This window comes from Pristiophorus japonicus, chromosome 2, assembly GCF_044704955.1.
Source record: "Pristiophorus japonicus isolate sPriJap1 chromosome 2, sPriJap1.hap1, whole genome shotgun sequence".
Classification (NCBI taxonomy): Eukaryota; Metazoa; Chordata; class Chondrichthyes; family Pristiophoridae; genus Pristiophorus; species Pristiophorus japonicus.
Window position 1 is genome coordinate 76,449,154 of NC_091978.1, and position 72,089 is coordinate 76,521,242.

The 72,089-nt window shown below is 43.8% G+C and overlaps 2 protein-coding genes across 3 annotated transcripts; one reads left to right on the forward strand and one right to left on the reverse strand.

Moving 5' to 3' along the window:
* Nucleotides 1-5,235: 5,235 nt before the first annotated feature.
* dctn3 (dynactin 3 (p22)) lies at nt 5,236-24,157 on the reverse strand. The gene is made up of 7 exons (XM_070868002.1): nt 24,032-24,157; nt 17,252-17,336; nt 11,854-11,940; nt 10,374-10,457; nt 9,984-10,042; nt 9,636-9,695; nt 5,236-8,627 (listed from the first exon to the last, which is right to left on the reverse strand). The coding sequence occupies exons 1-7, from the start codon at nt 24,119-24,121 to the stop codon at nt 8,538-8,540; spliced, it is 555 nt and encodes a 184-aa protein (XP_070724103.1). The 5' UTR covers nt 24,122-24,157; the 3' UTR covers nt 5,236-8,537.
* A 64-nt stretch (nt 24,158-24,221) lies between these two features.
* On the forward strand, nt 24,222-34,912 carry rpp25l (ribonuclease P/MRP 25 subunit-like). 2 transcript variants are annotated; one of them, XM_070862433.1, is made up of 2 exons: nt 24,222-24,344; nt 34,229-34,912. In XM_070862433.1, the coding sequence occupies exon 2, from the start codon at nt 34,272-34,274 to the stop codon at nt 34,821-34,823; it is 552 nt and encodes a 183-aa protein (XP_070718534.1). In that variant the 5' UTR covers nt 24,222-24,344; nt 34,229-34,271; the 3' UTR covers nt 34,824-34,912. The 2 variants fall into 2 exon arrangements, with proteins under 2 accessions (XP_070718534.1, XP_070718537.1); XM_070862436.1 differs by having other exon boundaries at nt 34,259-34,912.
* Nucleotides 34,913-72,089: the final 37,177 nt, after the last annotated feature.

Here is a 72,089-nt window from a genome sequence, read left to right on the forward strand (position 1 = left end):
AAAGTTAACAGCAAGCAATTAGGAAAGCAAATGGCATGTTAGCCTTTATTACAAAAGGATTAGAGTATAAGATTAAAGAAGTTTTACTGCAATTATATAGGGTCTTGGTAAGACCACACCTGGAGTATCAGATCAGCCATGATTTTATTGAATGGCGGAGCAGGCTCGAGGGGCCAAATGACCTACTCTTGCTCTTATTTCTTATGTTCTTATGAATTGTGCACAGTTTTGGTCTTCTTACCTAAGGAAGGATATACTTGCCTTGGAGGGAGTACAACAAAGGTTCACTAGACTGTTTCCTGGGATGGGACATTTTCCTTCGAGGAGAGATTGAGGAGACTGTGCTATATTCTCTAGAATTTAGAAGAATGAGAGGTGATCTACTTGAAATATATAACTTTCTTACAGGGCTTGACAGGATAGATGCTGGGAGAATTGTTTCCACTGGCTGAGAAGTCAAGAACTAGGGGTTCTATTCAATTAGGACTGAGATGAGGAGACATTTCTTCACTCAGAAAGTTGAGCTTTTCAGTCTTGAAATGAAACATTACGAGGTAATCTTATAAATTGTGTGGATAGGATAAGGGAATAAGGCTCAAGCGAGTAATGGTAAAATTTAGGACTGACATCGAGAAGCTCTTCACACAGAGTGATCAATGCATTGAAGGGACTTCCATATGGAGTGGTGGAGGTGAAAATCTAGAATCATTTAAGAACTATTTGGATGCTTCAATGGGGGGACGTTAGGATATTTTTGGATGGATGAGCTAAGATGGGCAAAATGGCCTTCTTATTTCACATTCATTTTAGGTGTAATTTTCTTCAGAACTTTATCCTAATTTCAGCGGAAATCCCATTCATGTGCAGGATATCCGGTGAAGTTGCAGCGGAGAAGCGGGAGAAGTCCCAAGGAAATTCACCCCTCCTTATTTAAAAAAAAATTAAAATGTAACAATTTTGAATTTGCTTGAAGGTTTGTATTTAAAAATATATTTTCTCTAATGGAAATTTGTATAGCAAACCTAGGTGCAATCATGCCATTAATTGGATTTGAAATGGATTTTTTTTTAAACACCAACAGAACCATTTAAAAGCTCCTGATGCCTTCATTATTTCTCTGCAATGCTTATAAAGTTTGTACAACTTCATTTATTGCAAGTAATTTGTTCAGTGATTCCCCTCACATTTATTTGATCCCATTTTTATCCCCATTGGTTTGGTACTGAGCCTTTCTCGAGTAGATTTTTGGTACCAGTTTGTCCCACACTGAATCTTCTTGCTATTCAACTGCCACGTCAATAAATCTTACACACTAACAAAGCAAAATACTGCGGATGCTGGTACTCTGAAATAAAAACAGAAAATGCTGGAAACATTCAGCAGGCCAGGCAGCATCTGTGGAGAGAGAAACAGAGTTAACGTTTCTGGTCGATGATCTTGCGTACCCTGCTCTTTTGCAGTGAGCTATGGTCAGTCTTGATCTTTAGTTTCTCAATCAATTTCAAGTGTGTCCCAGTTTCTCATTGAGGGCACAACTCCTGCTCAACTTTCCTTTCCTCTGCTACAATTTTCTCTCGTCTTGTTCTGAAGGTGCTGATTCACACTTGTTTGATAATGCTCCTGTGACGTGCCTTGGGATGTTTTACTATGTTAACTGTGCTATACAAATGCAAGCTGTAATTGCTGGTGATCACACTCTGGTACTCTACCCAATTAGCCATTCTTGATACATGAGTCACAACAGAAAGGGTCAGTGGACTATCCGACTGGAGAGGCAGGGAGAATATCACAGCTGAACCTGTTCCTGTCCTCATACAACATCCATATATTTGCACTTTCTCGAACAATTAATCAATATTGAACAAGAAGGGAAACTGGATTTTTTACCCCTTCTTGAGCACAAAAATCTAGGCTGACACTCCTGTGCAGTCTTGAGGGAGTGCTGCGCTGCCAGAGATGCTGTCTTTCGGATGAGACGTTAAACTGAGATCCAGTCTTTGGAATGTCTGGTGGTTGTGAAAGGCGCCATATAAATGCAAGACTTTCTTATTTTAGCTAAGAGACTTATGACCAGTTTTCTGAAATCAGCTAATGTAGCAGACTGTGCAATGCATTTGAAACTGAGCCATCAGAGGAAACCCTTATTCCAATTTCTAATGATCAACTCTTATTGTTAATGGAAATTTGGTCTTACGCAAACTAAAAGAAAAAGACTTGCATTGATATAGCGTCTTTCACAACCTCAGGACTTCCCAAAGAACTTTACAGCCAATGAAGTACTTTTGAAGTGTAGTCACTGTTGTAATGTAGGAAACGTGGCAGCCAATCTGCACACGGCAAGCTCCCACAAACAGCAATGTGATAATGACCAGATAATGTTTTTTTTAGTGATTTTGATTGAGGGATTAATATTGGCCAGGATATCAGGGATAACTCCCCAGTTCTTCTTCAAAATAGTGCCATGGGATCTTTTACATCCACCTGTGTGGTAGACAGGGCCTCAATTTAATGTCTCATCCAAAAGACAGCAACTCCAACAGTGCAGCATTCCTTCAGTGTTCTTGACCTGTCAGCTTAGAATCTTGAGCTCAAGTCTCTGGGGAGGTATTTGAACCCACAACCTTCTGACACAGAGGCAAGAATGTTACCAATCGAGCCACTGGTTGACACTAGGATAAAACAAATCAGCCTGATGAAGGGTGAAAATCAGTCGTGATAAACCATAAGGCCAGATAAATCTAAGAAAATACACAGACCAGACAAATAGTTTCAAAGCAGTCAAACTATCTAAGCTTTATGCACAGGGTAAAGCTGTTGTAAACATTGTGAACTCACAGTCTCTTACTGATATTACTTCTGATTTTGAGTTATCAATAGAAATGGCCCGATATTTGCAGTCAGCCGCGAAGCAAAGATGCAGCCAGTTTCAGAGTGGTTGCTGACAGACCGCAACTTTGGGATTTCCGCATAGGCTTGCGCACAAGTTAAATTCTGAAGTTGTGGTCAGTTTCAAAGACGGAATGACAGCGCAAATTCCAGGCCAATGAGTTATCAATGTTCTCGTAATATTTTCTGACACCCTGATGCGTTTTTCGTCATAGTGATGCTGCTTAGCGGTTCTTCTCATAGTACCATTGTTCTAATATCAGGCTTGGCTCAGTTGGAAGCACTCTTGAAATCAGGTGGTACAGGGTTCAATTCTCATTTCAGGACTTAACACACATCTAGACACTCTAGAGCATTATTATGGGTGTGATGCATTTTTAGAGGTGTCGTTCTTCAGATGAGAAGCTCAAGATTCCATTGCATTATTTGAAGTGCAGGGGAGTTCTTCCAGTATTCCTCCTTCAACCAATACCACCAAAATACAGATTTGCTAGTCATTCATTTAATTTGCTTCGTGTGGGGCCATGCTGTGTGTAAATTGCTTGATGTCTTTGCCCATGTAACAGTAACTGCACTTCAAAAGTAATTCATGTGCTCAGAGGCATTCTGAGAATGTAACAAAGTGCTATGTACTTCAAAAATAGGACTCTTTAATCTTACAGCTTTTTTTGAAAACTAGTTTGTTGAGTCATCTCTCCATGGAATTTTACTGGTGGTGCTGCTGCTTTTAAGGGAGGCACTTAATTGTCCCAGTGGGATTAAGCTTGCTCTCCTACAATTAAACTGGCCAATTTAAAATAGGACGTTTTCACATAATCACCAATTTTCATTTCATCTGATTTGACCCTCCCAATTCATCTTTGTTGTTTTAGGTCATGTTAAAAATCAGCTTGGGTATATATCTTACAGGTTTGAATGCTTAAGGTTGCTGAGCAGAAGAATTTGGGATTTACAGCACATGAATCAGTAATAAGCAAATAGAGACCTGAATTTTGCGGTCACCGGCATAACTATAGATTACGCTGCCAGCATCCAAACAGAATGCACTTACCTGATGGGGTCCCTCCTTCAAGATGGTAGCATAATAGCCCACAGATCCCAGAGGTGCACCATGTGCAGAAGCGTACCTGGGAGCATTTGCGCTGGTTCTCCAATCAGGTAACAGAATGTCTCTCATTCGTTTATAATCGATGTTTATGCACATTAAATCCCAGAAGGCTCTAGTGATGAGTATTTCCACCCCCCTTTCCTCCACTTTCTGTATGGATTTTTTTTAAGCTTATGCTTCATGGATGCAAAAAATTTAAACCTGAATGTGGTAACCGCTTCCTCCGAGCTTTTCATGGAAAATAAAATACTTTTCATGGACACAATCCTAAAATGCTTCCTTTTCCGGCTTCAAATAGCTTTTAAAATTACCTGAATTTGTCAGGAGGAATCCCCTTACACTGTGCAAACAGACCCTGCACCGTAAAATGTTCATACGTAATTGCTGGGCAGTTGGTGGACAATTAGCCCAACTCTGCGCCGGCAATTAGTATTTCCCCATCGGTGTGGAACATCTGGCATATCGGAACTTGACAGATCGCAAGTTCGGGATTTGGCGCAATGTGCAAATCCCGAACCTATCGTCCATTTCAAAGGTGGCATGACAGACCGCAAATTCTGGTCCGAGTGTTAGGATGCATTGGCAGAATAATTAAATGTAAAACAGCAAATACTATGCTTTCTCTGTAATAAGGCCACGGTTGAGTTACAGTTGGAATACTTGGTCTAGCTTTGGCCTCTCAGATGGTGGGTGATCACGAGGCTTTGGAAAAGGTTCAGCGGATAGCCCGTATATTGTTAACAATTTAAGGGCTATCAATTATAACAAACTCAGAAAACTGGGGCTTTTTAACAAGAAAAATCATAGATTTCAAGTGTCAGATCTTTAAAATTAATGAAAGCATTAGACTCAGTCCAATTGCTACACTATTTGAAGTAGACATGTGAGGGAGAACCAGGGGATACAAGTTAAAGAATCATAGAACTAGGTTAGACAGAGGAAGGGCAGCAACCTCTGGAACAAGTTGCTGGCACGTGTAGTGTGTGGGCTCACTGCAAGCATTCAGACGTGAGCTGGACGAGTTCTTGAGAGTGACCAACATTCCCGGATATAGACAGTAGGTGTATCACGGGAGGGGGTGTTGTATCACTGTGGTCTCCTGTAGCCTCCTGCAGCTTGCTTGATCACATTCCGAATCAGAGACCAATTTCCTCAAGTTTTCCACCTAAATTATTCTTGTTCGGGGCAGCTTACAGACCCCAGGTAAAACTCACCGTAAAAACTGCAGCCACTGAATCAAATTATTCTTACAAAATAAGAATCTTTAATAAATAATAGTGCTCGCCACAGAAAACAAATTCCATAATAATTATGGGACAGTTTATTTTAACTAAGGCTCCAGTTGCTAGGGGACTAACGCCCCACTGTGGCATTGTTTCTTTGCACCTTGAATATTTCTTCATGCATTTTATTATATTTTGTGTTTTAATGGATGGGGCAGGGAGGAGGGTGGGAAAGAGAGAGATAATTAAGCAGCGGGTTCAAAGGAATGCCCAGAGCCCCAAGAATTCCTAATCTCGCTCTGGATCCAGTTTTTTTCTCTTTTATTTTGCTTCTCTTAGAAGATTCCATGGCTGCTTGGCTGGGAGGGGATGGGAGTGATGGTGTGCAGAAGTTGCACCACATCCATATAGGACAGGCTCAATGGATCAGCTGGCCTTTACCTATTCTTTGGCGTGTGTGCACGTGATCTGAAAAGTACCATATGCTAACTCAGTGGGTGCTTCATAGGGCTTCCCTTTACTGCCTAGAACTCTCGTGATAGCAGCACTGCAAGAGGAGACAATGCATCGCAGTGGAGTTGGGCCATCTTCTGTAACCAGAAGTTAGTCATACCTCCACGACCATTGGGAATTACATGGAATTTTTAATGCTGATTTGATTGTTATTTTATATTTAGTTTATTTCATTTACAACTAGGTTATAAGGATCATAACTCCTTAATTAGCTTATAATGGTTCTGCCCTCCTAAAGGGAAACACGATGTATGCTAGTGGGTTTAGGTTAACTTCACTATTTCCACAGGCCTACTTTAAAATAGGACCGTTTCATATTAGCCTATGACTACTACTTGGCAAATGGCTAATCGGATCTCAAAATCTGAGCCAGGTCAGGGCGAGTTAGCACTCAAATGGGAAACTGCCTGGGAATATCGGATGCAGATTACTTTCAAACCGCTCCGATTTACTCGGTCCTCCTCCTTGTAAGGAGAGGTACCTGATGATATATCCCCATGGGAATGGACAATGCCCAATCTAGTGGCTAATTCAAAGCAAGACCCTTTCTTACTATATCCAAGTGACTTGTTAATTTTGCTCAAAATTAGTTTAAGAGGAAGCATTTGATGCATTCTCGTGCCAATGTGCTCAGCCCAAATCCTACTACAAAATAGGACCCTTTCATGTTATACAACTGGTAGGGACTGCACTGTGACTTTTGTTCATTGCCCCTGCCCATACCATTATATTTAGATTTCATAGAATCTACAGCACAGAAATAAGGCATTTGGTCCAACTGATCTACACTAGTGTTTATACTGCACACGTGTCTCTCCCACTAATTATTTCTTCCCATAGCTCTCTACTCCCTTCTCCTTTATGTATGCATGAAGCATGACGGCAACTGTGCCAAAGCTATCTATTTCAACCATTGCATACGGCAGCAAGTGCCACATTCGCACCAATCTCATGTAAAGAATTTTCTCCTAAATTCTTTAGTGGATCTGTTAATGGCTATCTTGTATTTATCTCCCCTTGTTCTCACCCAAAAATGAAAACAGTGTCTCCACATCCATCCTATGAAACCCCTTCATAATTTTAAAGACCCATATCAGTCTCCTCTTACTCAGTTACGTATTCAATTCTGGTAACATCCTTATAAATCATTTCTGCACTTTCTCCAGTGCTTCAATATCTTTTTTGTAGTAGAGATACCAGAAATGCACTGTAATCAGTATGGTCTAACCAAGCTTCTACATAAATGGAACATCTTCTGCCTTGTATTCTATTCCTCTAGAAGTGAAGCCTAGTACTTAGTTTGCATTCCTTATGCTCTTAACTTGTATGGTTATTTTAATGATTTATGCAGCTATAGCTCCTACAACCCAATTGATAATATTGTCTCTGTACAAGTTAGTGTAGCATAGTTAACATATTTAATTTTTTGAGCTCTACCTGCTGTTTTACCTCTATCAGTCAGTTCAACCAAGGGGCTTCAACCAGCCTGTCCATGCACATGAAGGATTAGGGATTAATGAGGGATTGTAGCCAGAACAGCAACCCCTTTTAGATACTGGCTGACCTGATGTGCATTTACAACAGTTTCTGGTTTTGCTGACAAGACTGAATTCACTTGTTGAAAACAGTGCAATTTTACCACTTAGATTTATGATGATCCCAGCTGGCCACAATAATCATGCTATCCACTGACGAGAGTCTGGCAGAAGTGCTGCTTAATAACATAAGAAATAAGAGCAGGAGTACGCATTTGAACTCTCGAGTCTGCTCCGCCATTCAATATCATGGCTGGTCTGATCATGGACTCAGCTCCATTTCCCTGCCCATTCCCCATAACCCTTTACTCCCTTATCGCACAAAAATCTATCTCCATCTTAAATATATTCAATGACTCAGCCTCCACAGCAATCTGGGGCAGAGAAAACCACAGATTTACAACCCTCAGAAGAAATTTCTCCTCATCTCAGAATAAGGGGCCACCCATTTAAAACTGAGACTATGCCCCCTAGTTTTAGTTTCCCCTATGAGTGGAAATATCCTCTCTGCATCAACCTTGTCAAGCCCCCTCATTATCTTATGTTTTGGTAAGATCACCTCTCATTCTTCTGAACTCAAATGAGTATAGGCCCAACCTACCTTCATAAGTCAACCCCCTCATCGTCAGAATCAACCTAATGAACCTTCTCTGAGCAGCCTCCAATGCAAGTATATCCTTCCTTAAATGAGACCAAAACTGCACGCAGTACTCTAGGTGTGGCCTCACCCATACACTGTAGTTATGCAGGGTATTGTTAATACATATCAATCACCACAGTAATGCACAAAACAGATAAGGATTTAGTATACGTATATACAATCCTCTTTACAATTAATCCATTGACATAGTAAATTGCAAAAAATTATCTATGTTACATAGGTTGCACAAAAAAACCCTTGCATCATAGCTGCGCAAATCACCCGGTTTTTAAATGCTGCAAAAGGAAGGCAATAATCGGCAAATATGAGTAATCAGTTCTTTCAAAGATGAATAAAATTACATTATGGTCAGTTTAAGTTTTAAATATTATAATGTAAACCTACAAATGTGATACACTCAGAATTACTAGGACAATCATCCTACCACTCTGATTACCATCACAATACTAGTTCTATTACAGCAGGTGATTTTAAAATATATCATTGCAGGAATACATGTTCAAACAATAGTATTTTTCAATATTACTAATTACATATACAATACTACATAGATAGCAAAAAAGAATGCATTGCTCCACTTCCATGTAACATTTTGATCCTCCCATGTGGTATTAGTCAGCGAGTGGCTTTATTTGCTTTGCAGCTTCAAGCTTGGTTAGCATTTCTTCCCATTGAACAAACTGCTTTGAAAGGAGCAAAATCTGAGGGGCACAGTTAAGGTGTATAAAAGGTAGCTACAGAATCCTGAAAGGAAAGTATTTAATTATAAATTTCAAGTGTTAACTCAAAATATGGATTAAACTACATTCAATAAACAATGATTTTTTAAAAAAGTTCCTCACTTATTCTTCATACGCTTCAGCAGCACATCAAAATTGCATCAAAACATAGAAATATGCTAACTACAATTTGGCATTGAAGTTTGCCTAAGGGACTGATTATTAAAGATGCTGCCTTTGGTGAAACACGAAGTGACATTGGCCCAAAAGGTGGACATGCTCAAGTGCACCTTTCATTTTGTCATGTGTCTGTTGACCTGCAAAAGCAGTTGAAAAAAGTATTGAAATTTCAGTCCACAAAGAATCCTGCCTATCATTTCCCACCAGAGGTACCTATTCTAATCCCAACTGCCCTCCTTTAACAGAATCATAGAAATATATATCCACAACTGTCTAGAAATATATTTCATTGATGAGACACACAGTTTTATCTCCAAATTAATTCATTGTTGTCCAGATTAGTTCCAAGTGCTGGGTTAAAAAGTTAAAAAAACACCACACAGAGAAATTTGGAGTTAGGTCAAAAGGAAAGAATTTCAGCATTGTGGAATTCTGAGATAATTTAAGGCAAAATCTTTTTTTAAAACACTAATATGTCAATCTAAATATTAAACAATGCATGATCAATCTCTTATTAGAATCCAAAACTGACTCAAACTAGTGAGACAAAAGGAATGGAGTCCGATTGTCTCAAATGCAAGAAATGCAAGGTTACAAGCCAGGTTCAGGTCTAAAAGAAAACCTTTTCTTCCCCAACTCAACCCCAGCCGCCACACGAGTTGCTCATAAAGGGGGCAGGCAAGTCTCCTTCAAACTGTATACCGAGGGGGTTAAGGCTACTGTGCTGAATTAACAAGAATTCCATATAGGTAACACAATCCGAGGGACCATATATATATTTTTTTTTAAATGTTAGAAACCAAAGGATACCATTTTGTTATATTCATCTAGCATCTTGGTTACCTCTTCTGTGATTGCATTACATTGATCCTACATAAAAACATGGGAAATAAAAAGGTTGGATAGAGAATTTAAAAAAATCATATCTACACTGAGAAATAGTGATCAATACAAATGATTAAAGAACTGGCAGATCATTTTACCTACAATTTGATTGCATTTATACTATTCCTTCAAAAAAATTCAATTACGAATTGAAAAACAGTACATATCAGAACAGAGTTTATATTTTAATTAGACTCGGATCACTAACTAAAACTCATTCCCTGCAACAAAAGCAATTAGAAAAATGTGAAATATTAGCAGTGCATACAGTACCTGTTCCTCAATTTGAACCTGGGTCAGTGCTTGCACCTTTGAGGAATAGTTTGGAACAGCTGCAAAAATACAAGCAGCAAGTTAGATTTTTCTATAATATATGGCATGATTATATCTTGTAATATTCATGGATTTTACCCCAAAATATTCACAGGAAAGGAGGGGGTGGAAATGAGGGGGTGGGGTCACGGTGAGGAGTGTCTGGTAATTGTCCTCTTCACATCCTTAATTTGTGGCTTTCAGTAAAAACTAATATGCAGGAGACAGTAAAGTGCAAGAAAATTAGAAGCACAGTCTGGATAAATAAGGCAGTAGTGATGAAAAAGATTGAGGGGAAAGGATTAAGGAAAGTTTTGAGAGATTCATTTTCTGGTAATTACTCGTACTTGCCTTTAATGGACTCACTCTCGAGACACGGCTGCTGTTTTTTCACAGTTTCTAAAAGACGCACTTGGGAATGGATGAATTGCTCCTCTATAATTTAACAAAAAAAAGCAGAGCTAATGAAGTTTCTCTCATATACTCCACAATTTACACACATTTGGGCTCACAGGATAAAATGCTAAATGAATAATTTCACAATTGTAAACATGCCATCATTTGGATAGAAGCCAGGAAATCTAGATTTCATTCATAATGGTCACTGGAACTGTACTATGACTAGAATGCAATTTTCAAATAGAACAATTTTGGTTTAATATTAAGTAGCTAAGTTGTTGAAATGTTACAATACATTATATACCCTTGCTGTAGTGCACTCCTTTAGTGAGTGCAATCAGGTGGAATGAATATATGCTATTATCCCTCAAAGTTTTCATTTGTACTTGCAGCACTGACTACCACAATTACTTATCAGTTCACTGACCCTTTCAATTTTACTGATTGAACTCACCCCAGCATCTGGCAGTGGAATTGAAGGGGATAATGAACTTTTATACAATTAGTTAGTTCTCCGACTACAACTGAAATCTCAGCAGATATGACTTATTTTAAGCAAGGGAGGTAATATTGTGGCTAAACACTCAGCCAGTCCCTGCCACATCACAAGTACAAAGCCTCGCGAGTAAAGTCCACTGACAAATTGTTGTGACTATGCTTTCGATGATCGAGTATAGGTTGCTGAGTGAATCTTACTGGTTCACTGTGATCCTGGTGCAGGCTGCGTACCGTATTTGCTGAATATAGAGCCACAAGTGCAGTAATAGTGACACGAAAGTCCTATAATGAACAGTTTATATCCCTCAACAGGTTTGTTACAGTAAGACTGCAGTACATTATTTACGTAGAAACTTTCCTATTTATTACTTTGATGTTGTGAATTTGAAGGTTCAAATGATAATTTGTTAGAAATTATTTTAAATTCAACTCAAATACACAAATTTTTACTTATGAAAGTAAAGTTTGCGAGTGATCATGAGGGATTTGTGAAGTACCTTCTGTTGTATATGAATAAAGAGTCAGACCAGAGACCATGAGCTCAAAGTGTGACCGTAGTCTTTTATTACAGGTCTCCAGATTGCCTCTCCAGCCTATGAGGCCTCCTTAAGTACCGGTGCTCCCAAGGGATTATGGGATCCCTTGGGACTCCAGGGGATGAGCCCACTGGTGGTTAAACAAGGTATTTACAGGTTTACACCTTCAGCCATTTTATTTTAAATGCATTTATTAAAAACATTTTCTTTCTGTACCCATTTCTCCTCCCAAAATATACCTTCAACCTTTACATCTCTCCAGTATGCAGTGATTTGAATTTTGAATCCATCACCAGGATTTTAACTCCAGATGGAAAAGATCTACTAAATATCACAAATATTATTTCTACTTACCTCAATAAATGTTTAACTTTCCTGACTTAATCATTGAACCTTACCTGCTAGAATGAACTCTATTTTCATGGCATCTGGGATAGCAATTCTGTCTATGTACTGAGGGTCCAAGTACTTTATCAGATCATCAACTGAAAATGTAGAAATTATACAAAACTAGTTAAAATTCTTATATAACATGTAAAACATGTAAAAAAATGAACATAACATCTTCCACAGTAAGTTGTAACAAACTGTTTAAATTGGTTTCCAGAAACAAATGGCCATTTTTTTTTCACACACACACACACACACACACACACACACACACACACACACAGAGGCTGAACTCCAGGACACAGTCAACGTATTTACCAAGGCATATGAAAGCATGGGCCTTACGCTAAACATTAGTAAGACAAAGGTCCTCCACCAGCCTGTCCTCGCTGCACAGCATTGTCCCCCAGACATCAAGATCCACGGCGTGGCCCTGGACAATGTGGACAACTTCCCCTATCTCGGAAGCCTCTTATCAACAAGAGCAGGCATTGACGATGAGATCCAACACCGCCTCCAGTGCGCCAGTGCAGCCTTCGGCCGCCTGAGGAAAAGAGTGTTTGAAGACCAGTCCTTCAAAACTGGCACCAAGCTCATGGCCTACAGGGCCGTAATAATACCCGCCCTCCTGTATGGCTCAGAGACGTGGACCATGTACAGTAGACACCTCAAGTCGCTGGAGCAATACTACCAGCGATGTCTACGCAAGATCCTGCAAATCCCCTGGGAGGACAGATGCACAAACGTCCAGGCCAACATCCCCAGCATTGAAGCACTGACCACACTCAATCAGTTCCGCTGGGCAGGCCACATAGTCCGCATGCCAGACATGAGACTCCCAAAGCAAGCGCTCTACTCGGAACTCGGCCATGGCAAACAAACCAAAGGTGGCCAGAGGAAACATTACAAGGACACCCTCAAAGCCTCCCTGATAAAATGCAACATTCCCACTGACACCTGGGAGTCCCTGGCCATAGACGGCCCTAAGTGGAGAAAGTGTATTCAGGGGAGCGCTGAGCTCCTCGAGTATCGTTGCCGAGAGCATGCAGAAATCAAGCGCTGGCAGTGGAAGGAGCGTGCGGCAAACCAGTCCCACCCACCCTTTCCCTCAATGACTATCTGTCCCACCTGTGACAGAGACTGTTGTTCTCGTATTGGACTGTACAGCCACCTAAGAACTCATGCTAAGAGTGGAAGCAAGTCTTCCTTGATTCCGAGGGACTGACTATGATGATGATCAAATCTACAAAGACCCCCAAATTGCCATTGCACAGTGACAGGTGATTGGCCAAGGTTTCGCATAAGCATTATTTTACAGGAGGCAATAGGGTGCTGTTGATGGGTCACTCTTTTGGTTGCAGATCATGACCTAAAACTCAAACTTCATTTGCCTTTGATGAACAAAGGATACTACACAATTATTAAGTGACCAGAGTAGGCCATTCAGCCCCTCGAGACTTTTCAGACCAGAAATAGCATGCTATATGTAGACCTAAACTGTATCACAGCAGTTTTTTCTCTCTCAATTAATCCTGTACCAACGTGCATGCAAAATGTCTTGAAAATAAAATCCATCAAATTGAGTAAAATCAATTTATAATGTACATGTCAAAATATGAAAATGAGATCCCCAAACTTCATAAAAACAAAGCCATTCAAATTGTTACACCACAACCTGAACAACTGTGGTACAATGTAAAAGCTGTAAGATACATTGTACAATAAAAATTGGTAACCCAAAGATTATTTTAAGGCAAATTGTTGTTCTACATCTGGCCCACCCAAGACAACATTGGCGTGCTAAGCACATAATGTAAACCAGGGTGGGAACTGAAAAGGTCACTTTTAAAGCAGTTCAGATTTTTCACAGGATATTACCAAATGTAACAGCTAATTGTGTAGCACCTTGGCAAAAGCTTTTTAAAAATCCTGTTATACGCCATCAACTGGACTACCCACATCCACCAACCGAGTAAGTTCAAAAAAAATCCACCAGGTTGGTAAGACATGACCACCTTTGCTAGAAGCCATGTTGAAACATAGAAAATAGGAGCAGTAGTAGGCCATTCGGCCTTTCGAGTCTGCACCGCCATTCAATATCATGGCTGATCCTCTATCTCAACACCATATTCCTGTTTTTTCACCATACCCCTTGATGCCTTTTGTTTCTAGAAATCTATCTCCCTCTTAAATATATTCAGTGACTTGGCTTACACAGCCTTCTGTGGTAGACAATTCCACAGGTTCACCCCCACCCTCAGTGAAAAAATTTCTCCTCATCTCGGTCCTAAATTTCCTACCCCGTATCCTGAGACTGTGACCCCTTTTTCCTAGACTTTCCTAGGGGAAACATCCTCCCCACATCGAGTCTATCCAACCCAGTCAGAATTTTATACGTTTCAATGAGATCCCCTCTCATTCTTCTAAACTCTAGTGAATACAGGCCTAGTCGACCCAATCTCTCCTCATACAACAGTCCTGCCATCCCAGGAATCAGTCTGGTGAACCTTCACTGCACTCCCTCTATGGCAAGTATATCCTTTCTTAGGTAAGGAGACCAAAATGGCACACAATACTCCAGGTGCGGTCTCACCAAGGCCCTGTATAACTGTCGTAAGACATCCTTACTCCTGTACTCAAATCCTCTTGCAATGAAGGCCAACATACCATTTGCCTTCCTAACTGCTTGCTGCACCTGCATGTTTGCTTTCAATGACTGGTGTGCAAGGACACCTAGGTCCCTCTGTACATCGACACTTCCCAAGCCATAACCATTTAAATAATACTTTGTCCTTATGTTTTTCCTACCAAAGTGGATAACTTCACATTTATCCACGTTATACGGCATCTGCCATGTGTTTGCCCACTCACTCAACCTATCTAAATCGCCTTTGCATGTTGAGAGACTCTAATAACCCCTTCTCTGTCCAGGTGGTCATACAGAGTATCACTAATGATCCATTCTAGCAGCTTGCCTATAACCGAAGTCAAGCGAATGGGCCCATCATTTCCTGGTTATGACTTGTCACCCTTTTTGGATTTGGCTCATGGGCCTCCCTCTAGTCATTGAGGATCCCTGACCATAGGGAGCTGTTAAATATATGAGAAAGAGCCTCAATGAGCACAGCTCTCATTTCATTTGAGCACCCTTGGGAGAGTGCTGTCAGACCAACAGCCTAATCGAAAGCCCGAATGCTATGTAGAACTAAATCTGCATCCACTTTGACACAACTTCAGAGTCAACAGCACAATGCATTAACAGAGCATTGTCTACTGTACTGAAGCAAAATAGTCATTTAAAACCTCACTGTATCTGCAGTTCCCACCTGAATCTGCCCTAAGGAATCCTTCAAGAGCCCATTGCAGTTCTTAATGGCCCGCTTACTGCTAAGATGGCTTCATTTTGTTATTGGTGATTGTAAAGGTATTCTATTTTTCTTCTGTGTTGGCAATGTCCCTTCCTAGTAGGGTTATCCAATCTATCCGATTCAAGTCCTCTGCAAATCCAGTTGAAATCCAGAACTAGCATTACATTTTTGGTAACTTTGGTTTGGTTGATCAAGTTGAATCTAATAACTGTTGGTGATTGAGCTCCTTCTTCAACCCGATCTGCCCTTTGCAGTTAATTTTATTCTACATGAGATTTCTGCAAATCATGCTTTTAGTGCACACAATGCTCAGGACTCTTGCAGTTGAATGGCTGAAACCCTACATCTTGATCTCTTCAATGGGACAATGAAAAATTGTGCATCAACTCTGCAAAGATAGTTTCTTCGCATCTCTTGCAAGGCTAACCAACAGTAGCCACATCTTAACTTTGATGATGCCAACCATAGCCCTTCTTAATCTATAGTTCTTAGCTGTACTATGCCCTGACCGTAAACCGATCTGCAGCATCTCCTTCACTACGAAAGCTGCCACCAACAGTTCAGTCTCTTTTACCCTCAAAAACACGCAGCTCTCTATAAAGCCCAAAACTGGTCTAGACTGCTCTCATGTCTGAAGAAATGAATATCCAATCACGAAAAGCTTGTCCAATAAGTCATTCCTCTTTCAACTCTGATCTGCGATCTCTCTGCTTTATTGACTCGACAATGGTTAGTGTTCCTCCAAAACTTTTCTTTCATGCCATTTCACACACGCTTCCTCCTCCCAGCATTTTCACTATATTAAAATAACTACTGCACAGACTCCTATTCTAATTCACTTTTCCCAGGATCTCCAAACTAGGGAACTCCTTACCTTTCTGTCTTTTGTTCTGAAGCCATTGTTTTCAGTCCCCGCCACAAACACCATTCCCTAGACACCGACTCTATCTCTTTCCCCAACTTCTGTCTGAGGCTGAACCAGATTGTTCACAACCTTGGTGTCATAGTTAACCCCGAAATGAGCTTTCGACCACATATCCATAGTATAACTAAGACCGACTATTTCCACCTCCTTAACATCGCCCGTCTCCGCCCTTGCTGCAGCTCATCCGCTGCTGAAGCCCTCATCCATGCCTTTGTTATCTCTAGACTTGACTACTCCAACACACTCCTGGCTGGCCTCCCAAATTCTACCCTACGTAAACTTGTCATCCAAATCTCGGCAGCCTGTGTCCTAACTCGCACTAAGTCCCGCTCACCCCTGTGCTTGCTGGCCTACATTGGCTCCCAGTTAAGCAACGCCTCGATTTCAAAATTCTCATCCTCGTTTTCAAATCCCTCCATGGCCTCGTCCCGCCTATCTCTGCAATTTCCTCCAGCCGCACAACCCCTGCCCGAGATGTCTGCATCTCTTAATTCTGCCCTCGAGAATCCTTGATTATGATCACTCAACCATTGGTGGACGTGCTTTCTGTTGCCTAGGCCCCAAGCTCTGGAATTCCCTACCTAAACCTCTCCACCACTTTCAAGACGCTCCTTAAAACCTACCTCTTTGACCAAGCGTTTGGTCACCTGCCCTAATTTCTCCTCATGTGGCTCGGTCTCCAATTTTTTGTCTCATAATACTCCTGTGAAGCGTCTTGGGACATTTCACTACGTTAAAGGCACGATATAAATATAAATTGTTGTTTTTACACTACCACCAGGCTTTTAAACCTAAACTTGATTGCTACTTCCTGATTTATCCTGTTTTCTCTATTTCTTGATTTATCTCATTTTTTTCATTTACTTTATTCAAACTTGTAGGTGCAGTCCTGCAGTGTAGCATTGCTTTTCATCTTAGCTTCTAAAAAAAATTACATTGAAAAAAGTGGATCTACTAATATTTTCCTAGCATAAAATCTGGGATTTCAAAATGAAGGATGAAAACGCTTCAAAAAAAAGTTTGTAGCCAAGATAAACATCAATGAAATGTAAATTTTAAAATATATGCAATATATAACTCAATCTTGTTTCAAACAGAGTAGTTTGTACTTACTTTTCCTATACAAAGTTTTTATCCTTTCTCTTTTGCTGGAAATATTACCCAACGAGGCCTGGACTTTTACAACACCATCTGCAAACTAGAAAACAATGCAGCACAATGGATGAATGAGCACACAGTAAATCTTGGTTAACAGTACCATTAAATCTGGACCCTTCCTGTATTTTAGTCAAAAGCCAAAACTGATGCTTGCCCAAAACTGATTCGCCTTCTCCCCCTCCCCAATTGTACTTAGATCACTAAGGGAATCAAGGGGTTATGGGGAAAGGGTGGGAAAGTGAAGTTGAGGAAGATGATCAGCTATGATCTTATTGAATGGCAGAGCAGGCTCACGGGGCCTTTATGGCCTACTCCTGCTCCTATTTCTTATGTTCTAGTTGGCACACATTTAACATCCCTATTCTTATATTATTTTGTTCATACATTCCATTAGTAAGCTACAGAAAAAAAAGAGACTTATACTGGCTCTGAAAATAACAGAGCTCTTCAATCCAATCTCAGAAAAAAAACTAGTTCATTGAAGTTCCCTTTTTTAAAAAAATAAAATTACTGTAGTCCTTTTTTGATAATATCAAAATATATCTTATCCTCCTTTTCATTTCATTAATCTTGAAACTCAAAAGTTCACAGAATATAGTCCTCCAAATAGTGCTGTACAGTGATCCATAAATGGTCTCTCAATCTCATGCATTTAATTTCCTCCTCTGGAATTGATATTTTGTGTAGGCATATTGGTTTAACATGCATGAGTGCTTAAAAGATCATAAATTGAAAAATACATTTAATCTCAAAGCTGCAATACTTAGCTTTGTCCACTAGAGACTGCAAGTGATCTGCAAACAAGTTAAACAAAATCTTTACTTTTTTCAGAATTTTTAACAGAATGGAATGCAAGTCCTTCAACAGACAAACAGGAAATTGGAAAACGAATTATCTCCAGGAAAATGGCTTACTAAGTCAGTCCATATAGACAAAAATGTCACTAGGCAATATTTATGTATTGCCTTTTCACAACAAAGACAAGAAACTTAAGATCACAGTTAACTGAAGGCACCTTTTTAAATTTACAATATTCTAATCTATCTAAAAATTTGTGCGAAAAAGATAAAAGCACCACTAATGTAGCCATTGTATGGATCCGTAAATCTGTTATTCAAAATGTGCTTTTCCAGCCAAACTAGTGATTGCAGGTAATTCAGCAGGCAATTGGAAAAGCTTTAAGAGAATTAAAAAAATTCTGGTATTGCATTAAGTCTCTATAAGCATCCATAAAATATCAGAACTGCTATACTAACTTGCCAATGGACAAAGAGGCACTGAAAATACTTGGTGGCCTTCAATTTGAGAAAGATGAGCACAAGAGTGATGTAGAAACTTTTCTTTGCAAGTTAGAACCATTTTACATTGAAAAGTCTTATGAAATCTATAAACACAACATATTAAACAATCGGGACCAAGATCCTGATGAAGCAATAGTGCTCGATTTGGCCCAACTGGTCTACGCTGGCGTTTATGCTCCACTCGAGCCTCCTCCCATCCCTCCTCTTCATCTAACCCAATCAGTATATCATTCTATTTCTTTCTCCCTCTTGTGCTTATCTAGCTTTGTATTAAATGCAAAGCTAGATGAATTTCTATGCTATTCGCCTCAACTACTCCTTGTTTGTGCGTTCCATATTCCTACCACTCTTTGGGTAGAGAAATGTCTTATGAATTCCCTATTGGATTTATTGGTTACTTTCTTCTGTTTCTGACTGCTAGCTTCTCTGCCTTGAAATCAAATGTGGATATCCTGATGCATACCTCGGCGAGGGTATTAATGAGACCACATCTAGAGTACTGTGCAAAGATGTGATCTCCTTATTTGAGGGATATACTTACATTAGAGGCAATTCAGAAAAGGTTGATTCCTGAAATGAAGGGGTTGACTAATGAAGAAAGGTTGAGCAGGTTGGGACTGTACTCATTGGAGTTTAGAAGAATGAGGTGTGATCTTATTGAAATATATAAGATACTGAGGGGGCTCAACAAGGTAAATGCAGAGAGGATGTTTCCACTCGTGGGGGAAACTAGAATTAGGGGGCATAAAAATAAGGGGTCACCCATTTAGAACCGAGATGAGGAGGAATTTCTTATGAGGGTTGTAAATCTGGAATTCTCTGCCTCAGAGAGCTGTGGAGGCTGGGTCATTGAATATATTTAAGGTGGAGATAGACAGATTTTTTTTAGCAATAAGGGAATAAAGGGTTATGGGAGCAGGCAGGGAAGTGGAGCTGAGCCCATGATCAGATCAGTCATGATCTTATTGAATGGCAGAGCTGGCTCGAGGGGCCAAATGGCCTACTCCTGCTCCTATTTCTTATAAAACGCATTATTGTGTAAATATTAGAATTCCCATGACTTATATAATGGATTGGCTACTAATGCCTCATTTGGAGTACCATGCTGTGTAAATGAGCTTTTATCTTGGCTGACTTTCATCATTTTAATCTGTTTATATTCCAAAGAAAACAGAGTAATAGTCAAGGCGATTGAGATTTTGGAAACATAATTGAGAAGTTGTTCCATTCTATATGTATAACACATTTCCAAGTATGACAGGCTATTTATTTCTGAGCTCACATTTCCCACAATATTTACAATCTATTTCAGGAGCCATCTAAAATGTCTTAGGCTTCATATTTGGAGTTACATTATCCTTTTTTCCTTATTAAGTATTACAAAGTTTCTGTGCTGCAGCCTCTAACTATATAAACAAACACTTAAAACAGCAGGGACACATAACAAAAGCACTCATGTCTAGCACACCCTTACATAACTTCTTGATTGGAACAATTTATAAGTGGTACTGGATATTGTAAAAGATGATTTAGCAGATGAACGAAGATAATCCTTGCTACAACTAGCCACGGTCTGAAAGCGAGGCTGGGAAATAATCCAAACAAGCTACAGGTCGAATGGCCTCCTTCTGTCCTGTACCATTCTACGGTCCGCTTCTATAATAAAAGTGCCAAAGAACTTTGAAAAACATTAAGCTGTTGTCAGAATAGTCAACAGAAGAAGGGAATGGATGCCAGCACAAGTGCAACATCAAGTGGATATTAGATCCTAAAAATGGCAAAGAGACATTTGTGGGAAACAGAACCATAGTTTGTGGAAGCGCGCATCCTTGTTTACACACTCCATAATACTTAGATAGTCCACAGCAAACAAACCACAGCCACAAGAGTACACCAGGAGAAGACTGTAGCTGGTAAACCAGCAGAAGCAACTAGTACTATAAATAGCAAGTTCTCTGTACTAACAAGGAGCAGCAGAGCCTGACAAAAAAAAACCTAGAGCAATTTTATTAATCCTTAACTTGGTATAAATTAATATTAAAACTGCTGGATTTTATTGTTGCTATATATGGAATTTATCATTGATTGTGGTCTTAGTTTAAAATGTTTATTTTGAGAGTTTGGCATCAATTTAAACATACAAAAGGTCAAATGTCTAACCACTACCTGACTAGTCCGTTACAGGTTCAGCACTCCGATCCTGACAATAGTGTGGCAACTAGGTTCAGTTGGTAACATGGAATATATAGTACAGAAACAGGCCATCCAGCCCAACTAGTCCATGTAGACATTTATGCTCCACTAACCTCCTCTCATCCAACTGTCAGCATAATCCTCTATTCCCTTCTCCCTCATATGCTTATCTAGCTTTCCTTTAAATGCATCTGTAATATTCACCTTAACTACTCCGTGGTAGCAAGTTCAACATTATCACTCACTGCGTAAAATGTTTCTTCCCCTATGCTCACTGACCGGCACTGGCTGCCGGTTAAGCAACGCCTCGATTTCAAAATTCTCATCCTGTTTTACAAATCCCTCCATGGCCTCGCCCCTCCCTATCTCTGCAATCTCCATCAGTCTCACAATCCCCCTCCAAAGATATCTGTGCTCCTCAAATTCTGCCCTCTTGAGCATCCCTGATTATAATCGTTCAACCATTGGTGGCCATGCCTACCTGGACCTCAAACTCTACAATACCCTCTCTAAACCTCTCTTTCATACATCTCAGTAAATACGTTGACTATGTGCACAGATGCAGGCGTCGTCCACGTACTGTAGCTCGACGACAGAGGTTGGGGTGGTCTTGGACCTGGCCTGGAGATGGCGAAGGCTGAACAGGTTCCCACTGGTTCTGTAGTTTAGTTCCACTCCAGCGGGAAGCTTGTTGACTGTGAGGTGGAGCACGGCAGCGAGGAAGATTGAGAAAAGGGTTGGGGCGATGACGCAGTCCTGTTTGACCCCGGTCTGTACATAGATTGGGTCTGCAATGGATCCATTAAGGATGATTAAGGTCCTCCACCAGCCGGTCCTTGCCACACAGCACTGCCCCCCAGTCATCAAGATCCACGGAGAGGCCCTGGACAACAGGAGTCTCTTATCAACAAGAGCAGACATTGATGACGAGATTCAACACCCCCGCCAGTGCAGCCTTCGACTACCTGAGGGAAAAAAAAGTGTTCGAAGACCAGGCCCTCAAATCTGCCACCAAGGTCATGGTCTACAAGGCTGTAATAATACCTGCCCTCCTGTATGGCTCAGACACATGGACCATATACAATAGACACCTCAAGTCATTGGAGAAATACCACCAACGATGTCTCCGCAAGATCCTACAAATCCCCTGGGAGGACAGACGCACCAAAGTTAGCGTCCTCGACCAGGCCAACATCCCCAGCATTGAAACACTGACCACACTTGATCAGCTCCGCTGGGCAGGCCACATTGTCCGCATGCCAGATACGAGACTCCCAAAGCAAGTGCTCTAATCGGAACTCCTTCTCGGCAAACGAGCCAAAGGTGGGCAGAGGAAACATTACAAGGACACCCTCCAAGCCTCCCTGATAAAGTGCAACATCCCCACTGACACATGGGACCCTGGCCAAAGACCACCCTAAGTGGAGGAAGTGAATCTGGGAGGGTGCTGAGCACCTAGAGCATGCAGAAATCAAGCGCAGGCAGCAGAAAGAGCGTGTGGCAAATCTGTCCCACCCTCCATTACCCTCAACAACTATCTGTCCCACCTGTCACAGGGACTGTGGCTCTCGTTTTGGACTGTTCAGCCACCTAAGGACTCATTTTAAGAGTGGAAGCAAGTCTTCCTCGATTCCAAGGATGATGATGAAACCTCTCTACTTCCTTTAAGACATTCCTTAAAACTTACCTCTTTGACCAAGCTTTTGGTCATCTGCTGTAATTTCTTACGTGGCTCAGTGTCAAATTTATTTGTTTTGTCTTACAACACTCCTGTGAAGTGTCTTGGGACATTTTACTATGTTAAATGCACTACGTAAATTCAAGTTGTTGTTGAATTCCCTATTTGATTTCTTGGTGACTATCTTATATTGACGGCCTCTAGTTTAGCTCTTCCCGACAAGTGAAAACATTCTCTCTCTATCTACTCTTTCAAAACCTTTCATAATTTTAAAGACCTCTATTAGGGCACCCCTCAGCCTTCACTTTAAGAGAATAGAGATACGGTCTGTTCATTCTGTCCTGATAGCTATAAGCCCACAGTTCTGGTATCATCCTTGTAAATCTTCTCTGCACCCTCTCCAGTGCCTCTATATCCTTTGTATAATATGGTGACCAGAACGGCACGCAGTAATCCAAGTGTAGTCTAACCAAGGTTTGATACAAGTTTAGCATAACTTCTCTACTTTTCAATTTTATCCTTCGAGCAATAAACCCAAGTGCTTGATTTGCTTTTGTTATGGCCTTACTGACCTGCATCACAACATTTATTTATTTGTGCATTTGTACTCCCACATCCCGTTGCTCCCCTATCCCATTTAGATTCTTATTTTCCAAATAATATGATCTTTTTTCTTACCAAAATGTAATATCTCACACTTAACTGCGTTGAAATTAATTTACCAATTATATGTCCATTTGGCAAGTTTATTAATGTCTTATAATTTGTTGCAGTCCTCCTCAGTATTGAATATCCCTCCCAATTGTGTCATTTGCAAATTTAGAAATTGTTTGATTCCAAATTTAAATTAATACAAATTGTAAACAATGGTTCCACTTCCCACCTTCTGCAACTCTGAATAGCTACCCTTTACCCCCAAATAGGCAAAATAGAAAGGTTCAGAGCTACAAAACAATTTTAATCAACATGCAACTATCAGCCATTCAAATATATAACTCAATATACCAGCACTCATGGTAAAAAATGAACTGGAGCAGCTGATGATTTCACTGAACCCCAGGAGTAAACAACAGTTCATTGCTCACTCCAACAGACCTGACCAACTTCACAATAACAGTGTTGCCTACTTGAAAAACAGACATAGTTCCAGCTCCACTGCCCTCTCCCTACATGTTTCCCCCTTTGGCCGGGCTCCCTCTGCTTGCCTACCAGCCCCTCGTCCCCTGTACCTGGTTTGCCTGACAGGTACATCCCTCTTCCACCATTATTGCCCGGCCTGTCTCCCTCTGTACCTCGTTTGCCTGCCTCAACCTCCTTGTCCCCCGTACCCGGCCTGTCTCCCTCTCCTCAGGTACCTGGCCGACCGGCCGGCCAACCTGTCTTCAGCCTCCCTCTGCCCCTCTACCTGGTCTACCTGCCTCAGCCTCCCCGCCCCCGGCCGGTTTCCCTCTCCCCCGGTGTCTGTTTGTTCCCCACCCCACGTCTGTGTCTGTGTCTGTGTCTGTCTGTTGCTCTGTCTCTTCCCCCGGTACCTCCGCCATCTCCTTCCCTCTCCCCCGGTACCTGGCCGGCCGGTCTTGGTCTCGGTCTCTCCCCATATAGCCGCGTCTCGAGCTTCTCCAACCGATTCTGCAGTTTCTTCAGCTCCGCCATCGTTACTGTCACTTCCGCCCCGCCCTTACGGTCGCGCAGGAAATGGCGTCAGGGAGGGTGGGCGGGCAGTGCGCATGCGGACCAAGTTGCAGCACGACACGACAGTGCGCCGATTTACGGCAGCAGGATGGCCGGTTTGTGAGCGGTAACCGCAGCGGTAGCGGAGCGGAGCCGGGCCGGGCCCGGAGACTGCCAGAATTTTCTGTTTTTATCCCGAAGAAAGGTAAAGCTACAGGGCTGAATGTGCGGACTGGACACCATGACCGAGACACAAAAAGTTGCACACACTCTGCGGGTCAGGCAGCATCTGTGGAAAGAGAAACAGAGTTAACGTTTCAGGCAGTCGACATTTCGTCAGAACTGGCAAAAGTGGCGAGATGTAACCGGTTCCAAACAGTAGGATTCTGAGTGGGGATTGACAGGGTGGATGCTGAGGGGTTTCTACCCCTAGCTGGACCGTCTAGAACTTGGGGGCATAAACTCAGGATAAGGGGCTGGCCATTTAAGACTGAGATGAGGAGGAATTTCTTGGCTCGCAGGTTTGTGAATTTTTCAAATTCTCTACCCCAAAGGGCTGTGGATGCTGAGTTGTTGAGTATTTTCAAGGCCGAGATACATTTTTGGATTCTAATGGAAATCAAGGGATATGGGGATCAGGCTGGAAAGTTAAGTTGAGGGTGAAGATCAGCCGCGATCTTATTGAATGGCAGAGCAGGCTCGAGGGGCAGTATCATAGAATCATAGAAATTTACAGCGCGGAAGGAGGCTGTTTTGGCCCATCCTGTCCACGCCGGCTGACTAAGCTATCCAGCCTAATCCCACTTTCCAGTTCTTGGTCCGTAGCCCTGTAGTTTACGACATTTTAAGTGCACATCCAAGTATTTTTTTAAATGTGGTGAGTGTTTCTGCCTCTACCACCCTTTCAGGCAGTGAGTTCCAGACGCCCACCACTCTGGGTAAATATATTTCGTCTCATATCTCTTCTCTATCTCCCCCAATTACTTTAAATATATGTCCCCTGGTAGTTGACCCCTCTGCCAAGTGAAACAGGTCCTTCCTTCCTATCCACTCTATCTAGGCCCCTCATAATTTTATACACCTCAATCAGGTCTTCCCTCAGTCTCCTCTGTTCCAAATTTACGGCAGCAAGAAAACAGACCCAGCATCTACAATCTTTCCTCATAGCCAAAATTCTCCAGTCCAGGCACCATTCTTGTAAATCTCTGCATCCTTTCCAGTGCAATCACATCTTTCCTGTAATGTGGTGACCAGAACTGCACACAGTACTCTAGCTGTGGCCTAACTAGTGTTTTATACAGTTCAAGCATAACCTCTTTGCTCTTGTATTCCATCCCTTGACTAATAAAGGCAAGTATTCCATATGCCTTCTTAACCACCTTATCTACCTGGCTGCTACCTTCAGGGATCTGTGGACCTGCACTCCAAGGTCCCTTTGTACCTATTTTCAGTGTTGTACCATTTAATATGTATTTCTTTGCCTTGTTAGACCTCCCCAAATGCATTACCTCACACTTAATCTGGATTGAATTCCATTTGCCACTTTTCTGCCCACCTGACCAGTACATTGGTATCTTCCTGCAGTCTTCAGCGTTGTTCTTCAATAGGTCCGTATGGCCTACTGCTCCTAATTCTTATGTTCTTAAGTGCAAAGGCCAGGAAAGGGGGAGGAAAGAACAAGAGGAGAGGTCTATGATAGGGTGGAAGGCAGGAGAGATTGAATGTCAAAGGGGATGATGGTGCAAGATAAAGGGGCTGGTAATGGGACAGATAAAGTATCAAAATATTGGTCTAGAGGAGTTGTAAATGGCACTCTGGTCCACTCCTCAATAACCCGAACACCCATTCTCATGCCACCTTCCTGTGCAAGCACAGGAGATGCAACACCTGCAGTTTCATGTCCTATCTTCCTACTGTCCAGGATCCCAAACACTCCTTCCAGGTGAAACAGTGACTTACTTGAACTTCTTTCAATTCAATATACTGTATTCGCTGCTCACTGTGCAGTCTCCTCTACACTGGGGAGACCAAACGCAGATTGGATGATCACTTTGTTAAACATGATCCTGAGCTTCCGGTCGTCTGTCATTTTAATTCTCCGCCCCATTCCCACTCTGACCTTCCATTTTTGGCCTCCTATACTGTTCGAATGAAACTCAACGGAAGCTGAAGGAACTTTTGTTTAGGCACTTTACTGCCTTCCAGACTCAACATTGAGTTCAATGGTTTCAGGCCATAACCTCTGCTCCCATTTATTTCAGACAGCAGGTGCTGGTAATGATTCTGCTGTTGCCATTTACAGCTCTTCTAGAACAATCTTTTGTTTCACTTGTCCCATTACTGCTCCCTTTTTTCATTTAATCACTCTTGCCTTTCAGCCTATCAGACTTTCCCTTTTTGTTTTTTCATCCTCACCCCCCTTTCCGTGCCTCTACGTGCTTAAAACCGGTTTCATCTTTAACTTTTGTCAGTTCTGACAAATAGTCGATGATTTGAAACGTTAACTCTGTTTCAGTCTCAGCAGGTCAGGCAGCATCTGTGGAATATTTCCAACATTTTCTGTTTTTGTTTCAAATTTCCAGCATTGGCAGTATTGTCCTATTATTTTAGCGATAGCCGTAGCTCAGCCATAAGGTGGTGGGTTCCACTCCCACTCCAAAGACTTGAGTACAATTTTTTTTAAATTTCATTCACTGAATGTGAGTGCCGCTGGCAAGGCCAACATTTATTGTCCATTCCTAATTGCCCTTGAGAAAGTAGGACCTCAAAAATAGTAATCTCAGGATTGCTACCAGTGCCACGTGCTAGTCAGAGTAGGAATCGCAGGATAGCTCAGATGAATACGTGGCTTGGGCAGTGGTGCAGAAGGGAGGGATTCAAATTCCTGGGGCATTGGAACCGGTTCTGGCGGAGGTGGAACCGGTTCTGGCGGAGGTGGGACCAGTACAAACCGGACGGTCTGCACCTGGGCAGGACCGGAACCAATGTCCTAGGGGGAGCGTTTGCTAGTGCTGTTGGGGAGGAGTTAAACTAATATGGCAGGGGGATGGGAACCTATGCAGGGAGACAGAGGGAAATAAAATGGAGTCAGAAGCAAAAGATAGAAAGGAGAATAGTAAAAGTGGAGGGCAGAGAAACCCAAGACAAAAAAAATAAAGGGCCACATTACAGCAAAATTCTAAAGGGGCAAAGGGTGTTAAAAAGACAAGCCTGAAGGCTCTGTGCCTCAATGCGAGGAGTATTCGGAATAAGGTGGACGAATTAACTGCGCAGATAGCAGTTAATGGATATGATGAGATTGGCATCACGGAGACATGGCTCCAAGGCTGGGAACTCAACATCCAGGGGTATTCAGCATTTAGGAAGGATAGACAGAAAGGAAAAGGAGGTGGGGTGGTATTGCTGGTTAAAGAGGAAATTAATGCAATAGTAAGGAAGGACATTAGCTTGGATGATGTGGAATCAGTATGGGTGGAGCTACGGAATACCAAAGGGCATAAAACGCGAGTGGTCGTTGTGTACAGGCCATCAAATAGTAGTAGTGAGGTTGGGGACAGCATCGAACGAGAAATAAGGGATGTGTGCAATAAAGGTACGGCAGTAATCATGGACGATTTTAATCTACTTATTGATTGGGCTAACCTAACTGGTGGTAATGCGGTAGAGGAGGATTTCCTGGAGTGTATTTGGGATGGTTTTTTAGACCAATATGTCGAGGAACCAACCAGAGAGCTGGCCATCCGAAACTGGGTGATGTGTAATGATAAGGGACTAATTAGCAATCTTGTTGTGCTAGGCCCCTTGGGGAAGAGTGACCATAACATGGTAGAATTCTTTATTAAGATGGAGAGTGACACAGTTAATTCAGAAATGAGGATCCTGAACTTAAGGAAAGGTAACTTTGACGGTATGAGGGGTGAATTGGCTAGAATAGACTGGCAAATGATACTTAAAGGGTTGACGGTGAATAGGCAATGGCAAACCTTTAAAGATCATATGGATGAACTTCAACAATTGTACATCCCTGTCTGGAGTAAAAATAAAACAGGGAAGGTGGCTCAACCGTGGCTAACAAGGGAAATTAAGGATAGAGTTAAATCCAAGGAAGAGACATATAAATTAGCCAGAAAAAGCAGCAAACCTGAGGACTGGGAGAAATTTAGAATTCAGCAGAGGAGGACAAAGGGTTTAATTAAGAGGGGGAAAATAGAGTACGAGAGGAAGCTTGCCGGGAACATAAACACTGACTGCAAAAGCTTCTATAGATATATGAAGAGAAAAAGATTAGCGAAGACAAACGTAGGTCCCTTGCAGTCGGATTTGGGTGAATTTATAATGGGGAACAAAGAAATGGCAGACCAATTGAACAAATACTTTGGTTCTGCCTTCATGAAGGAATACACAAATTACCTTCCGGATGTATTAGGGGACCGAGGATCTAGTGAGAAGGAGGAATTGAAGGATATCCTTATTCGGCGGGAAATTGTGTTAGGGAAATTGATGGAATTGAAGGCCGATAGATCCCCGGGGCCTGATAGTCTACATCCCAGAGTACTTAAGGAAGTGGCCCAAGAAATAGTGGATGCATTGGTGATCATTTTCCAACAGTCTATCGACTCTGGATCGGTTCCTATGGACTGAAGGGTAGCTAATGTAACACCACCATTTAAAAAAGGAGGGAGAGAGAAAACGGGTAATTATAGACCAGTTAGCCTGATATCAGTAGTGGGGAAAATGTTGAAATCAGTCATTAAGGATGAAATAGCAGCGCATTTGGAAAGCAGTGACAGGATTGGGTCCAAGTCAGCATGGATTTATGAAAGGGAAATCATGCTTGACAGATTTTTTGAGGATGTAACTAGGAGAGTAGACAAGGGAGAACCAGTGGATGTGGTGTATTTGGACTTTCAAAAAGCTTTTGACAAGGTCCCACACAAGAGATTGGTGTGCAAAATCAAAGCACATGGTATTGGAGGTAATGTACTGACATGGATAGAGAACTGGTTGGCAGACAGGAAGCAGAGAGTCGGGATAAACGGGTCCTTTTCAGAATGGCAGGAAGTGACTAGTGGAGTGCCACAGGGCTCAGTGCTGGGACCCCAGCTCTTTACATTATACATTAATGATTTAGATGGGAATTGAGTGTAATATCTCCAAGTTTGAGGACGCTAAGAGGCTGCAGGGTGACTTGGACAGGTTAGGCAAGTGGGCAAATACATGGCAGATGCAGTATAATGTGGATAAATGTGAAGTTATCCACTTTGGGGACAAAAACACAAAGGCAGAATATTATCTGAATGGTGGCAGATTAGGAAAAGGGGAGGTGCAGCGAGACCTGGGTGTCATGGTTCATCAGTCATTGAAGGTTGGCATGCAGGTACAGCAGGCGGTGACGAAGGCAAATGGTATGTTGGCCTACATAGCTAGGGGATTTGAGTATCGGAGCAGGGAAGTCTTACTGCAGTTGTACAGGGCCTTGGTGAGGCCTCACCTGGAATATTGTGTTCAGTTTTGGTCTCCTAATCTGAGGAGGGATATTCTTGCTATTGAGGGAGTGCAGCAAAGGTTCACCAGACTGATTCCCGGGATAGTTGGACTGACATATGAGGAGAGACTGGATCAACTGGGCCTTTATACACTGGAGTTTAGAAGGATGAGAGGGGATCTCATAGAAACATATAAGATTCTGACGGGATTGGACAGGTTGGATGCGGGAAGAATGTTCCCGATGTTGGGGAAGTCCCGAACCAGGGGACACAGTCTTAGGATAAGGGGTAAGCCATTAGGATGAGGAGAAACTTCTTCACTCAGAGTTGTTAACCTGTGGAATTCCCTGTTGCAGAGTGTTGCTGATGCCAGTTCATTGGATATATTCAAGAAGGAGTTAGATATGGCCCTTATGCTTAAAGGGATCAAGGGTATGGAGAGAAAGCAGGAAAGGAGTACTGAGGAAATGATCAGCCATGATCTCATTGAATGGTGGTGCAGGCTCGAAGGGCCAAGGGCCGAATGGTCTACTCCTGCATCTATTTTCTATGTTTCTATGAGCCGCCGCGTTGAACTGCTGCAGTCTCTGTGGTGAAGGTTCTCCCACAGCAATGTTCCTGTTAAGCTGTGGCTGCGCAATGGCCTGGAAATCCCTCAAGGTCGGCTCACCAGCTTTTTAATGGAAAAATTGTGCATGCACGGTAATTTGAATATGCTGTGCAGCCGTTAAAGGGGCCGCGCATCCATAAATTAAAGGGGACATTCTCCCACAATGCTGTTAGGGAGGGAGTTCCAGGATTTTGAACAGGGACGATGAAGGAACGGAGATATATTCGAAAGTAAGGATGGTGTGCGACTTGGAGGGAAAAATGGAGGTGGTGGTTCTCCTATGTACCTGCTGCCCGTGTCCTAGGTGATAGAAGTCGTGGGTTTGGGAGGTGCTATCCAAGAAGCTTTGGCAAGTTGCTGCAGTGCATCTTGTAGATGGTACAGACTGCAGCCACGGTGCTCCGGTGGTGGAGGAGGGAGTGAATGTTTAAGGTGGTGGATGGGGTGCCAATCAAATGGACTGCTTTGTCCTGGATGAATTTGCGCTTCTTGACTGTTATTGGAGCTGTACTCATCCAGGCAAATGGAGAGTATTCCATCACACTCCTGACTTGTGCCTTGCAGTTGGTGGAAAGGCTTTGGGGAGTCAGGAGGGAGTCACTTGCCACAGAATACCCAGCTCTTGTTGCCACTGTATTTATGTGGCTGGTCCAGTTAAGTAATGCTGACCCCCAGGATGTTGATGTAGTTGGTATCAACAATGGTAATGCCATTGAATGTCAAGGGGAATGGTTCGACTTTCTCTTCTTGGAGATAGTCATTGTCTGGAACTTGTTTGGTGTGAATGTGACTTGCTACTTATTAGCCGAAGCCTGACTGTTTTCCAGGTCTTGCTGCATGTGGGCATAGATTGCTTTATTATGGGATGGAATTCTCTACCCCAAAGGGCTGTGAATGCTGAATCATTTGAAGACCAGGCCCTCAAAACTGCCACCAAGCTCATGGTCTACAGGGCTGTAGTAATGCCCGCACTTGTATAATTTGTGGTCTTAATGCCCCAAAAAAAAAAACACAAAAAAAGCAAAAAAGAGCATTTAAACTGTTTGGAGTGTTCCCCCCCTTTAATAAGGGGGCACTTGATTTAATTATTTTTGTTTTGCAACAAAAGAGTTGTAGTAATGCCCACCCTCCTGTATGGCTCAGAGACATGGACCATGTACAGTAGACACCTCAAGTTGCTGGAGAAATACCACCAACAATGTCTCTGCAAGATCCTACAAATCCCCTGGGAGGACAGACGCATCAACATCAGTGTCCTCATCCAGGCCAACATCCCCAGCATTGAAGCACTGACCACACTTGATCAACTCTGCTGAGCAGGCCACATTGTCCGCATGCCAGACTCGAGACTCCCAAAGCAAGCGCTCTACTCTGAACTCCTTCACGGAGTTTACCCTTGATTCCCATTGACTTTAATTTTACTAGGGCTCCTTGATGCCACACTTGGTCAAATACTGCCTTGATGTCAAGGGCAGTCACTCTCACCTCACCTCTCGAATTCAGCTCTTTTGTTCATGTTTGGACGAAGACTGCATTGAGATCTGAGTCCAAGTGGTCTTGGCGGTACCCAAACTAAGTGTCAGTGAGCAGGTTATTGGTGAGTAAGTGCCGCTTGATAGCACTGTAGATAACACCTTCCATCACTTTGCTGTTGATTGAGAGTAGACTGATCGGGTGGTAATTTACTGGTTTGGATGTGTCCTGCTTTTATAGACAGGACATACCTAGGCAATTTTCCACTTTATCAGGTAGGTGTCAGTGTTTTAGTTGTACTGGAACAGCATGGTGAGACGTGCAGCTTGTTCTGGAGCACAAGTGTTCAGCACTGCAGCCGGGATGTTGCCGGGTCCCATAGCCTTTGCTGTATCCAGTGCGCTCAGCCATTTCTTGATATCACGTGGAGTGAATTGAATTGGCTGAAGACTGGCTTCTGTGATGGTGGGGACCTCAGGAGGAGGTTGATATGGATCATCTACTCAGCATTTCTGGCTGAAGATTACATAAGAAATAGGAACAGGAGTAGGCCGTTTGACCCCTCAAGCCTGCTCTGCCATTTAATAAGATCATGGCTGATCTGATCATGGACTCAGCTCCACTTCCCTACCTGCTCCCCATAACCCTTTATTCCCTTATCGCTCAAAAATTTGTCTACATCTCTGTCTTAAATATATTCAGTGACCCAGCCTCCACAGCTCTCTGGGGCAGAGAATTGCACAGATTTGCAACCCTCTGAGAGAAGAAATTCCTCCTCATCTCAGTTTTAAATGGGCGGCCCCTTATTCTGAGACTATGCCCCCTAGTTTTAGTTTCCCCTGTGAGTGGAAATATCCTCTCTGCATCCACCTTGTCGAGCCCCCTCATTATCTTATATGTTTCGATAAGATCACCTCTCATTCTTCTGAACTCCAATGAGTATAGGCTCAACCTATCTTTATAAGTCAACCCCCTCATCTCCATGATCAGATTGTTGCAAACACTTCAGCTTGCCTTTTGCATCCGTGCTGTGGTCCGCTATCATTGCAGGTGGGGAGATTCATGGTGCCGCCTCCTCCCGTTAGTTGTTTAATTGGCGTCCACCATTCATGACTGGATGTGGCAGGACTGCAGAGCTTTGATCTGATATGTTGGTTGTGGGATTGCGTTGCTCTCTATGCTGCTTCTGCTGTCTATCATGCATGTTGGCTGACACCAGTAAAGTACTGAGCAGTTGCTGCACTGTCGGAGGTGCCGTCTTTCGGCTAAGACATTAAAATGAGATCCTGGCTGCCCCCTCAAGTGGACAAAAAAGATCCCATGGCACTATTACGAGGAAGAGCAGCGGAGTTCTCCTGTGTTCTTACCAATATTTAAGGCTGCATATAGTGACACGACTATTCCTGGCTAGAATGGAAATAATTGGTTAATTCCCCTGTCAATAATGCCTGATGAACGCACTTTTGTCAGTGACTGGGATTGATTTTACACACATAATTTGTTTGTAACTATCCTCCACTGGGAGATATTTCAGCAGTTTTGGTCAAGAGTTCGGTTTGCTGTATTTTGCAGAAAATCTTTTAAAATAGACTCTGTATACTGTTTGCTGATCTTCACTGACATGTCAAGCCCCACCTCCAACTCAGTGGTATCCATAGATTCTCTGAATATGGATCCCTCAACCACCACCTAAAACAGGAGACTGTGAGACTCCCTGCTCTTCTCTGGGGTTTGGACACATGACATTCTGAGTCCGATACAACAATGCGACCAACTAAGACAAATGAACAATTCATGTTTCGCTGTTTCTATAACATATACAGAATGTAAAATTTAGTGATTCTATATGGTAATGGTAAATGGCATGGAAATGGAATGGTTGTAAAGCTGTTAGAAAATAGCAATTTCCCAGTGACTACAGCAGTACAATTGACATCCACAAGATTTAAAATACAGGCTGGGTGGTGCTGACATAATGTGAACAATTGAAAATACACACAAAGCACTTCTTGCTGCAGTAGTGTCCTTTCAGTACCACACAGTGGAATTTCACTCTGAAATGTTTCACCCTCTAATTTAATGGATATATGCACCACTGGGTTGCCCCTGAACAATAGATCAGGAAAGCCCAATTCAATCTTCAGTCAGTGTTGTGATATTTGATCTTAGTTGGTGCAACAGTGTGGATACTATAGTTGCCCTCAGTCTCCCAGGTTAGGTTAGGAAACATCAGCCTGGGTTCCCACACCCAATTGTTATCTCCTAACTTCAGCTTGAATGTGCCTGTGTGGATGACGGGTAAGGACAGAATCAGGCTTGGCTGTGATGCCTCCATTGTCGAGTAACTTGCTGTCACATGTGGAATGGTCCCTTGAATGAGCTACTGGAGGGTTGTCTGTGCCTTCAGAGGGGAAATAACATGGATTATTATTATTGATGATTTTACAATAAACTAGAATGACAGACTAACTGGATTCTACTGATTCTCAGTTTCACAGATTTATACATTTATAATTGCAGGTTCTGATTTTCATCTGTTCGGAATTACAGGAAGTTTCTTAAAATGGAAAATTACCAGAAAACAAAAATAACAGAACTGGCTTGTCCGCAGCCAATCAACAATCTTCCAAAAGATATTATTGAAATGAAAGTGAAGGAAGGCAGCAAAATAAGGAATCTCATGGGATACGCTATCGGAAAGATGGAATCAGCCAGTACCAGAGAAATCCTTTTCACTGGCACTGGGAAAGCAGTCAGCAAAGCAATCACGTGTGTGGAAATCATGAAGAGAAGATTAAAAGGCCTCCATCAAATTACCAAACTGTTTTATAAGCAAGTTGAGGAACTCTGGGAGCCCATTGTAGCTGAGGCAGGGTTAGATAGTTTAACTGTAAAAAGAAACCTTCCTGCCATTTGCGTTCTGTTGTCCAAAGACGTTCTGCATACAAATGAGCCAGGTTACCAGGCTCCTGGGTCCTTTGATGCTTTGTGGATACATTCTTTAAAAGAGGAGGCACTGGCTCAAAGGAAAAAAAGACAAGGAGAAGGGATGGGCAAAGGGGCCAAACATCCTGGATCTGGAAGAGGAGAAAGACCAAAGAAATCCAGAAGTTGAGGGTGAAAATATAATAATCAAGCATTCGAGAAATGTTACTGTTTAATGCTTATACTGTAACTTTTTTCAAATTAAAATCTCACCAAGTAGCTTCTTCTGTTTTGCCGCCCACTATAATTTTATTCCTTCCTTTTATGAAGACAATGGCCCAGAATTTGCAGACAGCATCGAAGCAGTGGCGATCACCGGCTGACTTCAAAGAAAGCTGTCTGCAGAGATCTCCCAATCTCTGTGGCAAAATCTTTAGCTTTCTCTATGTTAATTTGATTGTGTTAATTTGATTGTAACGTTGTTTACAGGGGATCTCCAGCATACAGCAGTAGTGATGTCATCAAGCTGTCTAAGCAGCCAATCACATTGAAGAATTCTCACCGGCAGAAAACCAGGAAATAAAAAGCAGCTTTATCATTTACTTTTTAAAACATTTTACAAAGAGCAAGATAAAGATTGGGACATACACATGGTGTTAAGGTAGAAGCTGAAATATCTTAAACTTAAAAAAAATACTTTTTTAGTATTTTAAAAATCTAGTCTTCCTTATAATGGAGACACTTGATAAATATAAAATTTGTTTTTCAGGCCAGAACGATTGTTCAGTCAATACGCTGTTAAAAACCCAGTTACACATCTTTCAACAAAGCTTAAGTTTTAATGTTTTTTTTTAAATGGCGATATTAGAGCAGAAAAGGAAACGTTTTGTCAGTTCAACTGATTTCACTGGTTGTCGGCTACGGGGAGTTCCATAGCACAGCCTGTGGCGGAGCTGGGACTGACTGCAAATTCAGGTTTTCTGCGTTTATCTGTGCATGCGCTAAATCCTGAAGTTGTGGCCATTCAGAGAGGTAATGACTGCGAAGGCTGACAGATTTGCTGTCATTACCTCCATGAAATCGGATCATTATGTTCTTTCCAGTAGCTTCGTCCAAATGGTCATTCATGTATAAACTGAGTGACAGCAAGCTATTCAATCAGATTTTCACAATAAGTCCTGATCCTATCCTCCCCTGACATTCAGATACGGGAACGTTCGAGCATGATTCACTGAATAGCAATCAGGAATGCAAACCACCTTTGATTTCCCTCTTCCTACTGCATAACCCAGGACCAATGAGGTCAAGAGTAGCACCTCTACTGCTGGCCTGACTGAGATCATCAAACACAACAGAGATTAGAGAATAAACCTATAACCTTTCTGAGCTCTCTGGCTTAGTTGGATACTATGGAGTGAGTGTAGTTATCATCTGAGCCATTGGAGGAGCATTTGTTTAGGACAAATGTAGAGTTGCTGTTGCTGGGTATTTCACCATTCACTGAATTTTGCTGTACTTTGCCAGCTTGCTGTGATTGCAATAAATTGAAAGGCTGATGTTACCACATGTTATGCACTGGGATGAGTTGCAACTAAAGCTTTGATAGATCAATTGTTCCTTTACTTCAAAAGATAATAGCTACGAGTTATATACAGCAAAAGTATTCACTTTCATATGCAAATAAAGCAGCTCTTTGTATATGGTGGAGCCTTGCAAAAAATATGTACAAAATACCTCCCAATTCATTGAGTGTGAGCTTGAATTCATTGAAATGGTGTTTCTAACCATCTATTTGATTTAAATCATCGAAAATATTTTATTGGAATCAATCAGCATTTCGTCAGCAAATTCTTAAAGCTGCATTCCCAATAATTGTTTTTGACAATACATGCTTGCACCAAAGGATGTTTCAAAATGTGTGCATTTAATGCATTACATTCCTGTCACCGTTTACATTTTCTAATTTAAATTCAGATGCTGAACATCATGCTTTGATGATGTACTCTGCTCTTTCCTTACTGAATGTGAGCCAAGACTAGGGGAGGGAATATGAGCAGAGGTCAGTTCCATTTGTAACAAAACACTGCTCAGCATCTTGATTTTAAATGATAACATCTGCAGGACATAAGGCAACAAAACAACTGTTTTTGGCAGCTGTGTTAAATTCTAACATTTTGTCAGATGCAGTGATGAACGGGTAATGTGAGCACATTGCCGTTCTGTTTTTAATAGCCGTGGAAGTCTCTTGCACTGTGCCTTTCTATCCCAGGGTACTACCTGAATATTCATAGAATGGTTACAGCGCAGAAGGAGGCTGTTTGGCCCGTCGAGCCTGTGCTGGCTCTCTGCCCGACACTACAACCACTGTTGGGGAGCCTATAGACTACTACCACTAGTGTTTTGTGCTCCTTGTTTCTTAGCTCCACACAAATTGATTCTGTGTTTTGTTTTTCCGAGCCAAGATCCTTTCTCTACTGTCTTTATTCCCTCTTATTATTAGGGCTACCCTCCTCCATTTCCATTCTGCCTAACTCTTCTAAAAGTCAAATATCCTGGAATATTTAGTTCCCAACCTTGGTCACTCTGCAAACACGTCTCCGTAATGGCTATTAAATCAAATCCATTTATTTCTATCTGCGCTAGTAATTAATCTATTTTGTTGCGAATGCTTCATGCATTCAGATATTTCTATTTTCTATGTTTTCTATTTTTCCCTGATATCACTTTTTCTATTTTTCCCTGATGTCACTTTAATCATTAATGCCCTATTACCTTTATTAATCTTTCGGTCTCTCCTGACCCACTCTGCTTTTAAATTTACCATTTCCTGAATCCGCTCACTGCCCCTGGTCCCCACCTCATTAGTTTGAAGCCCTATCTACCACCATAGTTATTTGATTCGCCAGGACACTGGTCCCTGCCCGGTTTAAGTGGAGCCTGTCCCCATGGAATGGCTCCCTCTTTCCCCAGTACTGGTGCCATGAATTGAAATCCCTGCCTCCCACACCACTCTTTGGGCCACACATTTAACCTAATCTATTTGTCCCTATGCCAATTTGTGTGTGGCTCAGGTGACAATCCAGAGATTATTACCTGTGAGGTTCTGTGTTTTACTTTATTCCTTAGCTCTTCAAACTCTCAGCAGAACCTCATTCCGTTTTACTACATTAAAGTCTCTATATAATTGCAAGTACTTGAGGGAGAATTTCTTTAGCTAAAGTATAGACTTGTCTGTCCTGTAAGAGATAGGTTACTGTCTACTAGATCGGATTACTAGGTTATAGAATTCAACGTGGACCATTTCTACACCTCGGGAGCTTACTTGTCAACAAGGGCAGATGTTGACGGCCTTCACCGCCTTCACTATGCCAGTGCAGCCTTCGGTCACCTGAGGAAGAGAGTGTTTGAAGAACAGGACCTCAAACCTGGCACCAAGTTTATGGCCTACAAAGCAGTAGTCATACCCGCCCTCCTATATGGTTCAGAGACATGGACTATGTACAATAGGCACCTCAAAACACTGGAGAAGTACTACCAACGCTGCCTCCATAAGATCTTGCAAATCCATTGGCAGGATAGACGCACCAGCGTCTGTTCTCGCTCAGACCAACATCCCCAGCATCGAAGCATTGACCATGCTTGATTAGCTCCATTGGATGGGCCACATCATCTGCATGCCTGCCACGAGACTCCCAAAACAAGCGCTCTACTCGGAGCTTTGACACGGCAAGCAAGCCACGTGGGCAGAGGGAAACGTTTGAAGGGCACCCTCAAAGCTTCCTTGGAAAAAATGCAACACCCCACCGAATCCCTGGCCCAAGACCGCTTAAAGTGGAGGAAAAGCATCTGGGAAGGAGCTGAACACCTCAAGTCTCTTTACCGGGAGCAAGCTGAAGCCTAGCATGAACAGCGGAAGGAGTGCATGGCAACCCTAGCACCCACTCGTTCCTTCAACCACCGTCTGCCCCATCTGTGACAGAGAATGTAGGTCCTTCATTGGACTCCTTTTTTAGTGTGGAAGCAAGTCATCCTCGCCTCCAAGGGACTGCCTAAGAAAAAGTAGACTAGGTTATAAAGTATGTAGCAGAGGGGCAGACTTGCATCATTTTGTATTTTGATGTTACAAGGAGCAGTGGAGAATTGATCCACTCAGTGGAAAAATATATCTTGGGTAAAATAGCCTAGTTTATTAGTTTAAATTTGGACTTGCTTCACTGGAGTGCTTTTCAATCTGCCCTCTAAAAGATAGTAGAATGCATGTGGTGACATGTGCCGGATCACAGTAAGCAGTGCATATATTGAGGGGTCTTGATATGATCCCTGGGTCATGCTATTGTTTGAATAGATATTGGGCAGTAATGGTGCTCCCTTTATCTTAGGGATACAGGGAATGACCGGTGGTGCTGAACCTTAGGAAATATCTAATTACATTTTTGATCAGTAATTTATTGAGTGGTTAATTTGGACAAAAGGCCAAAGTAATATGAAGCCCCCAGTAGAAGCAATACATTGTTTGCTGTGCATCAAATTTTCACAAAGGAATTCAAGGATTTGTCAAACCTCTGGTAATGGAAGTGGAGTGTCTAAAGTGGGAATACAAAGAATAAAAGACTTTTGAAAGCAGCACCCCACGTGATGCAGTATTTGCACTGAGCTGGCTGAGAGAGAATTAGGGGCACCACAATTGCCCCAAGCTGGAGAAGGTAATAAACTCACTTCTCATTCCGACTACTGATCACAGTTCAGTGATCTCTACTATAAGAAGCACAAGTATGGGCATGGACAGGATCAGATTTTGCAGTGATGCCTTCCATCACCCTGTCGATGAAAAGGTTGGGGGTATCAGGTAAGACAGAATTTAGAAATCTAAAGAGCGGAGTCAAGACAATGGAGCAATGCAGCAATTTGGCCAAAGATAAGCAGAGTGTGATAGGAAGGAAGAGAGGCCTAGAAAGTGGAACCTTTAGCACCGACTGGTAAAGCCAGTTGTGAAGGAAAAATGGTGGCCGTCTCATGACTGCCCACTTCCGGCGCTGAATTCAACGGCCACCATATTGGGACGGTTGGCAGCCCTGCCACTGCTTGTGCTTGCCTCAAATATTTTGATGATCAAGAATGCTGAATTGATGCATGCTGAGCAAAACTGAACACAATATTCAAGGTGTGGCCTCACAAAGGCCCTGTACAACTTCACTAAGACCTCCCTGCTCCTATACTCAAATCCTCGCGCTATGAAGGCCTACATGCCATTTGCAGTCTTCACCGCCTGCTGTACCTGCATGCCAACTTTCAATGACTGATGTACCATGACACCCAGGTCTCGTGGCACCACCCATTTTCCTAATTTGTAACATAGAAATATAGAAAATAGGTGCAGGAGTAGGCCATTCGGCCCTTTGAGCCTGCACCGCCATTCAATAAGATCATGGCTGATCATTCACCTCCAATACCCCTTTCCATGCAGGTACAGTAGGTGGTGAAGAAGGCAAACGGTATGTTGGCCTTCATAGCTAGGGGATTTGAGTACAGCAGCAGGGAGGTCTTACTGCAGTTGTACAGGGCCTTAGTGAGACTTCACCTGGAATATTGTGTTCAGTTTTGGTCTCCTAATCTGAGGATGGACATTCTTGCTATTGAGAGAGTGCAGCGAAGGTTCACCAGACCGGATATAAAAGGGGTCAGAGGGTCAAGTACGGGGGAGGAACTGAGGGAAATCCTTATTAGTTGGGAAATTGTGTTGGGGAAATTGATGGGATTGAAGGCCGATAAATCCCCAGGGCCTGATGGACTGCATCCCAGAGTACTTAAGGAGATGGCCTTGGAAATAGCGGATGCATTGACAATCATTTTCCAACATTCCATTGACTCTGGATCAGTTCCTATCGAGTGGAGGGTAGCCAATGTAACCCCACTTTTTAAAAAAGGAGGGAGAGAGAAAACGGATTTATAGACCAGTCAGCCTGACATCGGTAGTGGCTAAAATGATGGAATCAATTATTAAGGATGTCATAGCAGCGTATTTGGAAAGAGGTGACATGATAGGTCCAATTCAGCATGGATTTGTGAAAGGGAAATCATGCTTGACAAATCTTCTGGAATTTTTTGGGGATGTTTCCAGTAGAGTGGACAAGGGAGAACCAGTTGATGTGGTATATTTGGACTTTCAGAAAGCTTTTGACAAGGTCCCACACAAGAGATTAATGTGCAAAGTTAAAGCACATGGGATTGGGGGTAGTGTGCTGACATGGATTGAGAACTGGTTGTCAGACAGGAAGCAAAGAGTAGGAGTAAATGGGTACTTTTCAGAATGGCAGGCGGTGACTAGTGGGGTACCGCAAGGTTCTGTGCTGGGGCCCCAGCTGTTTACATTGTACATTAATGATTTGGATGAGGGGATTAAATGTAGTATCTCCAAATTTGCGGATGACACTAAGTTGGGTGGCAGTGTGAGCTGCGAAGAGGATGCTATGAGGCTGCAGAGCGACTTGGATAGGTTAGGTGAGTGGGCAAATGCATGGCAGATGAAGTATAATGTGGATAAATGTGAGGTTGTTCACTTTGGTGGTAAAAACAGAGAGACAGACTATTATCTGAATGGTGACAGATTAGGAAAAGGGGAGGTGCAACTAGATCTGGGTGTCATGGTACATCAGTCATTGAAGGTTGGCATGCAGGTACAGCAGGCAGTTAAGAAAGCAAATGGCATGTTGGCCTTCATAGCGAGGGGATTTGAGTACAGGGGCAGGGAGGTGTTGCTACAGTTGTACAGGGCCTTGGTGAGGCCACACCTGGAGTATTGTGTACAGTTTTGGTCTCCTAACCTGAGGAAGGACATTCTTGCTATTGAGGGAGTGCAGCGAGGATTCACCAGACTGATTCCCGGGATGGTGGGACTGACCTATCAAGAAAGACTGGATCAACTGGGCTTGTATTCACTGGAGTTCAGAAGAATGAGAGGGGACCTCATAGAAACGTTTAAAATTCTGATGGGTTTCGACAAGTTAGATGCAGGAAGAATGTTCCCGATGTTGGGGAAGTCCAGAACCAGGGGACACAGTCTAAGGATAAGGGGTAAGCCATTGAGGACTGAGATGAGGAGAAACTTCTTCACTCAGAGAGTTGTTAACCTGTCGAATTCCCTACCGCAGAGAGTTATTGATGCCAGTTCATTGGATATATTCAAGAGGGAGTTAGATATGGCCCTTACGGCTAAAGTGATCAACAGATATGGAGAGAAAGCAGGAAAGGGGTACCAAGGTGAATGATCAGCCATGATCTTATTGAATGATGGTGCAGCCTCGAAGGGCCGAATGGCCTACTCCTGCACCTATTTTCTATGTTTCCTGCTTTCTCTCCATACCCTTTGATCCCTTTAGCCGTAAGGGCCATATCTAACTCCCTCTTGAATATATCTAACGAACTGGCATCAACAACTCTCTGCGGTAGAGAATTCCACAGGTTAACAACTCTCTGAGTGAAGAAGTTTCTCTTCATCTCGGTCCTAAATGGCTTACCCCTTATCCTTAGACTGTGACCCCTGGTTCTGGACTTCTTCAACATCGGGAATATTCTTCCCGCATCTAACCTGTCCAGTCCCGTCAGAATCTTGTATGTTTCTACGAGACCCCTCTCATCCTTCTAAACTCCAGTGTATAAAGGCCCAGTTGATCCAGTCTCTCCTCAAATGTCAATCCCGCCATCCCGGGAATCAGTCTGGTGAACCTTCGCTGCAAGAACATCCCTCCTCAGATTAGGAGACCAAAACTGAACACAATATTCCACGTGAGGCCTCACCAAGGCCCTGTACAGCTGCAGTAAGACCTCCCTGCTCCTATACTCACATCTCCTAGCTATGAAGACCAACATACCATTTGCCGCCTTCACCGCCTGCTGTACCTGCATGCCAACTTTCAATGACTGATGTACCATGACACCCAGGTCTCGTTGCACCTCCCTATTTCCTAATCTGCCATTCAGATAATATTCTGCCTTCGTGTTTTGACCCCAAAGTGGATAACCTCACTTTTATCCACATTATACTGCATCTGCCATGCATTTGCCCACTCACCTAACCTGTCCAAGTCACCCTGCAGTCTCTTAGCGTCCTCCTCACAGCTCACAACGTCACCCAGTTTAGTATCATCTGCAAACTTGGAGATATTACACTCAATTCCTTCATCTAAATCATTAATGTATATTGTAAAGAGCTGGGGTCCCAGCACTGAGCCCTGCGGCACTCCACTAGTCACTGCCTGCCATTCTGAAAAAGACCCATTGATCTCGACTCTCTGCTTCCTGTCTGCCAACCAGTACTCTATCCACGTCAGTACATTACCCCCAATACCATCTGCTTTGATTTTGCACATCAATCTCTTGTCTGGGACCTTGTCAAAAACCTTTTGAAAGTCCAAATACAGTGCATCCACTGATTCTCCCTTGTCTACTCTACTCGTTGCATCCTCAAAAAATTCTAGAAGATTTGTCATGCATGATTTCCCTTTCATAAATCCATGCTGACTTGGACCGATCCTGTCACTGCTTTCCAAATGCACGGCTATTTCATCTTTAATAATCGATTCCAACATTTTCCCCACTACTGATGTCAGGCCAACTGGTCTATAGTTACCCGTTTTCTCTCCCTCCTTTTTTAAACAGTGGTGTTGCATTAGCTACCCTCCAGTCCATAGGAACTGATCCAGAGTTGATAGATAGACTGTTGGAAAATGATCACCAAGGCATCCACTATTTCTATGGCCACTTCCTTAAGTACTCTGGGATGCAGACTATCAGGCCCCGGGGATTTATCGGCCTTCAATCCCATCAATTTCCCTAACACAATTTCCCGCTTTATAAGGATATCCTTCAGTTCCTCCTCACTAGACCCTCGGTCCCCTAGCATTTCCAGAAGGTTATTTGTGTCTTCCTTCGTGAAGACAGAATCAAAGTATCTGTTTAACTGGTCTGCCATTTCTTTGTTCCTCATTATAAATTCACCTGAATCTGACTGCAAGGGACCTACGTTTGTTTTCACTCCTCTTTTTCTCTTCACATATCTATAGAAGCTTTTGCAGTCATTTTTTATGTTCCCAGCAAGCTTCCTCTCATACTCTATTTTCCCCTCCTAATTAAACCCTTTGTCCTCCTCTGCTGTATTACAAAATTCTTTCAGTCTCAGGTTTGCTGCTTTTTCTGGCCAATTTATATGCCTCTTCCTTGGATTTAACAATATCCTTAATTTCCCTTGTTAGCCACGGTTGAGCCACCTTCCCCGTTTTATTTTTACTCCAGACAGGGATGTACAATTGTTGAAGTTCATCCATGTGATATTTAAATATTTGCCATTGCCTATCCACCGTCAACCCTTTAAGTATCACTCGCCATTCTATTCTAGCCAATTCACGTCTCATACCATCGAAGTTACCTTTCCTTAAGTTCAGGATCCTAGTCTCTGAATTAACTGTGTCACTCTCCATCTTAATAAAGAATTCTACCATATTATGGTCACTCTTCCCCAAGTGGCCTCGCATAACAAGATTGTTAATTAGTCCTTTCTCATTACACATCACGCAATCTGAGATGATCAGCCCTCTAGTTGGTTCCTCAACATATTGGTCTAGAAAACCATCCCTAATACACTCCAGGAAATCCTCCTCCATAGCATTGCTACCAGTTTGGTTAGTCCAGTCAATATGTAGATTAAAGTTGCCCATGATAACTGCTGTACCTTTATTGCATGCACCTCTAATTTCTTGTCTGATGTTGTCCCCATCCTCACTATTACTGTTTGGTGGTCTGTACACAACTCCCACTAGCGTTTTCTGCCCTTTGGTATCTCGTAGCTCCACCCATACTGATTCCACATCATCCAAGCTAATGTCCTTCCTTACTATTGCATTAATTTCCTCTTTAATCAGCAATGCCACCCCACCTCCTTTTCCTTTCTGTCTATCTTTCCTAAATGTTGAATACCCCTGGATGTTGAGTTTCCAGCCTTGGTCACCCTGGAGCCATGTCTCTGTGATGCTAATTACATCATATTCATTAATTGCTCTCTGCGCAGTTAATTCATCCACCTTATTCCGAATACTCCTCGCATTGAGGTACAGAGCCTTCAGGCTTGTCTTTTTAACACCCTTTGCCCCTTTAGAATTTTGCTGTAATGTGACCCTTTTTGCTTTTTGCCTTGGGTTTCTCTGCCCTCCACTTTTACTTTTCTTCTTTCTATCTTTTGCTTCTGCCCCCATTCTACTTCCCCCTGTCTCCCTGCATATGTTCCCATGCTCCTGCCATATTAGTTTAACCCCTCCCCAACAGCACTAGCAAACACTCCCCCTAGGACATTGGTTCCGGTTCGGCCCAGGTGCAGACCATCCGGATTGTACTGGTCCCACCTCCCCCAGAACCGGTTCCAATGTCTCAGGAATTTGAATCCCTCCCTTCTACACCACTCCTCAAGCCACGTATTCATCTGAACTATCCCGCGATTCCTATTCTGACTAGCACGTGGCACTGGTAGCAATCCTGAGATTACTACTTTTGGGGTCCTACTTTTTAATTTAGCTCCTAGCTCCCTAAATTTGTCTTGTAGGACCTCATCCCGTTTTTTACCTATACCATTGGTACCTATATGCACCATGACAACTAGCTGTTCATTCTCCTTCTTCAAAATGTCCTGCACCCGCTCCAAGACATCCTTGACCCTTGCACGAGCGAGGCAACATACCATCCTGGAGTCTCGGTTGCGGCCGCAGAAACGTCTGTCTATTCCACTTACAATAGAATCACCTATCAGTATAGCTCTCACTCTTTTTCCTGCCCTCCTGTGCAGCAGAGCCACCCACGGTGCCATGGACTTGCCTGCTGCTGCCCTCCCCTGATGAGTCATCCCCCTCAACAGTACCCAAAGCGATGTATCTGTTTTGCAGTGGGATGACCGCAGGGGAGCCCTGCACTACCTTCCTTCCACTGCTCTTCCTGTTGGTCACCCATTCCCTATCTGGCTGTGTACTCTTTACCTGCGGTAAGACCAACTCACTAAACTTGCTATTCACGTCATCCTCAGCATCGTGGATGCTCCTGAGTAAATTCACCCACAGCTCCAGTGCCACAATGCAGTCTGTCAGGAGCTGTAGGCATGTAGTCGTCAGGGATACTGGAAGCGTCCTGACTTCCCACATATTATAGGAGGAGCATAAAATGTGTCCGAGCTCTCCTGCCGTGACTTAACCCCTAGGTTAACTTAGTTTGGCAACAACAATGCTAAAAGGTTACTTACTGATAAAGAAAACAAATAGAAAAAAGAAAAACTACTCACCAATCACCAGCCAATCACTTACCCCTTGGGTGTGACATCACATTTCTATTTCCTTCTACTTTTTTGCCTTCGCTCCCTGCTGCAGCTGCACCAGCTGGCCTCTTGTAGGCCTCCCAACTCAACGCTGCTCTGCCTCCTCCGAACTCCCGCTCCCCGACAGATGGGCCTCTTGTAGGCCTCCCGACTCGACGCTGCTCTGCCTCCTCCGAACTCCTAATGGTCTAATGGTCAAACGGAGCGGGCTGTCCCAACCATTGGCAGAGCCTAAAACGCGTGACTCACGGCTCCCTGCAGAACCGCTTGGCCTGCATTCTGCTCAGTTACCGGACGAAACCCCACTCGCTCACCGGGGTCCTTCCTGCCGAGCTGTTAATGAAGAGGCCTCAAAACCAGGCTGTCCCTTGTACACCCGGATCTCAATGATCACGTCGAAACCAGAAGGCAATGGCAACAATGGTACCACGATCGCAGGGCCTGTGTTTGTCCTGAATTATCGTCATGGTCCAAAGTGGGTTGCTGGCACGGTTTTGGCCAAGGAGGGGAGCAGGGTGTTTGTAGTCAAACTATTAAATGGCCAAACGTGCAAGAGGCACATCGACCAAACCAAACTGCGATTCACAGACAACCCAGAACAAATTGCAGATGACATCGTCATCGACCAACCAACACATATCCAACCATTAGTTGACCCTTGTGTCATTCACGAAGACGAACCTACCATCCCCGACAGTCCTGTCAGATCGACTGCGCCGCAATGCAGCAATGTCCTACTAACTCACCCAAGCTTGGGTTCGAACTGAGAAGATTAACCAGGGAGCGGAAGGTCCTGGACCGTCTCAACTTGTAAATACAACCTGCACCAAGGACTTTGGGGGGAATGATGTTATTTATGTTAACTGGATTTTACCTGCCACCAGAGGGCGCGACTGTCGGAGTCCTAATGTTCACTGGCAGACACGTGCAAGCCGTGTATATAATGTTGGCAGCCATGTTGAATCCTCACTTTGAGAATTAATAAACTGGAGTAAGGTCATGCCTGAACTAGCTCAGCCTCGTGGAGTTATTCGATACTTAACAGACTGAACCTCCACAGCCCTCTGGGGTGGAGAATTCCAAAGATTCACCACCCTCTGGGTGAAGAAATTTCTCTTCATCTCAGTCCTAAATAGCCGATCCCTTATTCTGAGACTGTGAGCCCTGGTTCCGGACTCCTCAGCCAGAGGAAACGTCCTTCCTGCATCTACCTTGTCAAGCCCTGAAATAATGTTGTATGTTTCAATGAGGTCACCTCTCATTCTTCTAAACTCTAGAGAATATAAGCCTAGTCTACTCAATCCCTTCTCATAGAACAATCCCCACCACCCCCCATCCCAGGAATCAACCTGGTGAACCTTCGGTGCACTCCCTCAATGGCAAGTAAATCCCTCCTTAGATAAGGAGACCAAAACTCTACACAATACTTCAGGTGCGGTCTCACCAGGGCCCTATATAACTCATACTCAAATCCTCTTGTAATAAAGGACAACATACCATTTGCTTTCTTAATTACTTGCTGTACCTGCATGTTAATTTTGAGTGATTCGTGTACAAGGACATCCAGGTCCCTCTCTGAGTATCAACATTTCCCAATCTCTCACCATTTAAAAATACTCTGCTTTTCTATTTTTCCCACCAAAGTGGATAACTTCACATTTCACCACATTATATTCCATTTGCCATGTTCTTGCCCACCCATTCATAAGGACAGTAGTGAAGAAAGATCTTGGCTTAGAAGATCAGGGAGTAGCATCAGTATAGGTGGAGAGATGAAATAGCAAGAGGCAGAAAACTCTGGTAGGAGTAGTTTATAGGGCCCTTAAAAGTAGCTATACAGTTAGGCATAATATTAATCAAGAAATAATAGGAGCTTGTGACAAAAATAATGCAATAATCGTGGGGGATTTTAGTCTTCATATAGACTGGGTAAATAAAATTGGAAATGCTAGTAGTTATGTTACTGGACCAATAATCCAGAGGCCTGGACTAATGATCGAGAAACGTGAGTTCACATCTCAGCTGGGGAATTTAAATTCAGTTAATTAAATAAATCTGGAATAAAAAGCTAATATCAGTAATGTTAACTATGAAACTACCAGATTGTTGTAAAAACCCATCTGGTTCACTAATGTCCTTTCGTGAAGGAAAGCTGCTGTCCTTACCTGGTCTAATATGTGACTCCAGACCCACAGAAATGTGATTGACTTTTAACTGCCCTCTGAAATGGCCTAGCAAGCCACTCAGTTATAGCAAACCAGTATGAGAAACAATAATAACAACAGCAACTTGTATTTATATAGCACCTTCAAAGTAGTAAAATGTCACAAGGTGCTTCACAGGATTGTTATAAGACAAAAATGTGTCACTGAGCCACATAAGAAATTAGGGCAGATGATCAAAAGCTTCATCAAAGAGGTAGGTTTAAGGAGTCTCTTAAAGGAGGAAAGTGAGACAGAGAGGTTTAAAAAGAAAAGAAAGACTTGCATTTATACAGCACCTTTCACGACCACCAGACGTCTCAAAGCATATTACAGGCAATTAAGTACTTATTGGATCTCAAACCAACGTCCTAAGCTTAAATAAAGGCGAGTACAAAGGTATGAAGGCAGAGTTGGCTAAAGTGGACTGGGAAAATAGATTAAAGTGTGGGACGGTTGATGAGCAGTGGCAGACATTTAAAGAGATATTTCATAACTCGCAACAAAAATATATCCCAATGAGAAGGAAAGACTAAGAGAAGGGATAACCATCCGTGGCTAACTAAGGAAATAAGGGATGGTATCAAATTGAAAAAAAGGCATACAATGTGGCCAAGACTAGTGGGGGGCCAGAGGATTGGAAAACTTTTAAAAGCCTGCAAAGAACGACTAAAATAATGATAAAGAGAGGGAAGATAGATTATGAAAGTAAACTAGCATGGAATAAAAAACAGATACTAATAGTACCTACAGGTACGTAAAAAGAAAAAGAGTGACTAAAGTAAATGTTGGTCCCCTAGAGGATGAGACTAGGGAATTAATAATGGAGAACAGGGAAATGGCAGAGATGTTAAACAAATATTTTGTATTGGTCTTCACGGTAGAAGACACTAAAAACATCCGAATAGTGGATAATCAAGGGACTATAGGGAGGGAGGAACTTAATACAGTCACTATCACTAAAGAAGTAGTACTTGGTAAAATAATGAGATTAAAGGTGGACAAGTCCCCTAGACCTGATGGCTTAAAACCTAGGGTCTTAAAAGAAGTGGCTGCAGAGATAGTGGATGCATTGGTTTTAATCTATCAAAATTCCCTGGATTCTGGGGCGGTCCCAGGGGATTGGAAAATCGCACATGTAACGCCCCTATTTAAAAAAGGAGACAGACGAAGAGCAGGAAACTATAGACGAGTTAGCCTAACATCTGTCGTTGGGAAAATGCTGGAGTCCATTATGAAAGAAGCAGTAGCAGGACGTTTGGAAAAGCAAAATTCGGTCAGGCAGAGTCCGCATGGATTTATGAAGGGGTGGAAATGGCGCAGCCGCAGACTTGCTTCTGGTCATGGATGCTTTTGAGAGCGAGGGGTCACCTGTCACTGCTCGCCAGATCAGGACCTGGACCAGCCAGGACCCTGTGCTAGCACTTGTAAAAAGTTGCGTCCTCAACGGGAGCTGGTCGGCTGTTCCTGGGGAAATGCAAGATGAAATTAAGCTGTTTCACCGATGCAAACATGAAATGTTCATCCAGTCGGATTGTCTATTATGGGGTAATCGCGTTGTTTTGCCAAAAAAAGGCAGGGAAATGTTTATACGCAACCCACACAGTACCCACCCAGGCATAGTCATGATGAAGGCTATAGCCAAGTCGCATGTTTGGTGGCCCGGCATTGACTCGGACTTTGAATCATGTGTACACCAGTGCAACACGTGATCACAATTGAGCAATGCACCAAGGGAGGCTCCATTGAGTCTGAGGTCATGGCCCTCCAAACCGTGGTCCAGGATCCACATAGATTTTGCTGGCCCCTTTCTCGGAACAATGTTTTTAGTTGTAGTGGACGCTTACTCTAAATGGATTCAATGCATAATCATGTCATACAGCACATCCACTGCCACCATTAAAAACCTCCGGGCCACCCATGGCTTGCCCGACATCCTTGACAATGGACCATGTTTCACCAGCTCGGAATTCAACGAGTTTATGACCCGCAATGGCATCAAGCATGTCAAGTCTGCCCTGTTTAAGCCCGCAACCAATGGTCAAGTGGAACAAGCAGTCCAAACTATCAAGCAGAGTTTGAAACGCGTGACGGAAGGCTCCTTGCAGACCCACTTATCTTGGGTTCTGCTCAGCTACCGGACGCAACCCCACTTGCTCACTGGGGTTCCCCCTGCAGAATTGATAATGAGAGCACTCAAAACCAAGCTCTCCCTAGTCCACCCGGATCTAAATGATCATGTGGAAACCCGGCGTCACCGGCGAAACATGTACCACGATTGCGCGGCTGTATCGCGTGACATTGATGTTAACGACCCTGTGTTTGTCCTTAATTACGGTCATGGTCCTAAATGGGTCACTGGCACTGTCTTGGCCAAGGAGGGGAATAGAGTGTTTATAGTCGAACTATTGAATGGACAAACATGCAGTAAGCATTTGGACCGACCACCAGGAACAACCTGAAGAGGATATCACCATCATCGATCCACTAACACACATCCAACCAGCAATCGACCTCGCTGTCAGTCAAGAGAATGAACCCACCATTCCCAATAGTCCTGTCAGACCAGCCACGCCGCAGTGCAGCAATGATACGACCAATTCACCCATGCCAGAGTTTGAACTCAGACAATCAACCAGGGAGCGTAGGGCCCCGAATCGTCTCAACTTGTAAATAATTTGTATCAAAGACTTTGGGGGGAGTGATGTTATGTATGTAAACATTGTAACTGTGTAAGACTTGCCTCCAGAGGGCGCAACTGTTGGAGGCCCAAGGGTCACCTGCACACCTTGTGCAATGGAGTATAAAAGGTTGTCTGCCATTATGCTTAGGCACTCTGGAGTTGAAGTAAAGAGACTAAGGTCACATCAATTTTAGCTCACAGTACTTGGTCTTGTGGAGTTCTTCCATACTTAACAGGTATGTAGGTGTTTTTTCACCAATATTGCACTTTTGGGCTGTAAGTGGGCGGTATGCGGGCAGTTGTGGGCAGTATGTCGATGAATTCCAAGCCCAAAGTAATTAAGATCAGTAGAGAAAAAATATTTGAGAAACTAATGGGACTAAAAGCTGACAAATCCCCTGGACCTGATGACCTAGGGTTCTAAAAGAGGTGGCTACAGAGATACTGGATGCATTGGTTGTGATCTTCCAAAATACCCTACATTCTAGAACGGGCCTAGCGGATTGGAAGGTAGCAAATATAACCCCGCTATTCAAGAAAAGACGGAGAGAGAAAACAGGGAACAACAGACGAGTTAGCCTGACATCAGTCATCAGGAAAATGCTGGAATCCATTATTAAGGAAGTGATAACAGGGCACTTAGAACATCGTAACAGGATTACATAAGAACATAAGAATTAGGAACAGGAGTAGGCCATCTAGCCCCTCGAGCCTGCTCTGCCATTTAACAAGATCATGGCTGATCTGGCCGTGGACTCAGCTCCACTTACCCGCCCGCTCCCCGTAACCCTTAATTCCCTTATTGGTTAAAAATCTATCTATCTGTGATTTGAATACATTCAATGAGCTAGCCTCAACTGTTTCCTTGGGCAGAGAATTCTACAGATTCACAACCCTCTGGGAGAAGAAATTCCTTCTCAACTCGGTTTTAAATTGGCTTCCCCGTATTTTGAGACTGTGCCCTCTAGTTCTAGTCTCCCGACCAGTGGAAACAACCTCTCTACCTCTACCTTGTCTATCCCTTTCATTATTGTAAATGTTTCTATAAGATCACCCCTCATCCTTCTGAACTCCAACGAATAAAGACCCAGTCTACTCAATCTATCATCATAAGGTAACCCCCTCATCTCCGGAATCAGCCTTGTGAATCGTCTCTGTAACCCTCCAAAGCTAGTATATCCTTCCTTAAGTAAGATGACCAAAACTGCATGCAGTACTCCAGGTTTGGCCTCACCAATACCTTATACAGTTGCAGAAGGACCTCCCTGCTTTTGTAGTCCATCCCTCTCGCAATGAAGGTCAACATTCCATTCGCCTTCCTGATTACCTGCTGCACCTGCAAACTAAGTTTTTGGGATTTATGCACAAGGACCCCCAGGTCCCTCTGCACCGCAGCATGTTGTAATTTCTCCCCATTCAAATAATATTTCCTTTTACTGTTTTTTTCCCAAGGTGGATGACCTCACACTTTCCGACATTGTATTCCATCTGCCAAACCTTAGCCCATTCGCTTAACCTATCTAAATCTCTTTGCAGCCTTTCTGTGTCTTCTACACTAATCTTTGTGTCATCTGCAAATTTTGTTACACTACACTCTGTCCCCTCTTCCAGGTCATCTATGTATATTGTAAACAGTTGTGATCCCAGCACCGATTCCTGTGGCACACCACCAACCATCGATTTCCAACCCGAAAAGGACCCATTTATCCCGACTCTCTGCTTTCTGTTAGCCAGCCAATTCTCTATCCATGCTAATATAATTTCCTCTGACTCCGCGTACCTTTATCTTCTGCAGTAACCTTTTGTGTGGCACCTTATCGAATGCCTTTTGAAAATCTAAATACACCACATCCATCGGTACACCTCGATCCACCATGCTCGTTATATCCTCAAAGAATTCCAGTAAATTAGTTAAACATGATTTGCCCTTCATGAATCCATGCTGCGTCTGCTTGATTGCACTATTCCTATCTAGATGTCCCGCTATTTCTTCCTTAATGATAGTTTCAAGCATTTTCCCCACTACAGATGTTAAACTAACCGGCCTATAGTTACCTGCCTTTTGTATGCCCCCTTTTTTAAACAGAGGCATTACATTAGCTGCTTTCCAGTCCGCTGGTACTCCCCAGAGTCCAGAGAATTTTGGTAGATTATAATGAATGCATCTGCTATAACTTCCGCCATCTCTTTTAATACCCTGGGATGCATTTCAACAGGACCAGGGGACTTGTCTACATTTGAGTCCCATTAGCCTGTCCAACACTACCCCCCTAGTGATAGTGATTGTCTCAAGGTCCTCCCTTCCCACATTCCTGTGACCAGCAATTTTTGGCATGGTTTTTGTGTCTTCCACTGTGAAGACCGAAGCAAAATAATTGTTTAAGGTCTCAGCCATTTCCACATTTCCCATTATTAAATCCCCCTTCTCATCTTCTAAGGGGCCAACATTTATTTTAGTCACTCTTTTCCGTTTTATATATCTGTAAAAGCTTTTACTATCCGTTTTTATGTTTTGCGCAAGTTTACCTTCGTAATCTATCTTTCCTTTCTTTATTCATTCTTTGCTGTCGTTTAAAATTTTCCCACTCTTCTATTTTCCCACTAACCTTGGCCACCTTATACGCATTGGTTTTTAATTTGATACTCTCCTTTATTTCCTTGATTATCCACGGCTGGTTATCCCTTCTCTTACCGCCCTTCTTTTTCACTGGAATATATTTTTGTTGAGCACTATGAAAGAGCTCCTTAAAAATCCTCCACTGTTCCTCAATTGTGCCACCGTTTAGTCTGTGTTTCCAGTCTACTTTAGCCAACTCTGCCCTCATCCCACTGTAGTTCCCTTTGTTTAAGCATAGTACGCTCGTTTGAGACACTACTTCCTCATCCTCAATCTGTATTATAAATTCAACCATACTGTGATCACTCATTCCGAGAGAATCTTTTACTTGGAGATCGTTTATTATTCCTGTCTCATTACACAGGACCAGATCTAAGATAGCTTGCTCCCTTGTAGGTTCTGTAACATACTGTTCTAAGAAACAATCCCATATGCATTCTATGCAATCCCGTATGCATTCTATGAATTCCTCCTCCAGGCTACCCCGTGCGATTTGATTTGACCAATGTAGGTCAAATGTAGGTTAATGTAGGTTAAAATCCTCCATGATTACTGCCGTTCCTTTTTCACATGCCTCCATTATTCCCTTGATTATTGCCCTCCCCACCGTGAAGTTATTATTTGGGGGCCTATAAACTACACCCACCAGTGGTTTTTCCTCTTACTATCTCTAATCTCCACCTACAATGATTCAACATTTTGTTCATTAAAGCCAATATCGTCTCTCACAACTGCCCTGATATCATCCTTAGGCAGAGCCAATATGGTTTTATGAAAGAGAAATCGCGTTTAACAAATCCACTAGAGTTTTTTGAGGATGTAAATAGCAGGCACCAGTTGATGTAGTATGTTTGGATATCCAAAAGGCATTTGATAAGATTAGGACTCATGGGTTGGGGATAGTATATTAGCATGGATAGAGGATTGGTTAACGGACAGAAAACAGAGAATAGGGATAAAAATGTAATTTTCTGGTTGGCATGCTATAACTAGTGGGGTGCTGTAATAATCAGTGCTTGGTCCTCAAATGTTTACAAGTTATATCAATGACTTAGATGAAGGGACCGAGTATAATATATTTAAGTTTGCTGACGATACATAGCTAGGTGGGAAAGTAAGCTGTGAGGACAACACAGAGAGCCTGCAAAGGGATATAGACAGGTTAAGTGAGTGGACAATAAGGTGGCAGATGGAGTTTAATGTTGGGAAATGTAAGATTTTGCAGGAAGAATAGAAAAACAGAATATTTTTAAATGGTGAGAAACTATTAAATGTTGGTGTTCAAGGAGATTTAGATGTCCTCATACAGGAATCTCAGAGAGTTAGCATGCAGGTACAGCAAGCAATTGGGAAGGCAAATGGCATATTGGCCTTTATTGCAAGGGGGTTGGAGTACAAGAGGAAGGAAGTTTTGTTACAATTGTACAGGGCTTTGGTGAGACTACACCTGGATTACTGTGCACAGTTTTGGTCTTATCTGAGGAAGGATATACTTGCCTTAGAGGCGTTGCAACAAAGGTTTACTAGATTGGTTCTTAGGATAAGAGGGTTGTCCTATGAGGAGAGATTGAGTAGATTGGGCCTATATTCTGTGGAGTTTAGAAGAATGAGAGGTGATCCCATTGAAATATATAAACTCTGAACGGGATTGACAGGGTAGATGCTGAGAGGTTGTTTCCCCTGGCTGGAGAGTCTAGAATTAGTGGGCAAAGTCTCAGGATAACGGGTTGGCCATTTAAGATTGGCATGAAGAGGAATTTCTCCACTCAGAGGGATGTGAATCTTTGGCATTCTCTATCCCAAAGGGACATGGATACTGAATCGTTGACCATATTCAGATAGATTTTTGGACTCTCGGGGAATCAAGAGATATAGAGATTGGGTGGGAAAATGGAATTGAGCTCGAAGATCAGCCATAATTGTATTGAATGGTGGAGTGAGCTTTCGGGTCTGTGTGGCCTACTCCTACTCCTAATTCTTATATTCATACATTTGTCCCTCCATTTCTTCTCCCAGTACCCAAACTCCTTTCAGCCCAGTCCTGTCGTCTCTCTCTGATTCCCCTTTGCAGGCTGATCCCTTCTATGAGGCCTAACTACTGCGGACCTGAAATTTGCAACAATGACATGGTGCGGGGGGGAACTATTCAATTTCTCCTCATTGACATCCTTCACCTTGGTGGACAGTTATCGACGGATGCCTGTACGGTGGTCACTCTGACTCTCCCAAGGTGCCATAATAAAATATTCATCAGCTACTTCCATGTCCTGAATCTTTTCAGCAATTCTGCTCTGCACGTCAGTACTCAGTGGAGGCCAAGGGGGAACACAGACTGAACAAGTAGCTGAATCATTTCTTATTCAAATGTAAATGTGGTATTGCAATAATTGTACACTAGTGTGGAAATTCCTCCATTTCTCGCACTTCATTTTCTGATTAGCTATCCATGGTTTCCATAGCAATGATTAAAGTTCTGTGTCACTGAAGACATGGCTGATAGCACACTCATTCACTCACTTAGTCAACCTGTAGTTTGCGGCATTGTATTCAATGCCTTTTCAATCTAATTGAATTCAGTGAAAATAGATGTTGATTTATTCTATTCGCTTGTGTTCCTGGACAGGTCAAGGATTAGACAAGGACAAGCTTGTCTGATGGGTGATCCAGCTGTCTTTTCCAGCCTCCCATCTCCAATGTCTCTGTTTAAAAAAAAACGAATGAACTGATACGGTAGAACTCCAATGGCATTTCTTATGTTCCCTCTGCAGCTTTACCCATGATTGTAGAATCATAGAATCCATTAGGAAGGATGAGAAGGCTATGGAGAGGGTACACAAGAGATTTACTAGAATGGTTCCAGGATGAGGGATTACAGTTACATGGATATATTGGAGAAGCTGGAGTTCTTCTCCTTGGAGCAGAGGAGATTTGATAGAGGTGTTTAAAATCATGAAGGATTTAGATAGCGTAAATAAAGAGAGACTGTTTCTAATGGCTGACAGGTCAATAATGAGAGGGCACAGATTTAAGGTGATTGGTAAAAGAACCAGAGGCAACATGAGGAAATACTTTTTTATGCAACGAGTGGTTAAGATTTTGAATGCACTGCCTGATAGGGTGGTGGATACAGGTTTTATTAGCCTTCAAAAGGGAATTGGATAAACACTCGGAGAAAAAAAATTGCAGGGCTATGGGGATAAAGCAGGGGAATGGGACTAACTGGATTGTTCTTCGAAAAAGGTGGCACAGACTCAATGGGCTGTATTAAATATGTGGTTGATTCTTAGGTGAATGTCCACAGGGATTCTCCCATTTGTCTGCTGTAACAATTAGAGTTATGTGTCACTGAAGACAATATTAGCAGAAAAGCTGCAGAAAACGGGGCAAACACCATTCTCATGGAGATTCTGCGATTCGTTGATAATGTTTCAGCAGATGAGCAGCAGAATCTCTGTGGAAATTAATTCCCTTTAGTGAATGGTAGAACAGGCTTGATGGACTGAATGGCCTACTCCTGTTCCTATGTCGAGTACATAATTGGAGCTGGCAATCCAGTGCAGTACTGAGGGAGTGCCGCACTGCTGCACTTCTTCTTTCAGATGAGGGGGTCAAAATTGATGGCCTTACCGCCAACTGCCGCTGAGATCCACTGACATTCCTCTTCGGGTTCCGCCCTGTGCCAGTTTCCACTTGGGCTGGAGCGGGCAGGAGGGGAGAATCATCGGGAATCGCCCGCTGATGTTAGCGGACGGCCAAGTGGTGCAAGTGACCTCCCGCCCACCAAGATGCCCGAGTGGTGCGGGTAGGACTCGGCGCCAGAATGGGGAAGAGCCGCTGCGTGGAGGCTGGTCTATCCCCGATGGTAGGTATGAAAACCTGCAAAAAAAGGTTAGTGAACATTTTTTTAAAAATTTCTTACAGCAATTTACCTGCATGGGGTCCCCTGAAGGGGTTTTTTTTTTGCATTGATTTTTCTTTTCAGCTCTTCGACCCTCCATGGGCCCTACTCCTCGGTGGCAGTTGGGCGAAAAGAGCCTTTGCCGCCGAGATTGGGAACTCCCGCTCGCTGCCGCCCAGATTGCCGGCGTAAGTCCCTCTTTTGCCGCCGGGCGTCCTTTCAAGGACCTGTTTTCCAAAGCTCCCTCCCAAAGTACCATCAGTATCTCGGCAGCCATCGGCGGTCCTTTGGGCGGTACTTGGGCAGACCTTAGCCTTCACCAATTGCGGCCCCAAGATGTTAAACGGAGGCCTCGACTACCCCTCAGGTGAATGTAAAGGATCCAGTGGCACTATTTGAAGAAGAGCAGGGGAATTCTCCCAGTGTCGTGGCCAACATTTATACCACAACAAATAGCACTAAAAAAACAGATTACCAGATCATTTGCCTATTGTTGTTTGTAGAATCTTGCTATGTGCAATTTGGCTACCATATTTTCCAGGATTACAACAAATACCACATTTTTCTTCCCTACCCCTTGTCCTACCTTTCCCTTCTCTCGCCCATCCCTCTCCCCGCAACCATTTCTATCCCATCTTTTCCCGTCTCCCATTTCTCTCCCCCCTCTCACCATCTCTCTCCATTTCCCATTTCCACTATCCATCCCCTCATCATCCCTCTCTCCACCCTGCCCCACCCTCTCTCTCCCCCTTCCATCTCTTTTTCCCTGTTATCTCTCTTCCCTTGTCTCCCTTCTCCTCCCTCTTTTTCTCCCCGTCCACTTTTGCTATCTGCCCCTCACTTCATGCTTTCCCTCTTCTCTCTCTCCTCTCACCAATGGCATTGTTTGGTAAGGTAAACCAGAAAAAAGAACACTGCCTCCAAGGGGTAGACTTTGCCATAAAAAATGAACCATTTGGGTGACTCAGAGACTCCCCTTGTGCGATAAACGAATGCCTCATGACCCTTCGGCTCGCCCTAGCCTGGAATCAGTGCACCACGGTCATCAGTGTGTAAACCCCAACACTGGAAGCTACAGACGAGACCAAAGACGAATTCTACTCCAGCCTTGAACAATCCTTATCCCGAGTCCCAAGAGGTGACAAGCTTATCCTCCTTGGTGACTTTAATGCCAGAGTTGGAAAGGACAGACGTCTGGGGAGATGTGATCGGCAGAGAGGGGGTTGGGAAAGCCAACTCCAATGGTACCCTCCTCCTGACGAAATGCTTAGAACATGGTTTTGTCATAACCATCGGAGGGACACATACAATGCCTCATGGCAACACCCTTACTCCAAGCACTGGCATCGTCCGAGCAAGGGACGCCAAGGGCGTCCGCTTAACCCACGCCATGACAGGAGCTGACCACCGCTGGACTGACCACCATCTAATCTGCTCTGTCATTTCCATCAATGTAGCCCCAAAACAGCGGCAGCAACAGAAACGCTGCCACAGGAAAATCAACACTGGAACACTCAAAGACCCTGCTAAGAAAGCCCTATTCAGCCAGCGCCTCACAACCAACCTGAATACTTCCAATGAGTCAGAGACACCGAGTATCCACAGTGCCTGGTCTGCCCTCAAGGCCTCCATAATTACCATCTCTGAAGAAACGCTTGGTCACTCCACCAGGAAACAGCAAGGCTGACTCGACGAGAATGACCAGAAGATCCAGGAGCTAATAAGCTGCAAGCGCAAGGCATTCTTGAACTGGAAACAGCAACAAAACCCGAGAACAAGGAAGCAGCTCTTTAGACGTCTGAAGGCTGAGGTCCAACAAAAAACTCGTGACCTAAAGAGCAGATGGTGGGTGGAAAAAGAGCAGGAGATCCAGAAACTAGCTGACAACCACAATGTGCGTGGATTCTTTAGCGCAGTCAAGACCACCTATGGCCCAAGCACCCAAGGTCTTACCCCACTGTGGGCCAAGAACATAGAGGTACTCATCAAGGACAAAGAGGCTGTCAGTGCCCGCTGGAAGGAGCACTTCGAACATCTCTTAACCAAGACTCTGTCTTTGACACAAGTACCCTCAACTCCATCCCACAGCATGCTACCCGCCACCACCTCAGCATAACCCCAGCCCGGCATGAGGTTGAAAAGGCCATCCGACAACTGAAGAACAAGGCCTCAGGAGCAGATGGAATCCCCACTGAAGCACAAAAGCATGGTGGAGAAGCACTATTGGTGCGAATGCATGAACTCATTTCTCTTATTTGGAAGGAGGAGAGCATGCCGGGGGATCTCAGAGACGATGTAATCATGACCATCGTCAAGAAAGGTGACAAGTCCGATTGAGGTAATTACAGAGGAGTTTCCCTGTTGTCTGCCACAGGGAAAATCATCGCAAGAATCCTCCTCAATTGCCTTCTCCCAGTGGCTGAAGAGTTCCTCCAGAATCGCAATGCAAAATCTGCCCACTAAGGGGCACAATGGCTATGATCTTTACCGCACATCAAATTCAAGAAAAATGCAGGGAGTAGCACCAGCCTCTGTACAGGGCCTTCTTTGACCTCACAAAGGCCTTCAACACTGTCAACCGTGAGGGATTATGGAGTGTCCTCCTCAAATTCGGCTGCCCTCAAAAGTTTGTCACGATCATCCGCCTCTTCACGATGACATGCAAGCCGTGATCCTGACCAACGGATCCACCACAGACCCAGTACATGTGCTATGCCATTGCACCAATGCTCTTCTCGATCTTCCTTGCTGCAATGCTCCATCTCACCCTCAGTAAGCTCCCCGCTGGAGTGGAGCTAATCTACGAAACAAACGGGAAACTGTTCAAAGTCCGTCGCCTCCAGTCCAGATCCAAGATCGTCCCATCCTCTGTCATTGAATTACAGTATGCAGACGACGCTTGTGTTTGCGGACACTCGGAGGTCGAACTCCAAACCATCGTCAACACCTTCACCGAAGCTTACGAGAGTATGGGCCTTACACTAGACATCCGTAAGACAAAGGTTCTCGACCAACCTGCCCCCACCACACAGTGCTGCCCCCGATTATCAAGATCCATGACGAGACCTTGGAAAATGTGGACCATTTCCCATACCTCGTGATCCTATTGTCAACAAGGGCAGAAGTCGATGACGAAGTCCAACACAGCCTTCAGTGTGCCAGTGCAGCCTTCGGTCACCTGAGGAAGAGGTGTTTGAAGACCAGGACCTCAAACCAGGCATCAAGCTCATGGTCTACAGAACAGTAGTGATACCCACCCTCCTATATGCTTCAGAGACATAGGCTATGTACAGCAGGCACCTCAAAGCACTGGCGAAGTACCACCAATGCTGCCTCCGCAAGATCCTGTAAATCCATTGGCAGGATAGATGCACCAATGTCAGTGTTCTCGCTCAGACCAACATCCTCAGCATCAAAGCACTGACCATGTTCGATCAGCTCCAATGGATGGGCCACATCATTCACATGCCCAATATGAGACTCCCAAAACAAGCGCTCTACTCGGAGCTCTGATATGGCAAGTGAGCTCCAGTTGGGCAGAGGAAATGTTTCGAGGACCCCCTGAACGCCTCCTTGATAAACTATAACATTCCCACCGACACCTGGGAATCCCTGGCCCACGCCTGCTCAAAGTGAAGGAGAAGCATCCGGGAAGGCAGCGAACACCTTGAGTCTCTTCACCAGGAGCACGTGGAAGCCAAGCACAAATAGCGGAAGGAGTGTACGACAACCCAAGCACCCCACCCACCCGTCCCTTTAACCACCGTCTGCCCCACCTGTGACAGAAACTGTAGGTCCCGCATTGGACTCGTCAGTCACCTAAGAATTCATATTAATGTGGAAGCAAGTCTTCCTCGACTCCGAAGGACTGCCTAAGAAGAAGTGTTTGGCCTAAAGAAATTTTCATATTCCTATATAGTTTTATTTTCTTATAAGCTGTGACATGATGGTGTCATCTGCCTGCTTTCAAAATAACCCTCCTAGTATGCTTCCTAAGCATACAGCTAATGATTACTCTTTTCAATTTCTGACACTTGTTGGTACACAGAATCCTCAGGAAAGCAGCACGGAGAACTAAATTCTCATAATAACCTGATCTAAATATAGTTTATAAGAACATAAGAAATAGGAGCAGGAGTAGGCCATACGGCCCCTTGAGCCTACTCTGCTATTTAATACGATCATGGCTGATCTGATCATGGATTCAGGTCCACTTCCCTGCCTGCTCCCCATAACCCCTTAATCCCTTATCGGTTAAGAAACTGTCTGTTATATACGTAAACTTGTATTTACTCTGTACAGTCATCAGAGGGCTCATCTCCTGGAGTCCCAAGGGATCTCATAATCCCTTGGGAGCACATGTATTTAAGGAGGCCTCACAGGTTGGAGAGGCACTCTGGAGACCTGCAACAAAAGACTAAGGTCACATTTACTTTGAGCTCACAGTGTTCAGTCTGACTCTTTCTCCATACATAACACTGTCTATCTCTATCTTAAATTTATTCAATGTCCCGGCTTCCACAGCTCTCTGAGGCAGCGAATTCCACAGATTTACAACTATTTTGTTGTTGACCTGTAAATCAAGTGCCCCCTGATTAAAGGGGGGGCACTAAAACCGACACATTAAACAAATTAAACTTTGGACACTAAACATAAATCAAATTAAAATTTGGTTTCCAGGGGTGATGATGCACTCCAGTCCCTCTGGTGTCCACCTCTCGCGGAAGGCTGCAAGAGTACCAGCGGAAACCGCCTGCTCCATCTCCAGGGACACCCTGGCTCGGATGTAACCGCGGAAGAGAGGCAGGCAGTCGGGCTGAATGACCCTCTCGATCGCCCGCTGCCTGGACTGGCTGATGACCCCCTTGGCCGTGCCCAGGAGCAGCCCTACGAGGATGCCTTCCGAGCTGCCCGCTCCCCTCCGCACAGGGTGCCCAAAGATCAGGAGTGTGGGACAGAAGTGCAACAAGAATTTGAGGAGCAGCCCCTTCAAATATTGGAAGGGGGCTGCAACCTCGCACATTCAATAAAACTGTGGAACACGGACTCTTCCAGACCGCAGAAATTGCAGGCTGCCTGGGAGCCCGTGAACCGACTTAAAAACTTATTGCACGGGACTGCTCCGTGCAACACCCTCCAGGCCAAGTCCCCAAAAAATGAAGGGAGGACTCCCGTGTAGAGTCCACAGATTTACAATCCTCTGAGAAAAATTCCTCATCTCAGTTTTAAATGGGCGGCCCCTTATTCTAAGATTATGCCCTCTAATTCTAGTCTCCCCTAATATAGTTTAAACAAGCAGTTTAAAGGCAAATGCAAAATTAGTTCATTAAAAAGTAAAATACAAAAAACACCTTATTGATACGGTTTATTTTTCAATAACAGTTTTATCTCCAGGCAGATTGTGGGCAGGTGGATAGTGGGCAGATAGTTCGAAACGCCTCCGCTGCTTTTTAAAACAGGCCCCAGACATTTTAACTCCCGGGCCTCATTAGAATTTCACAGGTGGGTTTCCTACCCGATTCGCTGACCCACTGGGAAACCTGCCCTTTTCCAGAGCGCAATTTCTGGCAAGTTGACCAGAAAACTATTTAAAGCAGCAATGCACCTATTACAGTGATGCCTTCTGTATCCTGGATAAATTTTGCTGAATAGAGAAGAGAAACGTCGGAGATGTCAAGAAAACAAGCCCCCACATTCTCTGCAGTCTCCCCAGAGGTCCTGCAGGAAGAGGTCAGAGCGAGGAAAGAAGTTCTCTTACCAGCCAGTGAGAGCAGAATCCCGAAACACAGTCCACCAAAGCATACTTTCAAGAACATTTTTATATATTTTACTTTTATATTTTGATTTAACATTTTTAAAAGCATTTTTGTCTCCATCCACGCCTTCCGTCCCAGTTTTCAATGGTCTGCGCACCTGCCTGCTTTCTTGTTACCCGCCTGCCCGCGATGCTGGTGCCTGCTGTTTCCTAGTTACTGGCACCGACCTTTCTTTCTTCACATTGGGGTCCTGCAGACCAATTTTCTTCAAGAGATGCTCTGCTTGCTCTGGCCTTCCCTCCAAAACCTACTCCACTCCTGACTCTTCCAAATTAGGTCTCTTTGATCTTCGTTGATCAATCAGCAATTCTTCAAAAATTGCAATGAGCACAGTCTAATAATGTAACAGCAAGTCTTGCATTATCCTGAAGGTGGCAGCATATGAACTACAATTAGTCTCTCCATTACAGTACACAGTAACACACAGGAACAGAACCGGGTAAACCAATGTTGAGGCTTACAGCTGCACAATTCTCCAGTCTGAAAAATCGTAAATATACTCCATCAAATCTGAATTTACTTGGATAAGCTGAAAATTAGAAGACTAAACAACACTTAAGGGGTGAATTTCCTCGCCATTTTCATGCACATACTGTGCAGGATTGGCATTGCAAATGTTTTAGTGAGGAAATTCAGGTGAAAGAGATTTCCGTCGCTTCTCAGCTTCTGCAGCACAGAGTCATTTCAGGCTGCCACGGCTAACTGCATGCAACTTCAGATAGGGAGCAGTATGGGCATAAATTTGTCAGCTCACTGACATCCTTTACAGAAGAGCAGCCCAGCAAGAATTCCAATAAGGCAGCAGAGAGATAGAGCCATGCAATTTTATTGCGTAGCTAGTTTCTCCAAGGTCCAGGGTGCAATCGATGGCACCCACATTGCTTTGAGGTCATCCACAGAACACCCACACAATTATGTGAACAGGAAGGGATACCACTGTGCTAAGTGATGGTAGTATCATGCAAGTGGGCTCTGGCTGTTACCATTCTGCTGGGCCCTGGATTTGTGGCCCAATTGATCAGAAACATAGAAACATAGAAAATAGGTGCAGGAGTAGGCCATTCAGCCCTTCGAGCCTGCACCACCATTCAACATGATCATGACTGATCATTCACCTCAGTACCCCTTTCCTGCTTTCTCTCCATACCCCTTGATCCTTTTATCCGTAAGGGCCATATCTAACTCCCACTTGAATATATCCAATGAACTAGCATCAACAACGCTCTGCGGTAGGGAATTCCACAGGTCAACAACTCTCTGAGTGAAGAAGTTTCTCCTCATCTCAGTCCTAAATGGCCTACCTCCCTTATCCTACGACTATGTCCCCTGGTTCTGGACTTCCCCAACATCGAGAACATTCTTCCTGCATCTATCTTGTCCAGTCCCGTCAGAATCTTTTATGTTTCTATGAGATCCCCTCTCATCCTTCTAAACGTCAGTGAATAAAGGCCCAATTGATCCAGTCTCTCCTCCTATGACAGCCCAGCCATCCATGGAATCAGTCTGGTGAACCTTCACTGCACTCCCTCAAGCAAGAACGTCCTTCCTCAGACTAGGAGACCAAAACTGAGCACAATATTCCAGGTGAGGCCTCACTAAGGCCCTGTACAACTGCAGTAAGATCTCCCTGCTCCTCTACTCAAATCCCCTAGCTATGAAGGCCAACATACCATTTGCCTTCTTTACCGCCTGCTGTACCTGCGTGCCCACTTTCAGTGACTAATGAACCATGACACCCAGGTCTCATTGCACCTCCCCTTTTTCAAGTCTGCTGCCATTCAGATAATATTTTGCCTTCGTGTTTTTGCTTCTAAAATGGATAACCTCACATTTATCCACATTATACTGCATCTGCCATGTATTTGCCCACTCACCTAACCTGTCCAAGTCACCCTGCAGCCTCTTAGCGTCCTCCTCACAGCTCACACCGCCACCCAGTTTAATGTCATCCGCAAACTTGGAGATATTACACTCTATTCCTTCATCCAAATCGTTAATGTATATTGTAAAGAGCTGGGGTCCCAGCACTGAGCTCTGCGGCACCCCACTAGTAACTGTCTGCCATTCTGAAAAGGATCCGTTTATCCCGACTCTCTGCTTCCTGCCTCCCAACCAGTTCTCTATCCATGTCAGTACATTGCCCCCAATACCATGCGTTTTGATTTTGTACACCAATCTCTTGTGCGGGACTTTGTCAAAAGCCTTTTGAAAGTCCAAATACACCACATCCACTGGTTCTCCCTTGTTCACTCTACTAGTTACATCCTCAAAAAATTCCAGAAGATTCGTCAAGCATGATTTCCCTTTCATAAATCCATGCTGACTCGGTCCGATCCTGTCACTGCTTTCCGAATGGGCTGCTATTTCATCCTTAATGATTGATTCCAACATTTTCCTCACTACTGATGTCAGGCTAACCCGGTCTATAATTACCCGCTTTCTCTCTCCCTCCTTTTTTAAAAAGTAGCGTTACATTAGCTACCCTCCAGTCCAGAGTCGATAGATTGTTGGAAAATGATCACCAATGCATCCACTATTTCTAGGGCCACTTCCTTAAGTACTCTGGGATGCAGACTATCAGGACCCGGGGACTTATCGGCCTTTAATCCCATCAATTTCCCTAACACAATTTCCCGCCTAATAAGGATATCTTTCAGTTCCTCATTCTCACTAGTCCCATTGTCCCCTAGTACATTCGAAAGCTTATTTGTATCTTCCTTTGTGAAGACAGAACCGAAGTATTGGTTCAATTGGTCTGCCATTTCTTTGTTCCCCATTTTCAATTCACCTGAATCCGACTGCAAGGGACCTATGTTTGTCTTTACTAATATTTTTCTCTTCACATATTTATAGAAGCTTTTGCAGTCAGTTTTTATGTTCCCTGCAAGCTTTCTCTCGTACTCTATATTCCCCTTCTTAATTAATCCCCCAGTCCTCCTCTGTTGAATTCTAAATTTCTCTCAGTCCTCAGGTTTGTTGCTTTTTCTAGCCAATTTATATGCCTCTTCTTTGGTTTTAACACTATCCTTAATTTCCCTTGTTAGCCATGGTTGAGCCACTTTCCCAGTTTTATTTTTACTCCAGACAGGGATGTACAATTGCTGAAGTTCATCCATGTGATCTTTAAATGTTTGCCATTGCTTATCCACCGTCAACCCTTTAAGTATCCTCTGCCAGTCTATTGTAGCCAATTCACCCCTCATACCGTCGAAGTTACCTTTCCTTAAGTTCAGGACCCTAGTTTCCGAATTAACTTTGTCACTCTCCATCTTAATAAGGAATTCTACCATATTATGGTCACTTTTCCCCAAAGGGCCTCGCACAACAAGATTGCTAATTAGTCCCTTCTCATTACACATCACCCAGTCTAGGATGGCCAGCTCCCTGGTTGGTTCCTCGACATATTGGTCAAGAAAACCATCCCTAATACACTCCAGGAAATCCTCCTCCACCGCATTGCTACCAGTTAGGTTAGCCCAATCAATATGTAGATTAAAGTTGCCCATGATTACTGCTGTACCTTTATTGCACCCATCCTTTATTTCTTGTTTGATGCTGTCCCCAACCTCATTACTACTATACACAACTCCCACTAGCGTTTTCTGCCCTTTGGAATTCCGCAGCTCCACCCATACCGATTCCACATCATCCAGGCTAATGTCCTTCCTTACAATTGCATTGATTTCCTCTTTAACCAGCAACGCCACTCTGCCTCCTTTTCCTTTCTGTCTATCCTTCCTAAATGCTGAATACCCTTGGATGTTGAGTTCCCAGCCTTGGTCACCCTGGAGCCATGTCTCCATGATGCCAATCACATCATATCCGTTAACTGCTATCTGCGCAATTAATTCATCCACCTTATTCCGAATACTCATCGCATTGAGGCACAGAGCCTTCAGGCTTGTCTTTTTAACACACTTTGCCCCTTTTGAGTCTTGCTGTAATGTGGCCCTTTTTGCTTTTTGCCTTGGGTTTCTCTGACCTCCACTTTTACTATTCTCCTTTCTATCTTTTGCTTCTGCCCCCCTTCCATTTCCCTCTGTCTCCCTGCATAGGTTCGCATCCCACTGTCATATTAGTTTAACTCCTCCCCAACAGCACGAGCGAACACTCCCCCTAGGACATTGGTTCCGATCCTGCCCAGGTGCAGACCGTCCGGTTTGTACTGATCCCACCTCCCCCAGAACTGGTTCCAATGTCCCAGGAATTTAAATCCCTTCCTTCTGCACCATTTCCCAAGCCACGTATTCATCTGAGCTATCCTGCGATTCCAACTCTGACTAGCATGTGGCACTGGTAGCAATCCTCTGATTATTACTTTTTAGGTCCTACTTTTTAATTTAACTTCTAGCTCCCTGAATTCGTCTCGTAAGACCTCATCCCGTTTTTTACTTATATTGTTGGTACCTTTATGCATTACGACAACTGGCTGTTCACCCTCCCTTTTCAGAATGTCCTGCACCCGCTTCTTGACATCCTTGACCCTTGCACCAGGGAGGCAACATACCATCTTGGAGTCTCGGTTGCGGCCGCAGAAACACCTATCTATTCCCCTTACAATTGAATCCCCTATCACTATCGCTCTCCCACTCTTTTTCCTGTCCTCCTGTGCAGCAGAGCCAACCACGATGCCATGAACTTGGCTGCTGCTGCTCTCCCCTGATGAGTCATCCCCCTCAACAGTACCCAAAGTGGTGTATCTGTTTTGCAGGGCAATGACCGCAGGGGACCCCTGCACTACCTTCCCTGCACTGCTCTTCCTGTTGGTCTTCCATTCCCTATCTGGCTGTGGACCATTTACCTGTGGTAAGACCAACTCACTAAACGTGCTATTCACGTCATTCTCAGCATCGTGCATGCTCCAGAGTGAATCCACTTGCAGCTCCAGCTCCGCAACGTGGTCCATCAGGAGCTGGAGGCGGACACACTTCCCGCACACGTAGTTGTCAGGGACACCGGAAGTGTTCCTGACTTCCCACATAGTACAGGAGGAGCATAAAACGTGTCCGAGCTCTCCTACCATGACTTAACCCTGAGATACACTTAAATTGGCAACAACAATGCTAACAGTTAATTACTGATATATATAAGGACGGGAGAGTGGAGTGCACCAATTCCAACTGTCATAGGAGAGAGAGTGGAGAGCACCAGTTCCAACTGTCACAGGACGGGAGAGTGGAGAGCACCAGTTCCAACTGTCACAGGAGAAAGAGTGGAGAGCACCAGTTCCAACGGTCACAGGAGAGAGTGGAGAGCACCAGTTCCAACTGTCACAGGTGAGAGAGTGGAGAGCACCAGTTCCAACTGTCGCAGGACGGGAGAGTGGAGAGCACCAGTTCCAACTGTCGCAGGAGAGAGAGTGGAGAGCACCAGTTCCAACTGTCACAGGTGAGAGAGTGGAGAGCACCAGTTCCAACTGTCACAGGACGGGAGAGTGGAGAGCACCAGTTCCAACTGTCGCAGGACGGGAGAGTGGAGAGCACCAGTTCCAACTGTCACAGGACAGGAGAGTGGAGAGCACCAGTTCCAACTGTCACAGGTGAGAGAGTGGAGAGCACCAGTTGCAACTGTCGCGGGACGGGAGAGTGGAGAGCACCAGTTCCAACTGTCGCAGGACGGGAGAGTGGAGAGCACCAGTTCCAACTGTCGCAGGACGGGAGAGTGGAGAGCACCAGTTCCAACTGTTGCAGGACGGGAGAGTGGAGAGCACCAGTTCCAACTGTCGCAGGACGGGAGAGTGGAGAGTACCAGTTCCAACTGTCGCAGGTGAGAGAGTGGAGAGCACCAGTTCCAACTGTCACAGGATGGGAGAGTGGAGAGCACCAGCTCCAACTGTCGCAGGTGAGAGAGTGGAGAGCACCAGTTCCAACTGTCACAGGTGAGAGAGTGGAGAGCACCAGTTCCAACTGTCACAGGACAGGAGAGTGGAGAGTACCAGTTTCAACTGTCACAGGATGGGAGAGTGGAGAGCACCAGTTCCAACTGTCGCAGGACGGGAGAGTGGAGATTACCATTTCCAACTGTCGCAGGTGAGAGAGTGCCAACATCGGGAACATTCTTCCCGCATTTAACCTGTCCCGTCCCGTCAGAGTCTTATACGTTTCTATGAGATCCACTCTCATCCTTATAAACTCCAGTGTGTAAAGGTCCAGTTGATCCAGTCTCTCCTCATATGTCAGTCCAGCCATCACGTTTAGTGAATCAGTCTGGTGAACCTTCGCTGCACTCCCTCAATAGCAAGAACGTCCTTCCTCAGATTAGGAGACCAAAACTGAACACAATATTCCAGGTGAGGCCTCACCAAGGCCCTGTATAACTGCAGTAAGACCTCCCTGTTCCTATACTCAAATCCCCTAGCTATGAAGGCCAACATGCCATTTTCCTACTTCACTGCCTGCTGTACCTGTATGCCCACTTTCAATGACGGATGTACCATGACACCCAGGTCTCGTTGCATCTCCGCTTTTCCTAATCTGCCACCATTCAGATAATATTCTGCCTTCGTGTTTTTGACACCAAAGTGGATAACCTCACATTTATCCACATTATACTGCATCTGCCATGCATTTGCCCACTCACCTAACTTGTCCAAATCACCCTACAGCCCCTTAGCATCCTCCTCACAGCTCACAGCACCACCCAGTTTAGTGTCATCTGCAAACTTGGAGATATTACACTCAATTCCTTCATCCAAATCATTAATGTATATTGTAAATAGCTGGGGTCCCAGCACTGAGCCCTGTGGCACTCACTGCCTCCCATTCCGAAAAGCACCCGTTTATCCCGACTCTCTGTTTCCTGTCTGCCAACCAATTCTCTATCCACGCCAATACATTACCCCCAATACCATGTGCTTTGATTTTGCACACCAATCCCTTATGTGGGACCTTGTCAAAGGCCTTTTGAAAGTCGAAATACACCACATCCACTGGTTCTCCCTTGTCCACTCTACTAGTTAAATCCTCGAAAAATTCCAGAAGATTTGTCAAGCATGATTTCCCTTTCACAAATCCATGCTGACTTGGACCGATCCTGTCACTGCTTTCCAAATGCACTGCTATTTCATCCTTAATAATTGATTTAAACATTTTCACCACTACTGATATCAGGCTAACCGGTCTATAATTGCCTGTTTTCTCTCTCCCTCCTTTCTTAAAAGTAGTGTTACATTAGCTACCCGCCAGTCCATAGGAACTGATCCAGCGTCGATAGACTGTTGGAAAATGATCACCAATGCATCCACTATTTCTAGGGCCACCTCCTTAAGTACTCTGGGATGCAGACTATCAGGCCCCGGGGATTTATCGGCCTTCAATCCCATCAATTTCCCTAACACAATTTCCCGCCTAATAAGGATATCTTTCAGTTCCTCCTTCTCACTCGACCCTCGTGGAATGATTCGTCTAATAGCAATTATCAGAACTTGAAAGCCCTGAGACATGGCCCTCACCTTGTTCTGGAAGCTACGATTCATGCTGTACTCCAGTCTGTCCCTCATTATGTCCAAAGCTGCAGCCTATGCTTCTGCGGAGGTGGAGACACCAACTGCTTCACAACTGGGGACTTGCTGCAGGTTCTAATCAAGCTGCCACTCACTCCATTGATGTCTGCAAGGAAGACAAAGCTCCCATGATGTTGCCATACAGGACAGCTGTGGACTTGAGAGTCACACTTGGGAATTGCCACACATCCTCAGAGACTGACTTCAGAGACCTGCATGTAGATATGATGTCCTCAAACATCCTTCTTTTAGGATGGGTACCCATGAGTTCGCTGCCTCACAACTCAAAATCTATAGGCAGTCTTATCCTCAGCTGCCACTGGGAAGGTAGCACATCCTCAGCCAGTCCTCAGGTTCCCTTGTGTTCTGCGAGTGGCCCAGTGGCACATCCTCACTTACACTACCGTGCAAATCCTGCAGGTGGTGAGTTGGCAGGGGTTAAGGCAGAGGAGGACAGGACAGGGTGAAGCAGTTGCACAGGGAATGTGTCCGCAGTTCTTATACTATGTTTAGCCTAGTTAGCCTAACATCTGTGGTTGGGAAAATGTTGGAGTCCATTATTAAAGAAGCAACCGCAGGACATTTGGAAAAGCAAAATTCGGTCAGGCAGAGTCAGCATGGATTTATGAAGGGGAAGTCATGTTTGACAAATTTGCTGGAATTCTTTGAGGATGTAATGAACAGGGTGGATAAAGGGGAACCAGTGGATGTGGTGTATTTGGACTTCCAGAAGGCATTTGACAAGGTGCCACACAAAAGGTTACTGCACAAGATAAAAGTTCACGGGTTGGGGGTAATACATTAGCATGGATAGAGGATTGGCTAACTAACTGAAAACAGAGAGTCGGGATAAATGGTTCATTCTCTGGTTGGCAACCAGTAAAGAGTGGAGTGCCGCAGGGTTGCTGGGACCCCAACTATTTACAATCTATATTAATGACTTGGAAGAAGGGACTGAGTGTAACGTAGCCAAGTTTGCTGACGATACAAAAATGGGAGGAAAAGTAATGTGTGAGGAGGACACAAAAAAGCTGCAAAAGGACATAGACAGGCTAAGTGAGTGGGCAAAAATTTAGCAGATGGAGTATAATGTTGGAAAGTGTGAGGTCATGCACTTTGGCAGAAAAAAATCAAAGAGCAAGTTATTATTTAAATGGAGAAAGATTGCAAAGTGCTGCAGTACAGCGGGACCTGGGGTTACTTCTGCATGAAACAAAAAAGGATAGTATGCAGGTACAGCAAGTGATCAGGAAGGCCAATGGAATCTTGGCCTTTATTGCAAAGGGGATGGAGTATAAAGGCAGGGAAGTTTTGCTACAGCTATACAGGATATTGGTGAGGCCACACCTGGAATACTGCATGTAGTTTTGGTTTCCATTTTTACAAAAGGATA

What these genes read in the sequence shown, in the direction of transcription:
- dctn3 (XM_070868002.1), bottom strand. Translation starts at nt 24,121, where the DNA reads ATGGCGGAGCTGAAGAAACTGCAGAATCGGTTGGAGAAGCTCGAGACG. An exon ending in AATAGAGTTCATTCTAGCAG is followed by an intron (nt 10,458 to 11,853) that starts GTAAGGTTCAAT and finishes GTTAAATTATAG; the next exon opens with AGGAGCAATTCATCCATTCC. An exon ending in TAGATGAATATAACAAAATG is followed by an intron (nt 8,628 to 9,635) that starts GTATCCTTTGGT and finishes TGTGCCCCTCAG; the next exon opens with ATTTTGCTCCTTTCAAAGCA.
- rpp25l (XM_070862433.1), top strand. Translation starts at nt 34,272, where the DNA reads ATGGAAAATTACCAGAAAACAAAAATAACAGAACTGGCTTGTCCGCAG.